This window comes from Populus nigra, chromosome 2, assembly GCF_951802175.1.
Source record: "Populus nigra chromosome 2, ddPopNigr1.1, whole genome shotgun sequence".
Lineage (NCBI taxonomy): Eukaryota > Viridiplantae > Streptophyta > Magnoliopsida > Malpighiales > Salicaceae > Populus > Populus nigra.
In genome coordinates, this window is record NC_084853.1 from 37,136,152 (window position 1) to 37,197,099 (window position 60,948).

General features: G+C 34.7%; 9 protein-coding genes across 14 annotated transcripts; 6 read left to right on the forward strand and 3 right to left on the reverse strand.

The window, feature by feature from the left end:
* Positions 1-6,748: 6,748 nt before the first annotated feature.
* Positions 6,749-16,232, forward strand: LOC133681788 (histidine kinase 2). Of its 2 annotated transcripts, XM_062104933.1 has the most exons (14): positions 6,749-7,779; positions 8,270-8,533; positions 9,347-9,826; positions 10,090-10,365; positions 11,317-11,483; positions 11,608-11,820; positions 11,900-12,086; positions 12,230-12,281; positions 12,368-12,597; positions 12,706-12,804; positions 13,032-13,699; positions 13,960-14,466; positions 14,585-15,022; positions 15,506-16,232. In XM_062104933.1, exons 1-13 carry the CDS (start codon positions 7,378-7,380, stop codon positions 14,823-14,825), a joined length of 3,786 nt encoding a protein of 1,261 aa, XP_061960917.1. In that variant the 5' UTR covers positions 6,749-7,377; the 3' UTR covers positions 14,826-15,022; positions 15,506-16,232. The 2 variants fall into 2 exon arrangements, with proteins under 2 accessions (XP_061960917.1, XP_061960918.1); XM_062104934.1 differs by lacking the exons at positions 6,749-7,779; positions 8,270-8,533 and having other exon boundaries at positions 9,511-9,578; positions 9,734-9,826.
* A 528-nt stretch (positions 16,233-16,760) lies between these two features.
* LOC133681699 (glucan endo-1,3-beta-glucosidase 4) lies at positions 16,761-18,025 on the forward strand. Its single transcript, XM_062104806.1, has 4 exons — positions 16,761-16,912; positions 17,002-17,119; positions 17,251-17,502; positions 17,764-18,025. Exons 2-4 carry the CDS (start codon positions 17,053-17,055, stop codon positions 17,796-17,798), a joined length of 354 nt encoding a protein of 117 aa, XP_061960790.1. The 5' UTR covers positions 16,761-16,912; positions 17,002-17,052; the 3' UTR covers positions 17,799-18,025.
* Positions 18,026-18,510: 485 nt separating this feature from the next.
* LOC133681700 (uncharacterized) lies at positions 18,511-20,147 on the reverse strand. Its single transcript, XM_062104807.1, has 5 exons — positions 19,995-20,147; positions 19,834-19,904; positions 19,672-19,752; positions 19,558-19,601; positions 18,511-18,758 (listed from the first exon to the last, which is right to left on the reverse strand). Exons 1-5 carry the CDS (start codon positions 20,032-20,034, stop codon positions 18,659-18,661), a joined length of 336 nt encoding a protein of 111 aa, XP_061960791.1. The 5' UTR covers positions 20,035-20,147; the 3' UTR covers positions 18,511-18,658.
* Positions 20,148-28,097: 7,950 nt separating this feature from the next.
* LOC133681658 (scarecrow-like transcription factor PAT1) lies at positions 28,098-31,858 on the forward strand. Of its 2 annotated transcripts, none has more exons than XM_062104755.1 (2): positions 28,098-28,365; positions 29,600-31,858. In XM_062104755.1, exon 2 carries the CDS (start codon positions 29,874-29,876, stop codon positions 31,515-31,517), a length of 1,644 nt encoding a protein of 547 aa, XP_061960739.1. In that variant the 5' UTR covers positions 28,098-28,365; positions 29,600-29,873; the 3' UTR covers positions 31,518-31,858. The 2 variants fall into 2 exon arrangements, with proteins under 2 accessions (XP_061960739.1, XP_061960741.1); XM_062104757.1 differs by lacking the exon at positions 28,098-28,365 and adding an exon at positions 28,401-28,564.
* A 610-nt stretch (positions 31,859-32,468) lies between these two features.
* LOC133682641 (WRKY transcription factor 1) lies at positions 32,469-36,102 on the reverse strand. Of its 4 annotated transcripts, XM_062106075.1 has the most exons (6): positions 35,746-36,097; positions 35,498-35,573; positions 33,944-34,615; positions 33,693-33,840; positions 33,457-33,615; positions 32,469-33,246 (listed from the first exon to the last, which is right to left on the reverse strand). In XM_062106075.1, exons 3-6 carry the CDS (start codon positions 34,518-34,520, stop codon positions 32,676-32,678), a joined length of 1,455 nt encoding a protein of 484 aa, XP_061962059.1. In that variant the 5' UTR covers positions 34,521-34,615; positions 35,498-35,573; positions 35,746-36,097; the 3' UTR covers positions 32,469-32,675. The 4 variants fall into 4 exon arrangements, with proteins under 4 accessions (XP_061962059.1, XP_061962058.1, XP_061962057.1 ...); XM_062106074.1 differs by lacking the exon at positions 35,498-35,573 and having other exon boundaries at positions 35,746-36,102; XM_062106073.1 differs by lacking the exon at positions 35,746-36,097 and having other exon boundaries at positions 35,498-35,691.
* Positions 36,103-46,091: 9,989 nt separating this feature from the next.
* LOC133681404 (uncharacterized) lies at positions 46,092-48,024 on the forward strand. The gene has a single exon (XM_062104443.1). The coding sequence runs from the start codon at positions 46,258-46,260 to the stop codon at positions 47,818-47,820; it is 1,563 nt and encodes a 520-aa protein (XP_061960427.1). The 5' UTR covers positions 46,092-46,257; the 3' UTR covers positions 47,821-48,024.
* Positions 48,025-49,400: 1,376 nt separating this feature from the next.
* Positions 49,401-51,059, forward strand: LOC133681786 (probable serine/threonine-protein kinase WNK11). The gene is made up of 3 exons (XM_062104924.1): positions 49,401-49,561; positions 49,749-50,252; positions 50,391-51,059. Exons 2-3 carry the CDS (start codon positions 49,749-49,751, stop codon positions 50,781-50,783), a joined length of 897 nt encoding a protein of 298 aa, XP_061960908.1. The 5' UTR covers positions 49,401-49,561; the 3' UTR covers positions 50,784-51,059.
* A 2,462-nt stretch (positions 51,060-53,521) lies between these two features.
* LOC133681785 (BTB/POZ domain-containing protein At5g48130) lies at positions 53,522-56,783 on the forward strand. The gene is made up of 4 exons (XM_062104923.1): positions 53,522-54,042; positions 54,140-54,209; positions 54,549-55,700; positions 55,831-56,783. The coding sequence occupies exons 1-4, from the start codon at positions 53,942-53,944 to the stop codon at positions 56,527-56,529; spliced, it is 2,022 nt and encodes a 673-aa protein (XP_061960907.1). The 5' UTR covers positions 53,522-53,941; the 3' UTR covers positions 56,530-56,783.
* Positions 56,784-57,281: 498 nt separating this feature from the next.
* LOC133681509 (protein MAIN-LIKE 2) lies at positions 57,282-60,713 on the reverse strand. Its single transcript, XM_062104560.1, has 6 exons — positions 60,566-60,713; positions 60,373-60,459; positions 59,648-60,292; positions 59,304-59,471; positions 58,828-59,217; positions 57,282-58,744 (listed from the first exon to the last, which is right to left on the reverse strand). The coding sequence occupies exons 2-6, from the start codon at positions 60,454-60,456 to the stop codon at positions 58,028-58,030; spliced, it is 2,004 nt and encodes a 667-aa protein (XP_061960544.1). The 5' UTR covers positions 60,457-60,459; positions 60,566-60,713; the 3' UTR covers positions 57,282-58,027.
* Between the last annotated feature and the right edge of the window lie 235 nt (positions 60,714-60,948).

The window sequence follows — 60,948 nt, forward strand, 5'->3', positions numbered from 1 at the left end:
TTAACCATAGCTCATTAAATTTGCCACAAAAAAAAATTGAGAAAAAAAATGTACTGTTCACATGAATAAACCTATAAAACAACAATCATGTAACTTAAAAGAGTTAAAATGCAATTTAAAAAAAAATCTAATCCAAGTGACTCGTGCTTATTGATTTGTTGTTCGGTTACCTTGGATAACAGGAAAAATTAGGATCTAAGTTTTTTAACTTTAAAAACCCAAGGTCCTACAAATTTTTTTTCAAAATTATGGACATATATTTTTATATATCATAATGTTTTTATTTTGAAAATAAAAAGATATTATTTATATTTTATAAAATAAACCAATAAATATATATAAACTATAAATCATAAAATAATTCTGTTAACACAAATTAAATATTAAAGTGATAAGATAATTTTTACAGTATAAATAAAATATAGATTTACATGCAAATATTTTACAACATCTATCCTTTTTGTTTTAAACATTTTCATTCATTTTATCTAAACATTTAAATGTTGTTGCTAACAACAAATGATTTTTGTTTATATACAAATACAACTAATTCATATACAATATAAGAGGAGATTTTTTTTATACAAATCAAACTGATCATTTTGAAGTATCATGCAACTAAAAAAAAGAATATTAATCACTATTAAAAAAATAAAACTAATTCAATTTATTTAAGAAATAAGAGAGATAACATAAATTAATACTTAAATAGAAATAATTAATGAAAATGGATAAAAAATTTAACGACAAAAAAAAAGGTCAGACACAAATGAGTCAAGCACATGTGCATAGCTTATATCAAAATTCCAGGTGGACCTGAGCTTAGAAACCCAGGCCCACGCCTAGTTTTTTGTTTATTTTTTTATTAGGAATAAACGACATGTTATCTGTTCTAATTTTTTTTTAAAAAATTTGGTGACTGCCTATAGTGGAGGTGACCTATCGCTAATAATGATAGTCAACATGTCACTGATTGATTTATTGTTTGGCTTTAGTGACCGGATAAATTTCAGCTCAAGTTTTTGGATCTCTAAAATCCAAATTTCAGTTTTTTTTAATTTAAAACACCTTTAAAATATAATATAAACATAAAAAACCATTTACCAACCTCAAAACACTTTAAAAACAAAAATCAACCAAATAAAAAAGATCAATTATACACAAAATAACTTTTCTCTCAATGGTTATAGGAAACAACACTAGTATCTTTATTGAACTCTTCTAAAAAATAAGATCAGTTAATGTTATCAATGTTGATAATTAATTAACAGTTTTGTGGTTATCGATAGTTAATTTTAAAAAACCCCTAAATTAAAAATAAAAAATACAATATACAATTATTATAGCTTTTGTGTATGCATGCAAATTAAGTAGGAAATGCCCACCAAGTGAGATGGTATTTGGAAATCAATGGCCATATGAAAACCTCATACCAACGGCTTGAAATCCCGCCGAAAGGTCCACCTGACCAAACATATAAATTGCAATTATTTGATTGCATAACCTTCCGGGAGAGAGAGAGATCGAGAGAGAGAGAGGGAGGGAGGGAGAGGGAGAGAGGGAGGGAGAGGGAGCGAGAGGTGTCCGGTGGCCATAAAGAAATCCCAGCACCCTTGCAGAAATTAATACAAGTGTTTAATTATGCCCACCAAAAAGTAAATTAAATATTAAGAAATTAACTTAAGAAAATCCTCTCTAATACAAGATTAGCAGGCAATTGCCAGCCTCTTTTTGTTAATGCACTAGATAGTCAGTGGTGGGAAAATAACATTATTAATTCTCTTCTTTTAAGTGGCACTCGATGCCCATAGTAAAACAAGCAGCTGGCATGAGGAGACAAAGGTTGTAATCAAACTGTAGCAGTTGGCTCTGGCACATGCCAAGGGTTAGAAAACATGGTAGCATTGATATCTTAATTATGAACAATTAATTATTAGTCTAATAATAAAGAAAAAAAACGAAACAAACGAGAGGGAGCATCATGGTGGAGTGTGTTCTTGTTGATAATAATGCATCCTTCCTCCTTAATCATGCACTCAAGTCTGCTAGCTTGTGGTGGATATACAGTGATCTTAATTAAACCCTAATCGATATCTCTTGATACACCGCCACTTTACATAATTCCTTTTATTTTTGGATATGGAGAGCGTAAAAAGAAGAAGAAAAAGAAGAATCCCATTGCTTGTAGAGCAAGTAAAAAGTAATAGATCGATTGATTCTCAAGTTATTCCAGTACCCATCTAAGAACATGACTCCATGTTTATGTATATATACAGGAGCTAGATCCGGATTATTGGAGATATATATGTTTAGAGCAGTACTGGAATTATGCATTGATAGCAAGGTGATTGACCTAGGCAGCTAGCTAGAGGGAAGGAAATTAAGAGCATGGACATTGTTCTGCATGCTGAGGGTCTGGGATAATCATTTTTATCAGAGGGGTTAGAGGGATAATCATTTTTATCAGAGGGATTAGAGGGAGAATTAAGAGTCATTAATTAGGCTTCACGTCCATCAGATGAAATCGTCATCGGGGAGAGGAGATTAGCAGCGTTGTGGTGGGTCTACGTCCAACTGGATGGAGTAATTATTGAGGCTAAAATGCTATCGCTAATAGGGCCCCCATGCATTAAGGCATGTACTTTGGTAGTTCCCATCACAGCACAAGAAGCGAAGGGCAACAAAAGCAAGCAAAAAAGATAAAGAGGAAATCATAAAGCTTCCATTGGCATTATTATTGAAGTAACTTGCTACGAAGCACCCCCTCCCCTCCCAAGTACAACATCACCATATTTCTTCACCTAGCTAGCTGCCTGCATTCATACATATCATTGATAAATTACTATATATATATATATATATATATATATATATATATATATATATATGTATGTATGTATGTATGTATGTATGTATGTATGTATGTATGTATGTATATATATGTATGTATGTATGTATGTATATATATGTATGTATGTATGTATGTATGGCGAGCAAGAGAGGAAAAGAGGAATAGTTGAGGCTATATTAGTTTTCTAGAATTTATTTTTTAAAAAGTCATAGATTTACTGATTATATTAAATTTGGTCCTCAAACTTTTGATTGCTATATATTTTGTTTTGAATATTTATTTTTTAATTTCATCTTTTAAAATTAAATTTTTATATTAACTTTAATTCTTATTTTTATCATTGTTATTTATTTATTATTATTTTTTATTAACATGTTTGTGTGTGTACAAGAGAGGAGGAAAGGAGACATAGTTGAGTTACAAAGTACAAATTAATTAACATGTTTTCATATATAGTGATGCTGGACTTTATTTACAGCATTTTCTCGAACACACTTCTAGTAAAGATTTGGCAGCTGGATTTATGAGATTCATTCATTCAATGTGTGCATGCAATTCTTTATCAATACAATTTTTTCAAGAAAAAAAAAAGAAGAAGGAAGAATATGTAGTGAAATTAACTTTAGATACTTTACCTGTTAATTTTAGCTGTGATACGGAGATAAATATTTAGAGCATGTTTGATATGTGATAGTGATTGTTTTTTAAAGTGTTTTTCATTTAGAAATGCATTGAAATAATTTTTTTTAAGAAAATATTCTTGACATTAATATATTAAAATAATTTAAAAATATCTTTAATACGTAAAAACAAACAACATTTAACATCTTTTATTGCTTGCAATTGGGAACATGAGTGAAAGAAATAATTTTTAAAAATAAAATGTACATAATAATATGTCCGTATCATTTAATTTTGTTTTCTTACCTCAACTTCAAAGACTTGAACTAATGATTAAAGATTTTTTTCTTATTCTTAACTTTTTGGATTCAAATTAATTTTAGGATTAATTAACATCCAACACAATTTATTTATTAAATTATTCTAAACACATCAAATTAAACAAAGGAAGTCCTCTGATCTTAATTAATTTGTAAATTAGTAATTCGATGATGATATCTCTAATTAATTAGTGTGTGTGTCTATATTAAAAAAAAAAAACCTTTCAATGAATGACCTCACCAATGGGTGCGTTCACTAGCTAGCGTTTGAAGCAAATCAACCCTTATTATCCATAATATAAAAATATGTTCCAATTATGGTCAAACTAATCATGGCATATAATATAAAGTTTATTAGATTAATGCCCTTGCTTTAACTAGAGATTTCTAATTAAATTAATTAATGGTGGGTGAGGTATATAGCCGACATATATTGTCACCGGCCGGTGTGTCCATCCATCATCTATTATAGCAATAATAATGCTAATTAAAATAATAATAATTAACACTAACTTAATTATTCAGTACCCATATCGATACACAAGCAAGACTCCAAAAATATAATCTCGTGGTATTAATTGGAAATTAATTTTGTTATCAGGCTCGGAAGGAAGGAATAATATTAGCTGGCTGTTTTCTTTGAATAAATAGACCAAGTAGCTACTATTATTTATTAGTTCACACAACAATTAATATTCTCAAAACTCCAAGTTGGTTTCGGAGTAAGTGGCGATTTTTTATTTTTATTTTCTCTGTTGACATTTGTAAAAATAAATAAATAAATAAACAACTATGCGGTGGGAAATATTTTTCAGATTGTAGGAATTTTTAATTTAAAAGTATTTTGAAAAATATTTAGAGATTATTTGGTATTGTAGTAATTTTTATTATTTATCCAACCATAAAGAAGAAACCGCAGCTTACTTGAATGATTTTTAATTTTTGCACTGACCTGGTGTTTAATTGCATTTCAAACTTTAATTTTGTAGAAGATAAAATATTTTATTCTCATTTAAATAGATTTTTTTTCATTTATTTTACACATAAAAATAATTATTATAATAATTTTAACTAAACATATATTTTTTTTAAAAAAACTTATTTTTAAACATATACAGCTAAAAAATATTTCTCTTGATTCTATTTTTTTAAAACTACAACAACAAAAACTATTATAATACAAAAAACACTTGAAAATATACATTATGTTTGATATTATAATTAATAATGATTGTTTTTTTAAGTATTTTTTACCTGAAAATACATTGAAATAATATTTTTATTTATTTTTTATATAAATATATCAAACTAATTACAAAAAAAAATTTAAAAAATTAAATTTTTAGAAAAAAAGCTTTCTAATCACAAAACAAACGGGCATAAAAAAGGTGGAATAATAAAAATTGGAAGCAGAAGAATCAAACGAAGAAAGAATAAATGCGTCCTTGTGCTTTGGTAAACTAAATGAAAACTCTGTCTGCGAGAACTGGAAGCTCCTACTGTAATGTATTATACTTTTAAACACCTTTTTTCCAGCTCTCTCTCTCTCTCTCTCTCTCTCTCTGTTTTATAGCATGGCTCTTAACTCTTTATATATATTTAGGTATTGCAATTGCTTTAGAAAAATAAAAGAAATCGAGTTCAACAAGTTAATTTAATTTTAATTAGATAATAAAAAAATAAACAACAATAACAAACAAACAATTAAAAAAAACAATAAGAAAAAAAATTCATGAAGGCATAGAATTAGATAAAAAAATAAAAAAACAAGGATAAAATTATATATATATATTTGAATTGAAGGGTCCAGATTAAAAAAAAATAAAACTTTTACAAAATTACAAAAAAATCAAAATTAAAAGAAATGAGGCTGAAGTAGAAATATAAAAATCCAAGAAGACAAACATGCAATTTACAAAGAGAAAAAAGAAAAGAAGATAAAAAAAAGATAGGTCAATCAACAACAAACCATCCACTCTCCGATGACATGTGCTACACTAGAAGAAAAAAGACGCGGTCCAAAGAGATAGTAGAAGGGTAGTTTCCACCACCAAATCAAATTGCACGAATGCCACTCACATGCTAGCACGTTATGCGTTGATAACTTTTTAAAATTTAATATTAATTAATTTATATAAACATATCATGATACTCTCAATAACACACGAAAAACAACAATGAAAAAACCAACTTGAAAAGTAAAAAATACCCCTTAACCCGAGAATTTTTATTTATGAATTTAAGGACAATTAAGCAATCTCATTGTTTATAAAAAAAACTGGACTACCCCTACAAGCCAAATATTTTTTTTGGTGACCCTATAACCACTCAATCAAGACAAATATTATATAATGCAGGGATAAAATAGTTATTTTATTATTATAGTCCATAATAATATTTCTTTGGTGATACACTAAAGACACTGTTTAAACTTCTTTTATTTTTAATATATTTGTTATATAGAAGGAAACAAGAAACAAAAGAACCCGGCCCTTCCATCTTTTATTTAAACACTGAATAATGGAGGAGAAGTCACTTTCAACGCTTCTAAAAAGCAAAAGCAACACCCCCAAGCTGCTACCACCAAGAACTAATAAAATACATGGATAGTATTAAACTACAATCTGCATATTGGTTTAATTATAAAATTAAAAGTATTTATTTACACTGTAGTTTTATACGTATCTTTTTAAGAAATCTTTGTATTAAGAAACTATTTTCTCATGCATGACAGTTGCCATTGCCATTGGGGTAATGCAACCACCCTTGATTGTCCAATAACAGTGGTGATAAATCACTGCACATTATTTCTTTATAACGATGCATAATGTATTTTTGTTTGCTTTTTTTTTTTTCAAGTTTTCCCCCACATAGATGATGAGATAATGATGTAGCCACCCTAAATTTCAAAATGCTGGACAGCAAACTGAACATGAGAGAGAGAGAGAGAGAGAGAGAGAGAGACCCCACTGTCTGATCATTGATTCCAGTTGGGCTTACACAGAAACCAACCTCTTTTTTTTTTTTTTAACTCGATGAGGAGTTTTTCTTTGAAAAAGTAGTTTCTTTGTTTCATTCTTGTGTGTTGATGGATGGATGCTCCTACTAACTTTTGTGCTAATACACAGAGCTAGAAAGAAAGAGAGATGTAAGGAAGGAAACAGCTATGTTTTTTCTTACCTCATTAAACGATTCCCTTACAGCTTCCTAAATAATAACTGAGCTTTACCTCAGCTTCCTGTTTGCTATGATTAGTTTCTTCATTTAACTTCTCTCTCTCTCTCCCTCCCCCTCTCTCTCCCTCACAGACAACAAAAAAGAAAAGATAAAAGAAAAAAAGGTGCCTGTTTTGATTTGGATTTAATGCTCTTGCAGAAAAGAAACTTAGTATTGAACCATAAAGTGGAATATATCATAGATCAAAGAAGGTGGACCACTTTGTTTTTCCTTGCAAATTTTGCGCTCTAGCTCCTGCCTTCTAAGTGGGTTTTGTTTTGTAAAGTATAAAGGATTGATTTTGATGAGCTTTCCCAGGTGGATTCTTACAGTGTTTGAGTCTGTCATTGGGGAAAGGGGGTGATTTTGATGAGTTGTACTGGTGGTGGAGCTGGGGTTTTTGTCAAGTTTTCTAGGCTCTTTGTGAAGAGACACGGGTGGGAGTCGGAGAAAATGTCTATTAATTGCAAGCTTTCTGGTTCAAATGGCACATCACAGGAAAGTTTCAAGCTGAGGAAGTCAAAGGAGGTTTTGCATGAAACTAATTCTGCCAGGAAATGGAAGAGAAAGTTTCTGCTTCTCTGGTTTTTAGGTGTTGCTGTTACTATAGGGAACATTTGGCTTCTCTTCAGCTTTGATAGTGGGGAATTGGGAAGGAAAGGTCAGAGTCTAGATTCGTGTGAAGAAGGAGCTCAGGTCTTGCTTCGCCATTTCAATGTCAGCAAGAACCAGCTTCATGCTTTGGGTTCTTTGTTCTCTGATTCAGATCAGGTTCTTTGTTTATAGCTCTTTCACTATATATATACACTTTTGTTTTTGGTTTTAATCGTGTGCTAGAATTAGTGTCTGTTGATTGCTCCTGTTAACTAGTCTAAAAGCTCATTTCCTTGTTATTATTGAATTTGAAATTTATTCTTCTTTGATTAACTTGATGAACATACGAGTAAATTCTGCATTTCTGGAATTAAATTAGGACGCAAAAGGACTTGCTACTATACAAATTGTTAGATATGTATTTGTAGAGATTACATACATACAGATATCATGAGTCTTGTACCTTTTCATGCATGGACGGAAATATATGGCTATCTTATGCTGGGATAGGGAAACCAAATGACAATTTAAACACATCTTTTTAAGTATGAAATTAGCAGAAAAAATTGAAGGAATACTTTTTGGAAAAGTTGCTGGAGAAGTCTCTTGCATTTCAGAAATAGAATGCTTGGTTAAAAACTTATTTTCACTGGTCTGTGTATTGCAGGTAGCATCCCTTGATTGTACCAAGGAACCAGGACCGGAAATGCTAATAAATGATGGCATTGCCTGTGCACTGAAGGTACCATGTTCAAAGAAGCAGGAATTTCAACAGCACATCAGATGGGTCGCTGAAGATGTAGGGCCTAATGGAAAATGCCCGGTTCAAGATGAGAATGAATTCAGGAAGCTTAATCGATCATTGCTGGATGAGTCTGCATCATTTGTTTCACCATCTACAATTTCATCAATTTCACAGGATTTTGGAAAGGTAAAGCCTTGTTGCTGAAGCAGTTGTATATGTATGTCTCTTGCTTGAAAGTTTCAGAATTCTTGTTGTCAGTATTCAGTGTACTGAACTTTAGTGCATTTTGAGTATATTAAGCAAATTTTCACACACTGCATGCATTTCTAATACACAGACACAAAAAAAAAAACACCATGAAAGAGGGGAAAATATATGTGACTCTACTGAGTGGATAATCAAGAGGCTATGCTTTGTGTTATGTTGTGGGTTCTATGCTGCATCGCATCAAACTACTAACAATACGGCAATCCAGTAAAAAAAGTTCTTTTATATATTTTGGGTTTTCGATTTGTCTCTGAGTGTCTTGAATACACAAAGTTAGATAGTTCAGCAGAGTGTAATTGGCTCACCAGAATATCCACCAAGTGAAAGATGAAAATAAGATAAAAATAATTTCAATGTAAGAAATTTGTCAGATGTGCTTACAAAACTCTGTTGGAGGTTCTTTTATTGGATGCTTCAATCTATTTCAAGTTTGAAGCTTGTGCTTAGGTACTTTGGTGAAATTATCATAGCTGCATGACATGTTTTCAGTCTTCTGTTTGAGTTACTAACTGCACTGCCAGGATCATGCACTCAACTTTCTTCATTTCTACAGTAAGTATAAAGAGCTGGAAAGTAGTCTTTAGACTTGACAAAATTGATGCAAGAGAAATATGTATTTCATTACTCAAAGAAAATTGATTGGAGAAATCAAAAGCTTATTATACCTTTGAGTGATGCTACGTAGGTATTTGTCTCTTGGGCTATTTTGACTTTGGTCATAATATTTTGCAGAGAAGGGAAGTGGACTGTGCAGAAGATCATTGTAAACTTTTTTCATTTGATTTGGTAAAAGAATGCTGGTGGGTCCTTGTTGGCATGATAGTGAGCTGCATACTATTGGGTTATAACTTAAAATTTTGGAGGAAGCAAAATCAGAAGCTAGCTCAGCTGGAGCCAGTGCCTCAGCAGCGGCAACAATTGTTGCAGATGAATCAGCATCAACTATCCCATAGTCCTCCTAGAGGTGCTGGCAAGTGGAGGAAGAAACTTCTTATAATATTTGTCCTGCTTGGAGTGCTTGTATCTATTTGGTTGTTTTGGCACTTGCATGAAAAGATAATATCAAGGAGGGAAGAGACTCTTGCTAACATGTGTGATGAACGGGCACGAATGTTGCAGGACCAGTTCAATGTTAGCATGAACCATGTACATGCCTTGGCTATCCTTGTATCCACCTTTCACCATGGAAAAAATCCTTCTGCTATTGATCAGGTGATATTTGGCTTTCCATATTTGTTAATCTGTTCTAGGAATTGTGTATAAAAAATAATTGGGAATGAACTTGTACTAATTGCATTTCCTTCATTATATAAATCATGCAAAACCTCTATAACAACAAGATGCTATGTTAATGTCAAACTTATGCTCAGGGACTGGAGATTTTAACTGAAGAACTCAAATTGTTACCATATAGGAGTACCATGCAATGCTCGGAAGAAAAATGATCTTACCTTGAACTCTCTTTTATTTCACAGAAAACATTTGGTGAATATACCAAGAGAACAGATTTTGAGAGGCCACTTACTAGTGGTGTTGCTTATGCTCTAAAAGTTCCTCATTTAGAGAGGAAGCAATTTGAAGAGCAGCATGGATGGACAATTAAGAAAATGGGAACGGAGGACCAGACTCTAGTCCAAGACTGTATTCCAGATAAATTGGATCCTGCACCCATCCAGGATGAATATGCACCTGTGATTTTTTCTCAAGAAACAGTCTCTCATATTGTCTCAATTGACATGATGTCTGGAAAGGTGTGTTTCCATATAGTATACATAGCTTTGTCATTTCAGTTAATCTGTTTTCTTTTTATCCATCAAGTTCTTTTCCCGTGTATAAGCATGATTACAGTGCATGTACTTGATCATAATTTCTATTTGACTTCCTGTATTTTTATTTTTTCTACGAGTATCCAGACTTTTAAAGAAGGACAAATGAAGTGCTTTTGTTCCAAAAATACCCTTCTCAAGATTTGATTAAAAAAATTAAATAAATGTGTTGTGATATCTAATTTTCCTATTGCAAACCTTCCATTCATCAGGGCTTCTATATATTGTTTGGATGATAAATTAAAATTTTAAGTATGTTCAGTGTATGGTTCCAAGAATAGAACCTGTTGCTTACTCTTCTTCTGTTTGAGGAAAGCAATAAGGGTTGGATTAGAGCTGTTGATTCATATTTAGGTAAATCCTTAGAATTTTAGTGATTTTGGAACTATGAAGCTGCTTTTCTTAAACGGCTAGTTTTCACCTCTCATGCAATAGAGCCAAATTAGTTGATGCCAACCATACTAGCACCTGGGTAATAATAAATCTACACTGTTGCATTAATTTTTAATATAAAAAACTAATAAATGATTGAAGATGGTATTGAAGAAAGATGTGGCTCTACAACTCTGGATGGGTGTTATACTTTTGTTGCTTCTTTAGCTTGTATGTCAAGCATTTTTTTAAAGGAAAAATATTATATGGATTTTGGCAGACAATATAGGTTTCTGTTTATATTCAAAACCTTGTTCATCTTGCACAACTATCATTCCAGGTCAATATGAAGAGCATCTGCTAGTTGATAATTGAGATTCACACTGAATTTTATCATAATATATCAAGAGATACTAGTTCAGAAAAAAAAATATTTATATTAGAACATTTCTTCCATGTACCTATATGGAGTTTGTTCTAACAACAATTGCCATATTTATATAGGAAGACCGCGAGAACATCTTGCGAGCAAGGGCATCTGGAAAGGGAGTGTTGACATCTCCTTTCAAACTTTTGAAATCGAACCACCTGGGAGTTGTACTCACATTTGCTGTCTATAATACTGACCTCCCTGATGCTACACCAGAACAAAGAATTGATGCCACTGTTGGGTAATTCTTTCCTCTCCAAATATTCTTGGTTTCTTGCACATGGTATGGTGACTTCAAATATTGTCATATGGTACATTTCTTTGAGATGAACTTAACTTTTAATCTGGGCTCGCTTCTTATAAAGGTATCTTGGCGCATCTTATGATGTACCATCTCTAGTGGAGAAGCTTCTGCACCAACTTTCCAGCAAGCAAACAATTGTCGTGAATGTTTACGATACAACTAATGCAACCGCTCCCATTCTCATGTATGGTACTGATGTTACTGATACTGGCCTTTTGCATGTCAGTAGCCTTGACTTTGGTGATCCATTGCGGAAGCATGAAATGCATTGCAGGTTAGTTCTCTTAGTGACAAGGTTTAGATTATCACAAAGATGAGTGATCAAGAAATCTCCTCATTTCCATTGGGTACAGGTTCAAGCATAAACCTCCTTTACCCTGGCCAGCAATAAATGCATCAGTTGGGCTCCTTGTTATTACTCTGCTTGTTGGCCACATCTTTCATGCAGCCATTAATAGGATTGCAAAAGTTGAGGAGGACTATCGTGAGATGATGGAGCTCAAAGCTCGTGCTGAAGCTGCGGACGTGGCAAAATCTCAGGTACATTTCCTGGTCCTTTTGATGGGTTTCATCCTATAAATATGGCTTCTACTCCTTGCATCTTTATTTATCTTCTATTTGAAATACCACTACTTGAGAAGTTCTACATTCTTCCGGCAACTGAAGTATTCTCATCCTTGCAGTTTCTTGCAACTGTTTCCCATGAAATAAGGACCCCAATGAATGGTGTTTTAGGTAATTAGAAATGTGTTGTTTATACAATGCATATCCTGCCAATATGGAAAAATTAATATCTAAATGCTGCGTCCAACATGTTTTAGGTATGCTGCAAATGCTGATGGAGACTGATCTGGATGTAAACCAAATGGACTATGCCAACACTGCTCATACTAGCGGAAAGGATCTAATTGCACTGATTAATGAAGTTCTAGATCAGGCTAAGATAGAATCAGGCCGGCTAGAATTGGAAGCAGTTCCCTTTGATCTGCGTTCTGTTCTTGATAATGTTCTATCACTATTTTCAGGAAAATCCAATGAAAAAGGGATTGAGGTACATATATAGCAACTCTCTTTATTGCTCATTCTCTTCTCCTTTTCTTGGCATTGATATCATTTCTAACTCAAGCTTGTCTCCAATTGTTCTTTTGGGTGAGAGAAGTTGGCTGTTTTTGTTTCTGACCGGCTCCCTGAAGTTGTTATTGGTGACCCTGGACGGTTTCGGCAGATAATTACAAATCTTGTTGGAAATTCGATAAAGGTTGGTTTCAGCAAAATAATTATGGCTACATTTTTTGTTCAATATTCGAAATAATGTTTAATACGACTGCCATTGCTATAAGCTACATATCTAATTGTGGATGGTGTCAGATTGATGATTCATCACTATAACTAAAAGCTTTGTATATGCAGTTTTCTATTTGTATGTAACATCTTATTGGTTGTGCAAATTTGGTTCACTAATGTTTTCGACTGTTTTACCCTCAGTTTACACGCGACAAAGGGCATGTGTTTGTTTCTGTGCATCTGGCAGATGAAGTGAGAAGCCCTCTTGATGCCAGGGATGCAGTGCTTAAACAAGGCCTGGAGTTAGTTCAGGATACATCAAGCAAAGTTTATGACTCATTGAGTGGGTTTCCTGTTGTCAACCGATGGAAAAGTTGGGAGAAATTTAAAAAGTCAAGCTGCATAGATTCTATGGATGAACCTGAAATGATTAGACTACTAGTTACAGTTGAGGATACAGGAGTGGGAATACCAGAAGATGCACAGGGAAATATTTTCACGCCTTTTATGCAAGCTGACAGTTCCACTTCACGAAAATATGGTGGAACTGGAATAGGATTAAGCATTAGCAAATGTCTGGTGGATCTCATGGGTGGGGAGATTGGGTTTGTTAGTGAATGTGGCATTGGTAGTACCTTTTCATTTACTGTTTCTTTCAGAAAAGGAGAATCAACTTCTCTGGATACAAAGTGGCAGCCTTATGATCCAGCTGTTTTAGAGGTCCGAGGAGGGAGAGCCCTGGTAATTGATGAAAGAAGTGTCCGAGCTGAGGTCACAAAATATCACTTGCAGAGGTTGGGAATAACTGCAGATGTAGCTCCCAGTCTGAAGTCAGCATGTGCATATCTATCTAGTGGTTACTGCACAAGGTACATTCGATTTTATTAGCATAGTTGTGTGAAAATTTGAGGTTGGCTTGAATGTGATTAATGTTAAACTGTCATGAAAAAAAACTCTTTTTATCGCAAATGCCAATCCATGCTTGCAAAAATTGTCATCTTATCTCACAATTAGTGAAAAATTTGGAAGTTTATGAAAGAAAGTTACTACTTGATGAGTTTCAGAAAAACATTACTGTTATATGATATTCAATTTGATTTTCTGATATGCGCTTAATTCCTTTTAACAGTATTCCAGCAGATTTGCCTATAGTTCTTATTGACAAAGACGCTTGGGACAGAGAATCTGGCATTGCTTTCCATCATTTGCTGAAAATGCCCAAGAAAAATGACGGGACAGATATCCAGGTAGACCTTTCAAAGATTTTTCTCTTGGCTACCTCCATCAGCTCTGATGAACGCTTAGAGCTAAAAACCTCTGGTTTAGTAGATAATGTACTGGTGAAGCCTCTTCGGTTAAGTGTCTTAATCGCTTGCTTCCAAGAAGCTTTTGGAAGCGGTAAGAAGAGTGAAGTAAATAGGAAGAAACCACCAGCACTTCAGAATTTACTGAGAGGAAAACAAATTTTGGTGGTGGATGACAATTTGGTAAACAGAAGAGTGGCTGAGGGTGCTCTTAAAAAGCATGGAGCAATTGTTACCTGTGTGGAGAGTGGCAAGGCTGCTTTAGAAAAGCTTAAACCACCACACAGTTTTGACGCTTGCTTCATGGACTTCCAAATGCCTGAAATGGATGGGTAATCTCTCTGTTCTAATAGAATAATTATGTTTTTTGACTTTCTTTCTTTCATTGGAAATGTTCAGTCACGGATTCCTACATCCAAAAATGATTCATAGTCTGTAATCATCATGCAGCTTTGAAGCCACGCGTCAAATCCGGTCTATGGAGAGTCAGTTTAATGAGAAAATTGCATCTGGGAAAGCATCAATGGAGCTACTTGGAAATGTAGCATATTGGCACACACCAATATTGGCAATGACAGCTGATGTGATTCAGGCAACAAATGAAGAATGTCTAAAGTGTGGGATGGATGGTTATGTGTCAAAGCCATTTGAAGATGAGAAGCTTTACAATGCTGTGACACGGTTTTTTTAGTCTAGTTGATAGAGTGGATTGACATGCTAGAAGTTGCTTATATCTCTTCAGCATGCTGGCTGATCCATGTATTTTGGTTGACCCTAAATGCATTTGTTTGGCCAACTGGCAACAAGCCACTGCTATGAGGTCATGGAAGGAATGGTCGATGCCACATTCTTCTAATCTTTCCACCCCTCGTAATTTCTAGCCTCATGGTAAGTGTTTTCCAATGGTCATGCATATGTGCATCAAATTCCCAATGTCTTCATGAATAAAAGCTTTTCATCCATATCCTCAAATAAGGCTCCTCTCTTCTTTGAAACTCTTAAATAGATTTACTTTATGAGACCTTCAATGTTTGCAGAAACCTATCTTGTTCATACCGCATTATTCTTTGTTTCTTTTAAAGAATGTTTCTTTCGCAGTTCTTCTCAAAGGGATACATTATGCGTCAATGTGAAACTAGGTTAGGTAGTTGATATTTCTACAAACCATGCCCACTGCTGTTTAAATTGTCTAAGCTTATTGAAATTCTTGTTTGCACTGAATTTCCCATATACGATGCTATGAAATGCTCTCTGTAAAATTGAGAAATGTTAGAAGTGTCAGCAACCACAGAGTCATCACTGTATTTCTTGAATTTAAGTTCAACTTCTCATATAATAGGGGATGTGTAAAGAATAGTTATTTGTTTCCAGGAATCTGAGCTTGCGACAAACTTATGGGTTCAAGAATGCATGGATCTGGTGAGCGCAGTCAAGGTTCTTTGATCAGTTGTTGGCACCATTTCCCACTCTCTGATTGCTCCAAGATGACGATAGCTAAATGATGCTGGTGGCTTTTCTGCACATACTAGTTTTGTCTACTATTATTATATTCCCTTCTCAATTTTGTTTTCCAAATTCTTCATTCTTGAAGGCAGTTCATAAAATGTCACAATGCTGCATTCTTTGAACTCTAATGAGATGATCAATTCGTCTTTCTATCCTTGATGGATTTGTGCATAAGAACATGTGCAAGCTAATGAGGTTAGAATGTTGAATGAGCCATCTAATTAGGGTTGGGTACAGCATTATGACATTTTAATATTTATCTAAATATTCTCCCTCTAAGGAACAGCACAATAATAGCAGGCGATGAACATATGATGTGGTAAAGCCCCGGAGTGTACAGGAAACCGCAGTTACCATGAGGCTTTATAGGGAGCAGATTTTATTTTTTTTATTATTCTAGTGTGAATTTGTATTCATTCTGATTGGTTCCTATGGTCTTGCATGTAGATGAGAATGAGGTGCTGTGACTGTTGGTTATGTGTAAAGTAGGAGCTGTTTGTAACTCGTTCATTCATCGTTGTATCATAAAATGTAACATTGTATTGTATACGGTGTGAATATGAAGTTAACTAGATTCTTTTTTGGGGGCAAAGGTGTTGAACTAAATCTGATGCATCCTTGTTTTGATCCTTTTTTTTGTATTCATCAATGCATGCCCATGTTTTCGCCGTTATGGTGCCGTGTATAATACCTGCTGATATGCTCCATAATGCATTAGGAGTTGGGAAGGGCCGTTACCTTTGATACTCACCTGCAACCTGATTTGGTGAAGATGATGTGCAGCTAAAATGTGGTTGATAAATGTTAGGGAGAGACTGCTTGGAGAAATACATGGGCATTTGCCTTCACATTGGGCAAGAGATACCATTAATCATATTGATGGATACTGTTTACGATCCTAAAGCATAAGCTCCATCTTTGTACACAGTTACTTCATTTTCCCCACTTCTAATCATGCGAGACATGCCACTCACATGGACACCTTAGAACAGGACAAGCAAGGCACCTTTCATATTGCACTGGGCAGAACATAGGATGCCTGCAGATCGAGATTCCATGGCCATGAATAATTTGAATCATTTTAAAAGATGGAGTTGTTCGCTTTATACACTTGGAATCCCTTAAACTCAATGTAAATAATATAGTATAGCAGAAGCACAACCTTTCCTTGTTGGGGTGAAAATCAGCTTATGTGGAACGCATTTGCAAGCTGGCCTCGTATACCCCCTTTCACATGACTGTCACTTTGCTGTCTAGCAACCGAATTACCATGTAATTTAATCGGTGTAAGGGTTTTTTTTTTGTGTTCTATATATGGATCTAACCAACAACCTTTCTGTGGATACACTTCTCTGCAACAGATTAGGTTATTCCGCCATTGTGAGCTGTCTTTGTTTCTTTCTTTCGAAAATATGCCAATCCTTTGGAAAAGGACAATGCTAGCCCTTCTTATCCTGTCCATAACTCCTAGGAAATCAGGTAAGCTAAGCAATACAGCCTGAACTCCCATCCGAGGAGAAGCTGGTTCGTTTTATCATTATTTATCACAGGTTGTTTTGTTCATATCTCACATAAGTTCTTGTTTGTGCATGTTTGGAAATAAATACTAGATGGGGAGTTAGAGCAATGGTGCATAGCAGATGAGCAGACCCCGGATGATGAGTTGCAGATAGCATTGGACTGGGCTTGTGGGAAAGGTGGTGCAGACTGCAGTAAGATTCAAGTGAACCAGCCTTGCTATTTGCCAAATACTGTGAGAGACCATGCTTCCTATGCCTTCAACAACTACTTCCAGAAGTTCAAGCACAAAGGTGGATCTTGCTACTTCAAAGGAGCTGCTATCATTACAGAACTTGACCCCAGTAAGCACTTGCTAAGCTTTTTTTTTTTTTTTATCTCTAGTTATTTCTCGACTTGTTTTTAATGAGGCCCCACCATAGGAAATCTTGCAGCATGTAAATATCAAATTATCTACTTTTGATTATGAAAAGAAAAGGGAGACAATTCTGTCTTCCACATGCTTAGAAAGTGTAAGCCATGTGAGAGTAGCAGCTGGAAATCATTTTCTATACTTTCTCTGCGTTAAATGATTCTCATTGTTCTTTTAAAAAATTGACGTGCAGGTCATAGCTCTTGCCAGTACGAGTTCCATCCCTGATTCAAATCCATGAGAACCATTAACAAAGAAGATCGGCATTTCACTAGGGATAGAGATTTTTCAGTTTCAGATATTTTGTTTCTTTAATTTTTAGCAGCATTGAGCTTTTCTCATTGCAAATTAAATCAGGTTTTCACATGAGATGAGCTTAGACATGTACTTTGCCAAGGTCCCTTCCTAGTTTTCCTTCTACTTCATATTTTCTTCAACAGATTTGCTTCCACTAATGTCCGTTTCTGGAACTGAAAATCTTTCTTCTTCTAGCCACACATGAGATTGCTTTCATCATGTAGCAACGTGAAGCAATCATGCAAGAAAACTTGATACAAAGTCGCATATATGATGTTCTATGGACAATCACCAATTCATGATCATCTAAGAAAGAATCGTTGGAGTGGACATAGTAGTACATTGGAAAAACAACTGCAAATCTCTTTCAGAGAAGTTTGAGACTCGGATTGAAGGATGCACTGAAGAATCGCAAAACTTTTTCTCTGCCACAGATTTTTTCGTGGAACATAACAAATTGAAATCATCACAGCCAAATAGCGATTGCACATTTTTTCGTTAAGAATACTCGCAGCACGATAGAAAATATCAGCAACAAATGTTAACCCACATTTACTTCAAGTTCCCTTACACTCCGACCAGTGATTGAGAAACTGCAACGAAGCAATGCAATAATTTCACAAGCAAAATGATATATAATACATAAAGATATGAAATATGAACCATCATCAAGATAGTGAATAGATAGCTAAACAAAGTTCCTTCAGTATCTGCTAAAACCCCAAAGCATCGATGCATGATACTTGTGACGCAGAAATGAAGATCCACCACCATCTTAAAGAGGTCTATCCTTAGAAAAGCAAGCTTGCCCAAGCACCAATAAATGCAAAGCCACCAAATGGAGCCAAAGTAGAATACTTTCTGTCCTCAAGAAGTGCCACAGTATAACACCTACACAATTCCAGATTAACTTCTTTCAGACTTTAAATCTCCAATGGTGTATGTTGCGAATGGAAAAGATAACTTGCTCAAAACAGGACACTAAGAAAAGAGAAAAGAATAATCTAGATGAAAGCAAACCTCCACTAATGCAAGTTAAAATAATTGTAGAAAAAGTAATGACTGAAATACAGCGTTGCGTTGCAATCAATTTAGCTTAACTAGAGCCGCGAGAATGGAGCTATCATAAGGTGTTTTCCTTTTTCAAGACAAATGCTACCCGAGCTGTAAGTCCAGTCAAACAAATCATATAGCTTAGTTGGTATAGGAACTCCTTTATACGGCTATATCTACAGTCTAAACTGAGAGCAAATATATGCTTGGTTCCTGGCTTTTTCCCAAGCAGCAGAAATATAACATTGTTCCAAACATAAGCTGAAACAATAAAAGCATCGAGTTCCAGTAAGCCTATATCCTAACAAAACAAAGAAATCAAATGTAATGTATGGCTCTTGATGTTGGTAACTGAGGCTCAGTATAACAATAAGACAGTTGCAGGTCAGTATTGATATATTTTAAGGTTTCTTATCATTACTAAAGTCACCTGGTCGATTAAATTGTCATGAGACATTTGCATATGGTCAAAGCCCCCCCCCCCCCCCCAAAAAAAAAAAAAAAAAAAAACAGTCGCAAATCACCAACAAGAGCAGCTTTAGCATCAGAAAAAAACGATGCAAATGCAAATTCAAAATCTCAACAAACTTTCATTCGAAAACTGGTAATTTGGTAACATGAAAACATAATGACTTACGTTCCAGAGAAAGCAAGAATCCCAGTAGTCAAAAGGCCTCCAAACTGAGACAACAAAGTTCAATCAGAATTAACAAAAGAAATGAAAGGAGAAAGAAGGTGGGAAGGAACTCACAATGTGGGGGTGTTTGGTGATAGGAGCAGCAAGAAGGGCTGCAGTGTGAACCAAATGGTATAAAGACGCTGTTTGCCATACCTTCACAATCACAATCAAGAATTGCCTGCTATCATTTAGTACTAGTATTTAACAAAAGAAAGAGAAAGAGAAAAGGAGGACCTCTTTGTAAGTGGGATTTTCGGGCTTGAAGACATGAGCACCATAGGTCCCCAATCCGAGAGCTGCTACCCCTGTTTGTTTGTGATTTTTTCCAGTCAATCAAACATAAATTATACTACCAGGAAATATAAATTTGAAGGGGTAGAATAGCAGTAAATTACCGGAGACAGCAGCTATTCTGTGCCACATAGAAGGATCCATTCTTCTTCGACTTGAACTTCCTTATGCTTCGCTTCTCTCTCTCTCTCTCTCTCTCTCTCTCTCTGGGTTATCAGCCTCCAGGACAGGAGGGGAGTCGACCACTCTAAAAGATCTATGGGCCAAGATTGATGATACTAAGTGGGCCGATTGTCGATTGGGCAATGGGTAGTAATCTGATTGATTCAACTTCTTTATTTTTATATTGGGCTGGATCTGGAGCCTAACTCCCCAAATCTCACTTACCACATGTAAAGAGTAATTGGTGTCCGCCACTTCTTCAAACAATTTAACGTTTTTTTCACGAGGGCTCCCCAGCTTAGGACGAATTGTACACAAAATAGAAAAATAAATAGACAAAACTATAGTTGGTGTATAGCATAAAAAACCCTAATTAATAAAGTTGTGTTTCCTATACCATGGTATGAATTGTTATATATGAGCCCGTTTGTTTTCGTGTTTTAAAAATATTTTAAAAAATTTAAATATTTATTTGCTTCTAATTAATTTTTTTGTACTTTTTGATAGTTTTGATATACTGATGTTAAAAATTAATTTTAAAAAATAAAAAAAATATTATTTCAATATATTTCTAAACAAAAAATATTTTAAAAAGCAACCGTTAACCAATATAATTCTAAAATGACTCATGTCGCGGCAGAAAATAGAGAGATGGATTAAGTGATAGCAAGGATATCCCCACATGTTGGAATGTTTTTAGTTTTTAGGTTGAACCCAATAATTATGGAAACGAATTAGGGACAGGAAAATAAATAAAGCTTAGCCTTTATATGGTTTTTTATGTGATGTGAAGGGTGTGCACGCTTTTCCTTTTCTTTATTTTTTTTCTCTTTTTCTCTTTAGTTTGCTTGGCAGGTAATGAAGTTGGTGACAATTTAAAGAAGATCATCATCTATGATGCCAAACAAAGAGGTGATTTTGTCCAGCAACCTGCTAACAATGGTAGGGTAAACATTCAGAAATGTCCTCCAACTCAAGATCCACTCCAAGTCCTGTTTCAAGCTCGAATAAATGCGTCAACAAGGCCAATATATCTAAGATTATTTTCTTTCTTTCTTTCTTTACAATATATCATGCAAGATTATATACACATGATCATGTCCAAGTTCATGCATGGATTATGCGGAATACGGCAAGTTAGAAAAAAAAACGATGATCTTTTAATTAAATGGGGTTAGAAGGAGAGCAATCAAAAGAAAAAAGGAAGACTTTGATCTTTTGAAAATCAAATCTTGAACAAATTCTCGTAGGCTTTACTTTATTATTTGCATCTTATTCATAGAGAATCTCTACGGTAGTTGTTCCATTCTTGAAATCTTAGGTCGAATCTTTCCGGTTCAAGAACAAATTCTCATATTTAAGCATTGATAATCAATATCTTTTCAACATTCAATCGAATGTTAGGTTAAACTAGCTGCTTCTTGAGACTTCAAGTCTAAGAAAACAAAAGGTTCTTCTTTTAAGTCCCCCCCCCCCCTCCAATAAAGATTATCTTCAATTAATTTATACATTGGTCAAAGTAAAAAAGAAATATTCTTGAGATTTTAAGAGGTATTTATTACCCATAAATTTAGCATATGCAAGATAATCGTAATTCTTGATCATGATCATAACCAACCAACGCTTGAGTGACATTTTACTTGAATAAAATCAAAGTACTTGAATAAAATGAAAGGGAAAGAGTGTGTGTATATATAAATATTAATGGTTGCAACTTGTGTTAATGGGATATATTCTCTTTGGGATATAAGCACGCATGCCAGCGAAACCAATAAACAAGTTCCCGACAATAGCTTTATGAGTTCCAAGAAAGATGTCTAGCTTAACTTTGAATCCCTACGTTGACAATGCGATCATATGATGTCCTGCTGGTGATAAATATTGGCAAGGACAGCATTGAAACTTGTCTGTGTTGAATTTGGTGCGTACGTGCACTTCACAAATGAGCCACGCATGTGTTTTTAGCAAGCAAGAATCCATCGACAACACCAATAATATGTTCCATAGCGCCCATCCATCCCTTGAATTTGGTGCGTACGTGCACTTCTCATTGCAATATTTGCCTTGCCATTCCGACAATGAATCGAGTTAAGGGCCCAAGTTTTGAGTCACAATATGTTCGATAGCCATCCCTTGATCACGAGAATTCGTTGGCCATCCATTGTCATTGATCCCTGGTTCATGCACATTTGCCTACGGTCTCCAATGTTCTGTGAAAGTTATTGCAGAATTAGCTAGGAGCTCGAATCATTGCCTGCCTGGTCTTCAAGAATTAGGTCTTGTCGAGAGACAAACAAGTGTCGAAAGGACCCGCATGGGACCCAAATAGCAAAGTGAAAGATGGGTCATTTTGAGGCTCAATTGAAGGGATTTTAGCTTTTACAGAAACAACACCCAATCTGCATAGCATACGCAAGAAAGAGCAGGAAATAAATGCCATCCAATCTCCCAAAAGCCCATGAATTTGGTCGGCAAAACGAGAGGGATGTTTGCATACAAAAGTCAAAGTCTCATCATGGCTTGGCTCATCTAGATTTTTGGTGTCATTTGCATGTATCATGCGCGCGGGGTTTTATCTTGACACCGTGTGTGGGGTTTTGGAATCGAGTAGGAGTTTGCCCCCCCCTGAGCCTTGACTTTTTTATTGCTTTCTTGCCCTTTTCATCTTGTTGGTCCAATCCAATTACAAATAAATACAAAAGAAAAAAAGAAAATTTGCAGTTGATTTAATGGTCAATGACTGATTTTGCAGACTTTGTCAAATAACGAGCACTGTTGTTTTTCTTTGACATCAACAATTTTTTTTTGAAATAAAATGTATTGATATTAAAAAATAAAAAAAAAAAAACAAAGAGAGAGAGAGCAGTGGCCTTGCATTCGAATCAGCCCCCCAAACGGTAAGATGGGTGTCTCTTCCAACTCTTTTTTAGTCCTCAATAAATGAGGCCTCTTCCTAGCAACTCAGCGATGGAATTCAATTTCATGCAAAATTTCAAGAAGTTTAGTGACTGCCACACACCTTACTTTCTGGTCAGTCACACTCTCAATATGTAGCTATCTTTATCATCAATGACTGTCTTTTTACAAAGTAATAACCTTTTTCTTATCGGTAGCTATCTCCTATTAATCTGTCTCATTAAAGGATACTAATATTTTTTTTTGTCAATCATCCGCGAATATCAACCTTTTCACTAATAATATAACAAGACACAACAACTCATTTTACAAGTTATCTATGCGATAAAGAAAATTATTCTTTATTATTATTCCATTCTCCACAAAAAAACTCACCTGACCGAGATATATAAACACCTCAAGTCACGGACTAAATGTATAAGGCAACTAAAAGCAACATAACACAAGTTCATACAAGAACAAAAACACACCCCTTACACGCTTCATCTTCATTCTCTTTCTATTTCTTGTAAATTATTTTCCCCTTACACCTTATTAACTTGGATATTTAAGGTTCTTGGAGACTTATTTTGCAGGGAATACCAAATCTAGAGATAAAGCTCGTTTCCAAACCTAAATACTTTTTTTGCATATTAGTCCCCTCTTATAGCTATTAATTTAAGCATAAAAAAGGTCCTCTATTTGTGATAGAAAACTTGTTTCAAGAGAACATCAAGACCAAGATGAAGCCCGGATACCTTAGTCCAAGACGCACGGCTGTGGAAAGGCTTGAATCAATGCGAAACTGCTGCATAATTAATTAATTACGACCAAAGTAGAGGATTAGGATGATTTTTATTTGATCTGATATATATATAGCTTGTAATTTTCTTTTTTCTTGTAGTAGAATCGTGTTTAATCTGAAAAGGAAAAAGAAAAGGGAAAACAGCCTAATAAAGACAGACATTAAACCATTTGCTAATAAATTATCTGGTTTTTTTTGGATCAAACAGCCTAGCTTGATCATTTACTGTAGATTATTATTGTTTCTTTCTCATTGATTCGTACCAAGGAGATAAACACAAAATAAATCCAAGTGGGCATCGAGAGAGGCCCTCGCTTTGGAGGGGACAAGCTATTCCTTCTTTTAGTGATTGTTTTGCACATCCGATTCCCATAGAACATTTTTTAAGAAGGAATCGCTTGGATTAACATGCCCCGAAGAAAGGAAGATCTATCTGCCTAACAAAAAGAAAGACGACGAAGATTGTTTGTCTGCTTGAGACTATTCTGAGTTTATTTGGGATTGTAATAACAGTTGTAGTTTAAAGTATTTTTCGTTTAAAAATATATTAAAATAATATTTTTTTATTTTTAAAAAATTATTTTTAAAATCAGCACATCAAAACGATCAAAAAATATAAAAAAATTAACAAAAAAAAATTAAAATTTAAGAGAATATGATTTCAATTATATTCCCAAACACGCACTCCATTTTCTAGATAATGATATTTGAAAGGAAAAAAACATTATTATTATTTAATATTAACATACTTGGATTAAATTTATTTGAAGTTAAGAATTTTTAGGATGCCATGTTCGTGTCTAAAACGAGATAAAGGGTTTGTGTTCTTTTTAATAATAATAATAATAATAATAATAATAAATATTATAATGTTTATCATTAATGTCTAATCTGAAAGATTAGAAGATACTGTAACACTAAAAATTAAAAAAGAAAAAAGAAAAAAGAAAAGCATGATATTGATATGAATGAAACTAACGAAAAGGAACTCGAAAAGGAAGCATGTTGTTGTTGTTAGCTGAAGTGTAAGGCACTACTTCCACGTCATCTGTAATCTATTTGCCTTTAACGTTAGCTACTCATCGTGTAGGTCCCTTTCCTTTCTCTCTCTTTTTCTCCGAATAACCTTTGATTTCCGTAGAAATTACCATGACTGCCCCAATCTCCCTCCACCCCCATGAGCAAATTTCTGTGGGTGGTGGGTTTTTTTTATTTGTTTATTCTTGAATCTTGTTTTTGCTGTTGGGATGTGTTTTTTCAGAATATTTAGAATTTTTTAAATTATTATAATGTATGATATTAAAAATAAATTTAAAAAAATAAAAAAATTATTATTTTAATATATTTTTAAATAAAAATATTTTTAAAAATAACTATAATATCTAATAATTTTAAAATGATTGTAAAATTATTTTATTTAGCTAAATAACATGTAAAATAAAACAAATAAATAATGATAATGATAAATTTTCTTTTCAAAATTGATCGACAAAATACAATCTCATGCTTTAATTACTTGTGGGATGGGAATGTTGATGTCGATCAATCAACCACTAGGAAACAAAGACTTGATTAAAGAATCCGTAAACTTATTTAATAATTTCTTCTCTTATTTTTCTTAAGATGATCTTGTAGATCTTGGCCCGATGATGCTTCCTCTAAAATGCTTTATTTTGTGTTTTTTAAATGTTAGGTGGCTAATTCAAAGTCTTAAAGTAGTGATTTAACTGATTAAAAAATAAAACAAACTTCATCGGTGTAAGATTTTAAGTTCGAGTTTTATTGTTGAGATTTTAAAAAGATGATATATTGTGTTGATTTGGTGTTATGTTAGAAGTTATTTTTAAAATTATTTTTTATTTAAAAATATATCTAAATATTTTTTTTATCTTTTAAATTTATTTTTAACATCAAAATGATTTAAAAACATAAAAAATTAAAATTTTAAAAAATACACGGCAAGCCATGTCCTCAAACATTTCTTTTATTTTTAGGGTTTCACCGCGCTTCTACTTTAACATAAGTGTGGTAAGAGTTTTATATGATATTTATAAATATAGAAGACACAACATTTCTTGTCTAGTAAATAATCAATCTACATATTTGTATACTCATTTTATGAAATAAAAAAGAAATATATTTTATAGTTACACTAACTAATTTTGAAGGCCTAATCTATTTGAGAAATTATTAAGATTATATTGTTAGGAACATGAGTATTGTTATAAATAACCTACTTAAACTTTAATTGATTTAAAAAAAATAATTGATGTGGAAAAACTAATTTGAGCATGCTATTACTATTGAAATAAAAATATTAATTTATTTATAGTTTATTTTTTAAACACATAAAAAAAAGCTTTTTCATCAAATTGTACAAATATTTTAAAAAAAAAATTAATAAAAATTGAATTTCTTCTAATTTAAGAAATGAATTAAATTTACATTTTGGTGAGATGCATTGGAGGATGAGTAGAAATTCAAGGGTCTGTCCACTAATAGAAAAATATTTTCCATTTCTATTTTCTATTTTTGGTTTTCTTTTCCCTTTTCATATTTCTTTTTTCTAATGAGAATTTAAAAAAACATATTCATTTATTGCGAACAAAGATAATATTTTTTTGAAAAAAGATATACATCGAGATTACAATTATATTTTTTTTAAATCAAAAGTATAATATATAATAATCATCTTGATATTTTGTATTCACGATAATCTAATAATAGAATATCAATTTTATTTTATTTAAATTAAAAATTTTCATTAAAAGATTATATTGTTAACCCCAAAAAATATCTTAATATTAGATTTATAATAAAAAATAATTTATGACACTAACTATAAAAATAGAAAAATATTTAATCTCTTACAATGTTAAAAAGTGCCTATATATAAAAGAAAAATTTATATTGTTAATGTCTTTTCTTCATTAGAAAAACAATACAAAACTTGTATAGAAAAATTAAGAAAATCTTTAAAATGTGTTTTTCAAACCTAATACAAAATTGATAAACTAGAAAACTAGTTTTTCAATTTTTATGAATGAAGAAATATTCAATTTAAATAAAAAGTTCAAGTTCTTCTTTTTTGACCCTAATTTTCTAGAAAATCAAAGTATCTCTTTGTTTTTTTAATGAAATCTGACTCGGTCTAAGACTTGAGTCCGGGGTTGACCTAATATTAATTAAAAACTAATTGTCATGGGTGTTTAACTGTTTCTTCTACTATGGAATGATTGTTTGGATTTTTTTTTCATCCTTTATTTTCTATTTTGCGTAGCCATAAGTTTTTTCTTTTCATTTCATTTCTTTTATGGTTTTTTTTCTTAGAGTTGGCTTTATAGTCTTCTTCAATTAACTTATTATTGGGTTTTCATCATCGGGTTAACATCCTGGTGTTAGGTTAACACTCAATTAAAAAAATTACTTCATATTTTTCATTTGAAAAATAATTAGAAATATAGGGATTGAAATTGATCTTGATTTAAAACAAAAATCCTTTCTATATATATAAAAAAGAAATGCAAAAATCAAGAAAGAAGAGAAGAAAATAAAAAAAAAGAAGAGAATTTGGTTACCATTGGGCATTTATAGGTTACAACATTATGAGAAAGGTTATTATGCCATGATCCCAACAACATCAAGGAATACGACATTCAATGGTCAGAGGAACTGGCATGTGTTGTGCCAACATGGTGGCTCCTCCAACTCACGAGCATGTGTAATGCATGCGCCATCTCTTCTCTTTCTCTTTTGCATTTTCATCCCTAAATTTATAATTGCTTTTTAATTGGGTTTCAATTTTTTATTCTACTCGAGCTCATACCTTATTCTTTTATTTTAGGCCATATTTTTATAAAAACTTCTCAATTTAGTTTTGAATTTCATATAACCCGAGGCTATTGAAGGCCCGCCATGGGAGAGAAGAAGGAGAAGGGAAAAAAAAGGAATAGCTAACTAACCAAGCTAGTGTGATATGGTCGTGCCTATTATTCGGATCACACATTTAACAACTAACCCGAGTTGATTTGATAAATGGTTGTTTTAAAATTACACTAAAAAGATATTACCTTGAAATTGAATCAACTTTGTTTTAATTAGATAAAGCACATTTAATTTTTGTTACATAATCTTAGCTTTGTGTCTAAACATTATTGCAAGCACTTCTAATGTCTATCGTTTTTTTTTTTTGGCATTATCTAACAAAAAATCTGTGATCCGCAGTATAGCGGATATGGCTGTCTGGTTTAACTGTTTTCTTGAAAAAAAATCTGAAAGAATAATATTTTAATAAATAAAACATTCAAGCTAAATTCCGAATCGGCGGTGTCATGCTTCGGCTAAGATTAAACTAACAGTAATAGACTTCTCTTACACATCAGTGGTAGAAATGTAGTTTTGGAATAATTAAAGGGCTCTTGCTGACTCCAATGTTTTTTTCGATTATTTTATTATAATACAATGTTAGAGTGCTAACAGTAACAACACTCTGGTCTGGCAATGATCTTAAGAAGATAACTCTGCTCTCTCTCTTGTTTGTCCGCACTCTCTCTATCAAAAACCTCTGTTTTTTAGTGAAACACCAAAAGAACTTGGAGATTCCTCAAAACAAGGTGGGTGTCTGAACAATTTATTTTGTTTCTTGAAGTGATAATGATGCCCACTATGAAAATTCGTTCCCCTGCCTCCTTGAAATCCTTTGTTTTTTATGGAACTATTTGCTGTTTAAGATTTATTATCTTTTTGGCTTGATTGAGCTTCCATGGATGACTTAATGAAACTAAAAATGGGTTGGTGTTGGATCTCTCGATGGTGGGATTTCATTACAAGCTTCTAAATTTCTTTAGTTGACAGATTTTGTTGCTTTGATTTATTGAAAATTTAAATTCTGGTTTAGTTTGGCCATGAAATGTGCTCTCATTTTGAAATGGCAGTCTCTCATATCTTTGTTTTCTTAAGAATTTATGTTTAATTCAAGAAATGAAATTATTCATGATTACTTAACCTGCATTTCATATTGGTGGAGTGCAATTGTTGTCTTGGGATAGAGAATGTTTTTAGTGAACCTTTTCTTTCAAGCCTACATTCAAGCACTTTGATGATCTGGTGGTTGAAAAAACGTTGTTTGTAATAATGAGAATTTACTTTTGCTTTATCAGATGCCATGTACCTTCCAATATTACTTGTTGTTTTCATTAAGGTTTATATGTCACAGAAACTTGTATTCTGATCAGTGGAGAAAAACTCCTGGGAAAAAAACTATTTTTGACTTTACTGGAATTGGAGTTTTGCTTCTCATGGTTTCTTTTCCAAACTGCCTTGAATGACTTCTAACATTGAAGTCTTGCCTTGGTATATACGTTTAGTTTGAATCCAAAATTAATGGGGTAGGTGATGTAGACATAGGTAATTTGGCGTGCTTCCTTGTCAATCCTTGTTATGCCACAAAAAGAAAAAAGAAAAGAAAAGAGAAAATTACTTGCTTCTTCGAGAGCAAATGAAACGTAAAGGAGAAGGTTTCAATTTATATAATTCATGCTATTTCTGGGAGGCTTCTATACACTATCTTAAGCATTTGAACCATCATTTTTTGTTGACCAACTGGTTCTCTGGTTTGCAAACTTTCTTTTATATTAATGTATTGTATTTCCCATGTGCTGTAGATATGTATTATTTTTGTCTCTGTAAGATGAGAGAATAGTTTTCTTTGGGTATGGAATTTATGAAGCTGGAATTGCCTCCTGTTTTTTTAATAATGTCTCTGTACAAAATGCTGTCATTGGATTTATTGTGATTTTTATTCTTTTATGCGCTAGTTAATAATAAATATTTTCTTTTCTTTTGCAGATTATGCTGGTACTTTGTGTTCTGCTGCTGAGTGGGTGTCCTACAGAAATCTAGATAAAGGATTACATTGTGAATGTATTGGTGTTGTCACAAGGATCGTTTAGCTGATCTATCAGAGGAATTCAAAGGCTTCTGTCATGAAAGCCAAGGCATTCTAATATCGTTCCATATTTTGGTGACTGATGTTCAGTGAAGTTCAGAATCGTGAAAGAAAAGATTACTTGGATTGTTTCTAATTTTATTTAAGGAATCAGGCAGGCTGGTTAAGAATTCAATGCAAGCATCGAAACAACTCAGAGGTTCGGGCATGTCCAGCAGATTTCTCTATCAACCGATGCAAGAAGTTGAAGCCTACTGCAAGCCTCAGTCCAGAACTTTAGACCGCCAGATATACTCCAGTGGCAGCACCCAAGGAACCCCCTTCACCATTCCAAACTCCCATGAGCAATACTGCACGCTGGAGTCATCTTCAGCAAATGGCAGCTATGCTGCTTACAACTCCCCATCAACTGTCAGTTTCTCACCAAATGGAAGCCCATTGTCACAGCAAGAATCTCAGTCATATTCACTTGAGCCACGTCATTCCCCTGACAATGCCAGTGGTTCTCCATTAAGTGGCTCCTGCATAACTGATGATGCCCATGATTTCAGGCACAAGTTGAGAGAATTAGAAACTGTGATGTTTGGGCCTGATTCCGATATTATTGACAGCATTGAAAATGCACTTGAGAGTGGGACAAACATCGAGTCACTGGAAATGGATAGCTGGAGACAAATAATGGATGTGATTTGTAGAGGGGACCTAAAACAAGTCCTTATTGCCTGCGCAAAAGCAGTGTCAGATAATGATCTGTTAATGGCACAGTGCTTGATGGACAAGTTACGCCAGATGGTCTCAGTTTCTGGTGAACCAATTCAAAGATTGGGAGCATACATGTTGGAAGGGCTTGTTGCACGCCTGGCCTCCTCAGGGAGTTCCATCTGCAAAGGTTTAAGATGCAAAGAACCAGCAAGTGCCGAGATGCTGTCTTACATGCACATTCTTTATGAGGTTTGTGCCTATTTCAAATTTGGGTACATGTCTGCAAATGGTGCCATTGCAGAAGCCATGAAGGATGAAGACAGGGTTCATATAATTGATTTTCAAATTGGTCAGGGGAGTCAGTGGATCAGTCTAATCCAGGCCTTTGCAGCAAGGCCTGGTGGGCCACCCCACATCCGCATTACAGGTATTGATGATTCCACATCCGCATATGCCCGTGGAGGAGGACTGAGTATAGTGGGAAAAAGGCTATCTAAGCTTGCTGAGTCATTTAAGGTGCCATTTGAGTTTCATGCTGCTGCCATGTCTGGCTGTGAGGTTCTGATAGAAAACCTTGGTGTTCGACGTGGGGAGGCTCTAGCAGTGAACTTCGCATTTGTACTTCACCACATGCCTGATGAGAGTGTCAGCACTCAGAATCACCGGGATCGGGTGCTGAGGCTAGTTAAAAGCATGTCTCCAAAGGTGGTCACCCTTGTTGAGCAGGAATCTAACACGAATACTGCTGCATTCTTCCCTCGGTTCATCGAGACACTAAACTATTATACTGCTATGTTTGAATCCATTGATGTGACCCTTCCAAGAGACCACAAGGAACGGATCAATGTGGAACAGCATTGCCTGGCAAGGGATGTTGTTAACATAATAGCATGCGAGGGAACTGAGAGGGTGGAAAGACACGAGCTTCTTGGGAAGTGGAGATCGCGATTCACAATGGCTGGGTTTACTCCATACCCATTAAGCACCTTGGTGAATTCCACCATCAAAACACTGCTAGAGAACTATTCTGATAGATATAGGCTTCAAGAAAGAGATGGGGCTCTTTATCTTGGCTGGATGAACAGAGATTTGGTGGCATCTTGTGCATGGAAGTGAAAACTGCATGCTGATTTCGCTCTCTTTAGGAAAGCAGGCAACTAGCTGAGGTAGAACCGCAAGGGTTCTAACTTCTAAGAGGAAGGCAGTGGTCTCAGCTGTGTACTTGGCTTCTGAAACTCTAAGTTACCCTCTCTTTTTTTTTCTTTTTTTTTTTTGAATCAGCAGCTCAATGCTTTGAACTTTTTAGCTTTTCCTGGCCTTGGGAGAACCAAGTCTTGGTGCTTTGCGGTTAGAATATGTTCACTTTCTCAGAGCATTAGGTATTCTGATTCCGAAGGTTCACCCTCTGGATCTCTGGCCATTCTGGTTTCCTAATGAAATTGTGGAATTTTTTTCAATATGAATCAGTCTAGGAATAATTAAGCTATTTGCATTGCTCGAGTCTTGACTTCGAGTTCCTATCCTCAGTAACAACCTTAGAATCTGACGCTACTGCTATCGAGCCAGCAATCAAAGAATCTACCTCTGTTACTGATTGGGAGATAGCCCCTATTGTGGTGGATATAAAGCACCAGCTTCATAGCATGCTTAACATCACTGTTGCATCAGTATGAAGGAAGGCAAATCATGTTGCCAGATTAGATAGCTAAGGCTGTTAGAACCAGCTCTTCCTCCAAATTGGATTCATAACCCTCCCGATAGCCTAAGCAATTTGCTTGGATCTGATATTTATGTGGTATGAGAGGCGTTGGTCGAAAAAAAGGGGAAAAAACAAATTAACACCTGCCGTCTACAGGCTTGAGGCACGCTTAGGATGAAATATTGTCTGCTCTGCGAAAACTATTAACGAGTTTACAGTTCGAAGATAAGCGCTTCTTGTAAGGACAGTGGTGACTGGCTGAACTAAAATGTAGTAATGTAAATGCTTCAGTGCCACAAACATGCCTGCTCGAGACCATATAATAAGGCAGATACAGCACACCAAACTAGTTCCAGGAATTGTAAGAGTTTGGGAACACCTTCTCTTTACCAAATTCAAATGGTTTTACATCTAATCAGCAAAACAACGGATGAAACATGCTGTTAACAAAACAAGTTGCATGCTAGATACTTGCTGCGAAACTCTACAGATTTTATGATAAATTAACCTATAGGAGTAATTTATACATCTGGAGGTCGTTTCCCTCCTCCCTGCTAAAAATCAATCTGTTTCAATTAGCTTTGGACAGGCTCTGAATTTAGTACGTGCTGTTCATTTGGATTACTCTCTGGACCTGGGGTAATATTATGGACACCACAAGCAGCACTGTTCTCTTTTGGCTCAATTCTTGACTCACCATCATGTTGCTCAGTCGATCTACCTGCTGACACAGGATTGGTATTGACAACAATATCAAGGTTAGCAGCACCACTTACTTTCGTGGCATTTGTGTTGCCAGTCTGCTGCTCACATGATTTACTTTCATGGCCTGAATTACTTTCTTTCCATTTATTTCTTGACTCGGAATGTTTCTCCTCCAATTTGATGTTGGAATCTGAACTATTATACGCAACCATTTCAAGGGAAATGGCATTGCTTTCTCCTGATTTTGTACCTAACTCGCCATTCTGGATGGTAGTTGTACAAGTGTTGAGACCAGTTGTGTTATGAGTAATAGTCCTAGAAGGAGGCATATCGTGATCATGTTGTCCCTCATAACTGGTTATAACCAATTTTGGGTCATGAGATGCCCTCTCTACATGTTTCTTTACTGGACATCCAGGACTTGAACACCTGTAGTAGCTCCTACATAATGTGATGAAAGAACAAAGTCAGCATGTACTCAAACAGCTTAGGTATTTTTGTCTCTACATGCAGACTAGCAACCAATTCAATATGCTACCAATATAAGGAGGCATCTCCTGACATATCTTCATAAACAGAGGGGAGAGATGTAAACTAAAAATGTATAAACCCGGGTCTAACCTTGTTGAGTTCGTTAAATTTGACAGTTACCTGGGATTTGGATTGCCTTTTACCAATTTCTGCCCATATTTACGCCATCGATACCCATCACTGACAATATCGACCTCGCTTTTTGTTTGAATGACAAGACGTGGCTCACTAGTTGGTGTATCTACAGGAGTAGACCTGTCATTACAGCTACTTTTCTTCCTATTTTGTTCATTTGAAACAAGAGTTAGCTCATGCTTGAAACAATAGAGTAAATTTATAGCCATTTATTAACTTACCGTCGTTTTGAGCGTTGATCATCATCTACATCAACCTCATCCCTTATCCTTTTTGGTTCTGATAGCACACGTTTCACATCCTCACTGGACGTAACAGAAGAGATTTGAGAGGTATTTGTTGACTCAATCGGATGAGGTTCATGACTTTCTGCATTTATCAATTAGCATTCAAATAAAAGAACACAATAATAAAATCTTCTGTTGGTTAAGAGCAAAACAAATGGACAAAATGGTGATTTTTTCTCTGATACCTTCAACACCAGTGAATAAAAGATGATCAGGTTTTTCTTCAACAACGGGCAGGGCACAACCAACAGCTTGCGGGAGGTTAAGTTGAGGTTTGGGATGCTCATGCTCACCGAGGTAAACAATATCAGCAAGCTTCCCATCATGTGAACATTCCAACTGCTTTTTCGCTTGACAACTTGGATGTGTACATTTGTAATAGCTCCGTATAAATTCATTTCCTTTAACAAATTTCTGCCCATATTTTCGCCAGTGATATCCATCCTCTGACACTTTTTCCCGCATGATAGGAGTCCTTCCTTCCTGACCAGATTGCAAGGAACGGAGATCACTGCCAGGGGTATGTGAGACCTTCCGCGGTGTTATAGAAGAAACACTTCCTTCTTTGTCCAACTCCGATATACGCCCCCCAATATTCTCCAAAGATTTCCCAGGGGCATATGAAGCAGAGATTCCTTCTTGTTGTGAAGCACCTCCAACATCATGGGTCTGTGGTTTTGTGTCAGTCCCATCATCTAGGCTCTGTCTTTTCTGCAACTCCTTGGGAGAAACTCTGTCTGGAACTTCCTCTGAAGAAACCATCTTAATTTGGGAAGTTATAGAACAAACCAAAGAGATTAATTCAAGATGCCATTACTGCAAGTAACCGTGGACTTCATTTTGGTGGTTGTTCATACCTGAAGAGGCATCAAAATAAAGTTAATGATAGTGAGAATTTGCAAATTGACAGTCGAGACCAACTAATTCAAAATTCAAACAAAAAATATTTTAAAGTTTTTCATAGTGATATGGGAAAATTAAGAAAATCTAAATATATAAAAGAAGGCTGGTAATCAAACTCATGTATGCTTGATTTAGAATTAAGGCATGATGTCGATACAGATTTTGTATCAGTATCAATCACTAGTAGAAATAAAAATAGCAAGCACTTTAACCATTGTTCTTCTAGTTGTTGTTTTATTTTGAGTGTTTTATCCCAACCGCGCGCACTGATGAACTCAAGTGTGCGCAGTTGGGATAAAAGGTAAAGCATACTCACATATTATACACAAATGGATGTGCATCGACATTTTGTTTGTAAAATAACACTCCCATCTAACAAATCAACGATCTTGTGCAGAGATACGCCAACACTCCCTTTGCAGTAAACAAGCCAAATGATGCACATATTCAATCAACCAACAAGCAAGACAATTAATTCCTTTCACATATAACGTAATGGATTACAACGTTTCAAAGCTATAACCCACATCAAACATTCGGAAACCATTTATTTTGCGGATACTCACACAGCATTTTCGAACATATAACCAATTTATAGTGCCTGTACTCTTCTTCCATGGTAAATAAATAATTCATGTAAAAAAATAAATTCCAACAATAATTAATAAGAAAGACAAGAAAAAAAACATCTATATATCCCTTGTTAAGTTGCCAAGAAAAATGATCCAAAATATGTGATTTAATCAGTTTCTTTTTCTCCAAAAATTAATTCTTTCAATTCTGATAATAGAATAAAAATCAAACTGACAGCCCGCAGTAAAAATTTATAATTTTACCATGCTAAGACCAGCAGCAGTAGCTTTTGGCTCCAGAATTCAATTTCTTGCATTTTCCCAACAGTGGAAATTATAGCTGACAACTTAAAAGTATTAAGAATTAGCAATTAAAGAGTAAATTAATATTAATTAACAAAAAAAAATCAATCAGTTCACAAGTAATTAAAAAAATATATTTAAAAAATAGCCATAAATACAGTGATAATTAAAGTAAACCATCCATCTAGTACTTTAGCAATACAAATTACCTAAATTATAACCTTGCTTCATTTTACTTTACGGTGATGATGATCAGGTGGTCCCACTCCCACGCGAAACCCTCGAATTTTGACTCCCAGCTCAATCAGGGTCGTAGATCATGCCGGAACCAACCGGCGACCACCAAGGTTTCGATGAAGGTTTTCTTTTTCGTGATGGGGTGAGACGGAGATAAGAATTTAGGAGAGTTTAAGGTTAGCAAACAAAGAAAAGTCTAATCCATAAACAATCAGACTGACTGATTACTAGAGAGAGAGAGCGAGAAGGCCATACAAGCATGCGTAGTAGAGAACAGGAAGGGAGAATGATTCTGTGTTACTCGACAGAAAAAGGAATCTGTACTCTAGTTCGTGTCTATTTAAGTTGCCATTGGTTGATTTTATATGTTTTTTTTTTTTAATAAATCCTTTCTTTTATTTTTTAGTACCTGTAAACTTCATTCTTACCCATATAAATCATTAAACTTGCATTTCCATCCTTATATTTTATTTTTCAATATTAACTTTATGGTTCTTAAGGAGTTTTCATATCATCATTAAAGTATAGTTCTTGAAATAGATGTAAGCTTGCGCTGTGAGTCTGTATTAATTATTTTTCATAAAAAGAGATATTTAGGATGTAATAACACATTCAGGACATGTTTTTTTTTTTATTATTTTTCCATTGAGAGACACCACATGAAATATATACAGCTTTTTTTCAATAACAGAAAATCTTGAGTGAAAAGTCTAAAACATCCTCGGGTGCATGGTTTAATTTTTTTATTTAAAGGATAAACTTGTTATTTTACTATATTTAAAAAAAACTAAAAGCATAACACCCATGTGTGACAGTTTAAAAAATTTTGATTTAGAAAGTAATTAGATCATTTTCCTATGCTTGAAAAACTAGAAAAAACATTTATATCCCCGATCTTTAATGACTAATGAGTCTTGAGAAAACATCAAAATATCTCGAAAACCAAAGCATTTGATTGTTCTTGGAAGAGCAAAATGGTAATTACATTGTAGTGGTAAATAATAAAATATGTTGATGGTCATAATGAATTTGTTTTCCATTTTAGATTTTTTTGTTATATGATGAAAACTTGTTTTTCATGTTTATTTGTACTTAATTATTTTGGTTATATTTTCTTCTTTCATCTTTTGAAAATACTTAAAAACCTAAAAATTGAAAATTGAAAATGTATACTCATTGTTAGATTTTGTTATTTATTGTTTGATAGTGAAGAATAAAGTTGAACCTTTAAAATATCTTCAAGCATAAAAAAAAAACTAAAAAAGGTTAGTAAAATACTATTGCTCAAGACACATATTATTAAAGATTTGACTACTGAAAATATATTTTGTCATTCTCAAACAAAATCCATTAACTTGCTGTAGGAGTAATATGGTTTTTTCCTCATAGTTCATTGATCATTATCAAATTTATCGGGGAAAAATTAATCTTTTTATTTTTACATAGTAAAATTACTTATTTACCCTTAAAAGTAAAAAATATATATATAAAAAACTTCTCTTTAGGGACTTTTTAGTCTTTTATTAATCTAAGTATAGTAAAATTATTTAATTACCCTTAAGATCACTAAATTATTAAACTTACATCAAAGAGCTTGTTCATCTTTTTATTATGTTTTTGTTATTTTTTCTTCTTATAATCATTAGCAAAAAAACTAAAATGTCTTAGTGAATTACTATATCATGTGAGGAGAATCACTGTAGAATGAAGCATTGTAATGATGATTTTGCCCTTCATTGTTCTTAACAGTTGCCTTGACATTAGGGGCAAAATCATATTTTTCATGGGATCCAAATGTCATTTGAGAATTGATCTAGGACAGAGTTATCATTCAACTTTATAATGTATAGTAAGATACTCTTTTGCCTTTGAAATCTGGAAAAAAAAAATTGGTCTTCTATTAAGGGTTTTTTTTTGTCCTTTTGGTTTAATTTGCACTGTAAATTAACACTTCTACTTTTAGGTACTAAAAAAAAATGGCCTTACAGGGAGGGATTTATTTGTATTTGAATTATTTTTGTAAAGCAAAATTACATAGTTAACCTTTGATTTTTCATATTTAAAGAATGACTTCCAAGGACGTTTTTATCTTTGCATCATGGTTTTTTTTTCATAATAATGGTATGCCCTAGGAATTTTTTTTTGTAATTTGCCTTATTAAAATATTAATAAATAGGTAAAATATGTCGACGCATGCCATTCAGCATGTAAGAGTCTTCTGCGCTATTTCAAAGACGTGCGTGGAAAATTATGGTGGAAAAAAAGAAGGATTATTGTCTCATCCAATGAGCAAGGATGTGATGCAGTAGCTAGAGTGGATTGGCGCGTTCACCAAGACGGGTAGTGGTTCGACGACGATGGAGTTTTTTCTTCTGCCCTTCATTTCTCTCTCTTAGGCCTTGGTTTATGTGCCATACCTTGAAATTCTTTTTTTGTTTGGTCCTCATTGTTTTGATTTCTATTTGCTTTGATTTTAATGTTTCTTGAAGTTTATTTTTTTCAATTTTATCTCTCTCTGCATTTAATTTAATTTGTTTTTTTATTTACAACCTAGTCCTCAGTTTTTTATTGATGTTTTTTCATCTTTTGCATTTATTTTAATTTTTTGATTTTGTATTTTAGAATTTTAATTCATTTTTTTTCAAATTTAGGTACTCATTTTTTTCATTACTCTTTTTCTATCCTTTTCTTCATTAATTTTGTTTTCAATTTAGTCCCTGATTAGTTTCTTTCAATTATTTTTGGTGCAAGATTTGTTCGTCAATTTTTTTGTTTTTTATTTTTTTATAATTAAGGATTTTTATTTGTGATTATTTTTGCCTTTAATAGGGTTTTTCTATTCCCATGACCCAATTCACCAGTTTCAATGATTTACCTGGTTTGAGTTTGGTATTTTTTAAAATGCTTTTAGAATATTTTTTTTCTATTTTTATTATTTGACATTGACTTATTAATTTTTTTTTAATCTTTTGACGTTGACGTATTGAGTTATGAGTTTTGTGATTTGTTTAACTTTTTTTTGTGGGGTTATTCCTATCTCGTAGGTTGGTTGGGTTAACATGGGTTGACTTGGTTTTTTTTAGATTGATTTTTTATTCGGTCTTATCCTTTGCCATAAAATTATTGGCCCTTAAGCGTTGTTATTGTTTCCACCTTTCTTTGTGCAAGGTTATCTCGGGCATGGTTGTCAAACTCACGAGTTGACTCGTAAAATCGTATGATTTTACGAGTCAAATCAGATATACCGTGTGAAATCAGGTAGAAAACTTGAAAACCAGTAAACTCGGTCAAACTCGATTAAAATTGGTCAAACTTGGTGAACTCGGTAAACTTAGACCAAGCTTATCGAGTTTGACAAAATTAACAAAAACTATTGACACTACTGATTCTTTCGACTTCACTTTTCCTGAAAACAGCTATTACAAATCAATTAAGTCATCCTATAATTTATTTGAAAAGTAATAAAATATATAATTAAATTATGAGTTTACCTTTCTGTCTAATGCGACGGAATTTGGGAAATACAGATAGTTTGCGTGCTTTAGTTTTCAGTGAGGTAGAAGAGAAAGTTAAATCAAAGTGATTTTTATTAAAAGAAAGTGGGGTGGGAGGAGAGGATGAGGACCGGAGGAGAAGGAGGTGCTAAAGAGTGCAACTTTTATGAGATCTGAGGGTTCAGTGGGAATGACAACCAAGTAATGAGCAAAAGCCATGGAAATGACATTGAGTTGTTAGTCCTGACAAAGAGAGCGCAAGAGATGAGCTTGAAAGTGAGAGAGGAGAAGGAAGAAGAAGACTGATGATGATGATGATTTGAGAAAGAGAGTGAGAGAGATTGTGATTGCCTGGGTGGCATGTGCAAGACGGTAATTTATCATGTCCCTTTTTCTTTCTTTTTAAGAATTCAAAGTTATTTTTTAAAAAAATAATTTAAAATCAAAAAAATCAAAATCTTTTTTCAAATACAAAAAAAAAAAAACTTGTTAAACCCCATGCCAAGTTAATTTTTTCATAACATTAAAAAAAATTATGTAACATCAATGATTTCAAACAAGTAAATAAAAAAAATCTAAAACTAAGGTAATTGGAAAGGACCATTTATATTGTTAGAAAGACAATCAAAATAGCAAATTAAAAAATAATATAAAATAAGTATCTCGTATTTATGTTTAATATAATTTAAAAATAAAAATCCTTATAAAAAAAACTAAATTCAACAATGATAAAAAATAATACAACACCACATAGATGAATTCCCAGGATCAGACAATATTGGTGGTTGTACTAATAGTAGCACTAATGTTTATAATATTAGTGTTGGTATATTGATCAATTCCAAGGAACAATGAGAAAGATGAAGGCAATGTCATAAGTTTTAGTTTATATAACACACCAGCAGATTATTTGTTTTAAGTTTGTTAGTTATTAGTTAATGAATAGTTATTTAAATTATGTATGAATTTTTATTTGAACCATGTATTTAAAGATGCTTTAACCATGTATGAATTTTTATTTGAACCATGTATTTTAAGGTGCTTGAACTATATATGAAAAAAAATTTTCCTTACGATTTGATAATCTATTTTTACGATCTGAGTTTATTTTATATTTTTCGTGTCGTGTTAAAAATATTTTTTTAACAACCTTGATCTCGGGCACAGGAAGGTCAAACATCTCAGTGTCCCCTCCACAAATAAACAATGCGTCTTGGCCTGAGTGGTGCGTGCAACCTTTTGTTTTTCTTTTTCATTCTCTCCTCCGTGTTTTTGTATTGGCCTTAATAAAAATAGAATCAACCCCTACGGTTTGTTATACTTAAGATTTCATCCTTATTCTCTTTATTATAGTTTTTTAAATTTTAAAAACAATTATGGAATTAATGGGTTCTTCTAATTTCACCGTTGTTCTCTTTATTAAATTAAGATTTTTTTTTATTTCACCCCCAATAGATATTTTCATCTATTAGATTTGGTTTCTATTCTTTTTATTTTTATATTTTTATATGGTTTTTGCAAAAATTTTTGGCAATTTCATCATTCTTTTGTTTTTTCCTATCAAATCTAATCTTTTTTTATTATTGTATTTTTGTGACCTTGCAAGATTTTTTTAGATTGATTTTTTTTTTAATTTCATCCTCCAACATTTAATTAGACTAGTGTTAAGCTTCTTAGTTTAGTCCGGATCTAAAATTCAATGGTTTACAGGTTTAAAAGATTAACTTCGATTTATGAAGTTACGGATACGGGTTTTCGTGGTTTTTTTTGCTTTTTTTAAAGTTTTTTTTTCCATGTTTTACCATTTTGTTATTTTTTATTCACTTTTTATGAGATTTTTGTGGTCAATTTTAAAATAACATGTGTCGCCTTGCTTTTAGGTTTTTTGGTCTTTGTTAAATTTAGATTTTCCAAAGGAATTTTATTTTATTTTATTTTTTGAATTGAATTGAATTAATTGATTTCATCATCCAATATTTAATTTTTTAGGTGTTGAGCTCCTGAGTTGAGTCCGAGTCAAGAATTTAATGAATTGCGGGTTGAGAGTTTAACTTAGATTTACAGGGTTTGCATCATTTTGATATTTTTTCTTTGATGAAAAATATGGTTGGCCCTATTTTATTTTTTTATTAAATTAAATTGATCGATTGCATCTTTGACATTTAATTTGAAGCAATACTTGAAGGAATTTTATTTTTTAAAATTAGTATTTTTTGTTTATTTACCTTTTTTTTTCTATTGAGTTATCAAGGTATCATGTCTCGATTCATAAATTCAACAGGTTCACTAGGTTTGGCTCAACCATTTTTTTCATTGTTTTTTAATATTTTTGGATCTTGAGTCAATGATCATAATATTGGATTTTGTTCATTTTTTAAAAAAAAATATGCGTCGTCTCGATATCTTTCTACGATAAAAAATGATAAGCCCGCAGTGTTGCACGAGCCACCTATCAAATAATGATCGTCCGCTTGGTTCTGCTCGTAAGTTTTGACAACTTCACTTTGTTTTGCTAGTGCTTTATTTTTTAATATTTTTTTCATTGATTTTTTTCTTCTAATTTTATCCTTCTATATTTTCACTTTAGGGGATTGATGGTCATTATTTTTTAGCTCTCTTTCTATGGTGTCAAGTCGTGGAATTTTTTTTTTGTTCTTTAAAATCCAATAATAACACTAGAGAAATCTTCACCCTTTTCGATCGATCCTATCAAGCCTTTAATATATGCAAGCCTTTCTTGAATTGCTTCTATATATAATGACACAACAACTTGGGCCGTGTAATTTCAAAAGCAACCACACTCTAATACCACTTGCCATATGGATACATTTTTGTCTATAAAATTCCAACCCCTATGCAGTTGTCTAATCCCTCTAAACTTAACATTTCCTTACTTATTTGTGTTTATCTACAACTATGTGTTTTTCTCATTCTAAAAGTTTCCACACTTAAACTTTTTAAAAGCAAGCAAAATTAACACAAGCAAAGTAAAGTACACGACAAGATTTATAGGAACTCTTTTCCAACCTTTTATTAACTCTTAAAAATAGAATATATATAAATTCGTATATGTATACCATGCATAAAACTTTCATCAAGCTTGCATGCTACATAACAAAGGCTCTTAACCCTATTTATAAACAATTTCGTGGAAGTTACAAAACAAAGTTGTCATCCTTATTTTTCAGAACGTAATGGGGCAGTTTCTCTCCTATATTCTTTATGAACTTAATAGCCTCATTCCAATAAGTGTTAGGCAATCTCCCTCATCGTCCTATAAACTTAATGACCTTATGGAGCATCTTCAGTCATGCTTCATGTTTGATGACCTATCATTTATGATCTGGACAATCTTTTTCTTAACTAGTCATGTTTGAAAACTACCAAAACTTCTCACAACTTTACTGCCACTTTTTTTTCCATAAAATGAATGTCTAACTACCCAGCCCTTTATTGCTAGTTATGTTGTGTTTCATGCATGACTTGGACTATCCAACATCCAAGTCCCAGCTTGCATCAACTAATGCTACTGATTTTTATCGATATTGGTAATTTCATTGATACTGTCGATTTTAACACTATACCATCGGCTACCATTACCATTATGTCTTTCTAACAATGTTTTTGTCATTGTATCCCTGACAAATTTAACCATGTAACAAACCTCCCCAACCAAAAAAACTTGATTTCCTTGTCGAAACAAACCTGAAATACATATCACTAAATGTGTCCATTGTCACAGTTTTGTGCCATATATATAAAGCCTCTCGATTCTGCCTATATTCAACCAGAACTCAATTCATCAAATCCATAATAATAAAGACATCAACAATCCCATCGCCAATTTTTTCCAAGTCAAAGATGTAACTATATTATTTTGAGGTTCTCGTTCCTAAATAGAGTCAAACTAGATACTTTGAGACTATCCTAAAATTGTTAAGACTAATCCCATCAATCTCATTTTGACAAAGCTAAAGTTGTAACACTATATTGTTATATGCTGTCATGTCTACCAAAAGTCATATGCAACTCTCCCAATTCACACACAAATAATACTCATCTTCTTTGCAATCCCTCATGCCAAATCATTCACTCACAAGTCTATTTTGCAAAGTTGGACACTCTTATAACATCCCTCAAAGATATCATCATTTTCTTCACAACCACATAGAGTTTTTAGACACTCACAATAAACTCCTTTAAGTTTATCTAACTCTCTAAATCCTCACATACAACCTATAATATAGAAATGAGCAACCTAATTTTAGTGATCAACATCATCTTGTGTTGAAGTCCTTTCAGAAAGTTATAAACCTGTACAAACATACATACAAAATAGAATTCCATCATGAAACCCGTTTGACCTAGTCTTCAATCCAATGTTGTACCCAAGACACTTTATCACCAGACACAAAGTTTTATTAAAACAACAGTTCTAATGTCCTAACCTTTTCATATGTTTCGACCACTAAAAATCTGGAACATATTAACCCAAAAAAGACATTAATTCTATTTTCTTTACCAAGGTATATCCATTCATCAAGATGTACAAAACTTTATTTTTGCCTTATAAAAGGTAGTATGGCCAAGCTACATCCTCATCAATTAGGCTAACTTTTTCTATGAATGAATTTTTGACTTACATATGTTATTTCCTCAACATCCTTCTCCACTAAAACAATGTTGAGTTATCCCTTTTTTAGACATTCCCTCGCAAAATGATTCCTTTCATAAATGAAGCATCATAATTTTAGCTTTGACCTGTTATCTTTGACCTTCACTTATAACTTTCCCTTATTAATAGCCTGTTTAGGTTCTCCCCCACCAAATTTATTTTTTTTTCTTTTTCATCTCCTTCTTCTCTTTAGGTTTTGATAAAAATCAAGAAATTCCACCACTTTTTTGTTGGCCTCGACATTGATTTTTTCTCTTTTTGTTAATGTTTTTATCCTTTCAATTTAATTCTCAAATTGAAAATTTGTTGTTGCCTTTTAATATATTTTTTATTTTGATTTTAACCTTTATTATTTTAATCGCTATTTTTTATTTTTGGATTTTTTTGTTTTTTTTCTGATTTCATCCTTCAACATTTACTTTTCTAGGGATTGAGTTTCATGATTTTTTCATGTATAACTTTTGGTTTGATGACCTAGGTCACAGATTTGAAAAGTTAATAGGGGTTGACATATTTTTTTTTCTTATTTTCTTTTCAAATATCATCGTTCAATATTGTTTTTTTTTTCTTAAAAAAATACCTTGTAGTTTTCTTCATTTTTTTTTACCGAATTATCCTGATCTCATAACTTAGGACGCATGATAGACATGTAATCTAGACATATCTCATATTCAAGTCACGGGTTTCAGGAGTTAGCCCACCTTTGCACAAAACAATATTTTTTTAAAATTTTTTTTGTTGTTGTTGTTGCGGCCTATTTTTTTTATCATATTATTAAATTAATTAAGATTTAACCTAGTTATCAAGTTTCTCTCATTTCTTTAAGAACATAATCGTCTACTGAATTTTTTTTAGCTTAAAATTGTTTATGATCTGACCTGAGGTATTGTGCGGGGCACCAATCTAGTAACTGCTGATTAGCACTTAAAAGTGCATTCTCATTAAGGCTTTATATCATTATATTGCACTAAAGTATCATTAAATTCCCTAACTAAAGTATGCTTTATAATAACAAGTCTGATAATATAATATATTTTTAATTTATGGTAAATGCTTGTTTTGAATGCAGATATATCTCACAATTCAAAGGATTGATTGATGTGATTAACTATTGAAATTAAGAAGACAAAGAAAGGCTTAAAAGAAGAGATGTTGGTTCAAACTGGAACACCATTCGGTTATTGGATCATAACTGGAGTTATAGACCTTGGATTTATGTCTACTTTATATGGATGGAAAGCTAAGACATAGACCTAAAACTTTCATATGGAGTTCAAGACTCAATTATGCCGTTTTCAAGTTCAAATCTTAGCAACAACGGAGAAGTCGAAATCTATCCTACAACGTAGACACTGTTCGTTTTTAGCTCATATCTTGAGTTTTAGAAGTTCAAATGAACTCTATTTTTTTTGTTGGAAATCTGAGACAATTTTCCAATTGCTCAAGCTTGAATTTGCTTAAAAAATAACAATATATTTGTACCATATTCTTTCTATAATTTTGTCATGGTAGAATCATAAAAACAATCACTTTCAATTAAATTAAACTTTGTACTTCTATATTAGTTTGAACTTTTGATAATTGGTTTATCAATATTATAGCACATTCCATGAAATATTTTTTAAAGATTAGAGGGCATGACCATGTATGATTGTTTCTTAGAGAATTGAATATACACATGTAATTAGATGTGATAATAGCATATAATATAATTTTGGTGACATGAGGCCAATATTTTTATTTTATGCTATGCAAACATAAACACAATATAAAATCAATTAAGTAAAAAATTGAAAAGCCAATATGACTATAAATCAAATTATAAGAGTTTTGAACTCATAAGGTAAACCAAAAATAAGTTAGGAGATCAATCTTTTGAAGAAATCATATTAGGTTTGACATTTATATGAAAACAAAGTATTGTAAAATTCAAAAATAAACTAAGGGTAGTATTGAAAACTCTTAAATCACAAGAGTCGAAGCATGAGGTCGATGAAACTAGAAGGGCCAAAATGAACTTTACCCTTTTCATTTAGCCGCTGGATATCAAGAACTTGACATGCGTGCCCCCCCTTGAAGGCGACGATCGGACATGTCCTTTATTTAATGAGGAATTCATCATAACCGTTGGATCGCGGACTTTTCAACTCTCTTCAACATCACCAACCAAAGACACACACACAAATCATAATCACGCGCGCTTAAATTCTCCCGCACCCTTTCTCCTTCGATTCTCGAAAGCAGAAGGAACCCAACCCTAACCATTTCCAAAATTCGATTACAGAAATCTAAACCTAATTCATTATAAATCCACCATGCTGCTCTCTCCAGGTCACTCACCACGCCACCTTTCATCTCCGTCGCCATCTTCAAATCCCGAAAGGACCCTTCAAATCTCCTACAATGTCTCTTCAATCAACAACACCCCGATATATCCTAGAAAACGATCCACAGTTCTCGACGAGGACAGTTATGTGGCCGCTATCGAGAAAATCATCGAGCGCGACTTCTTCCCTGATATCTCGAAGCTCCGTGACCGTTTTGATTGGCTGGAAGCTATGAAAACGGGGGACCCGATCCAAATTCGAGATGCCCAGTTGAAGATTATGGAGCGCCGTGGCAAGATGGTAAAAAATATCCACCCCGGTGGCAGCAATCGGGCTAGAAATCAAACCCAAACTCAAACCCCAGGTTCTACTTTTATTGGTAATTTCACTCAATTTGATGAGTTTGATAGCCGAATGCAAACACCTAGCGTTGTTATGTATAGGGGATTATCTAGTAATGCAGAGTCTAGTGAAAAAGAGAATGAAAATGAAAATGCTGTTGATGAGAATTTGGGTTTAGATGATTTTTTTAGGAGATATACGAGTGAGGATAATGACAGTTTTTCGAAGATATTAGAGAAAGGGAATAGGAAAAGGAAAGAGAGATATGGGCACTTCTTAGAAGGTGAAAAGAAGGATGTTAAATTGATTGGGGATGCAAAGAGGGATAGGATTACGGATGGTTTTGGAACCTCTGATCAGCCTCCGAGCACATTGGAGGGGTGGAAGTACACGGCGAAGAATTTGCTAATGTATCATCCGGCAGATAGGGGTGAGGCTCCATTGACCGAGGAGGAACGGGCTGTGAGATTGAAGGGTTTGACTAGAGAAATTAACATGTCTAATACACGTTTTCATGGTAAAATGTTGGATACTAGGCCAAAAGATAATGGTGTTGTTGAGGTGATTTATACTCCAGTAGTTGGGGCTACTCCACTTCCCATGTATGATAGAGATGGGGATAAGGCGAAGAAGTATGATTTGGAGGATTTAAGGAGGATGCCAGAGAGGCTTTATGTGGAAACAGGGAAGAAGGCAGATGATGGGTATAGTTTTGTTAGGACACCCTCACCAGCTCCCGGAGTTGACGAGTCACCATTTATTACTTGGGGTGAGATTGAAGGAACACCATTGAGATTGGAACCTGAAGATACTCCTATTGATATTGGCGGCGGCGGCAATGGGCCGCATTTTAAAATTCCCAATCCACCTGCACGGGATGGGAAGGCCCATTCATTATTGAGGGAGGCTGCACGGAGGTTGAGGGAGAAGTCAAAGATGTTTCAAAAACCACCTTTGCCCTCTCCAAGTAGAGGGGGAAGTGCTGGTCCAAGAGCACGGACACTTTCTCCTGCTGCGCAGAAGTTTGTGAGGAATGCAATTTCTAGGTCTTTGTCATCTGTAGATGAAACCCTCCGTGCCAGTTATAGAGGGGCAAGCCCTGGATTTGGTACTCCTAAGAGTGGAAGGAGTATCTCGAGGTTTGGAAGAGATGGGAGCATGGGTTCCAGGTCACCTTCTGTAAGGGAGAATTCTAACCCTCCTTGGTAAACTGTAATATTTTTGTTAATGCTCTAAGCTGGCAAGCATTTGTTTAGTGGCATAATTTATTAGCTCTTATGATACCTCTTGTTTTTGAGGAAACATGTTCCATTGTCTTTGTGAGGAAACATGCACCATTGCCGCTGTTTTCCTTTTTCCTCTGTTTGTATATGATTTGTGAGCTTAATGAAAAGAAGAAATTATGATGTCTCATGTTGCAAATTAGTATTCAATCCTTCTAGTATTCATGTTGCAAGTTCTTTGTGTGTGTGTGGTTTGGAGGAAACATGTCTAGTATTCAAGTTTGCCATGTTTGTAAGCCCGTCAGACATTTTCAATTCCCAGTTTTGGTGTGCTGAATAAGTTTGAGGATAGCAGAAAACAAAGAATTATTTGATGTGCAATTAAGATTTCTTGAAGACACCTAACTGGATTCGCTTTCTGGATCAACTTATTATTCTAGTTATTTTGTTGTTTGATAGAGGCCAATAAATCGCATTTTCAAGTTTACGTTTCACTCATTAGAGTTTTAGTACTTAGCAAACATAGTTGTGCAGATGATAAATTTAGAAATCGACTCCACCGTCAATCCACTGCAGACTTAATGTTTACAGACTAATAAAATTCTCAGGAGCCTGTCTTTGTGCGCCATCATAGAAATGTTAATATTTCGATTGGCATTACTTATTATAGTGGGATCCGGAGGCAATGCACTTTCCTGGTGACCAAGGGCTAGTCAATTATCATGTTAAGGTTCAGTTCAGACAACATGCTGCTGTCAATCTAAGCAGCATCGCCATGATGCTGTCCTTCTTCCAGAAAGTTTAGATTTTGTTGGACAAGGAAACATCAAGTAGCAGAGAGGGATAGTGAGATATAATGTTTCGGTTCCAGGGCAATGGGCAAACACGGGTAACCCATGAAGGAAGGGTAATGAACATGTTTGGTTCCATGTTCCAGCCCCGTTGCTTTTTACTGGTAGGAAAACAAAGCTCAAAGAGGTCTAGAGTCATGAATGTAAAATAAATCACAACACGGGTGTCATATGTGCCATCGGTTTAATTTGCTTTACCGCTGGATAGCTAGCATTGCCAGCTCTCTGTTGCCAGAAAATCGGCCCAATAATTAATGATTTTGATCCCCTTTTTTTTTTCCCTGCGAGAGGCGTGGCACCTCTCAAAAATTCCAGCATGGATGTATGAAAATTTACCTGTTTTATTTAAAATTATTATTTTTATATTTTTGAATTTGCTGATATAAAAAATAATTTTAAAATAAATATTATTTCAAACAAAAATCACTTTAAAAAAATAACCAAAACACTTTAAATGTTATTTTTAACCAAGAGAAATTAGATTAATTAGTAAAAAAAAACTCGATATTTTAAACTTATTTTCAGTATTCACTCCATTTTCTTCAATTTTTACTTGCAATTATTTTGTAAAGAGGCAAAAAGAGAGGTTAATTAATGTCTTGCTAACAACAACAACAACATTAATAATAATATTATTTTGTGGTTTCATTTACGTGGCCAATTTGCTATGTAAAACGTGAACTCTTGCTCATGTCAATAAGAAGTCATAGTTCGGCGTCGTTGAAAAATCGAAACAAGAGTTAAGAACGACGTCGTTGACTAGAAAAACTGATACCCCGCGTAAACCTCTTTGCGAGTATAAATATGTGAAGCATCTTCTCGGCCTCTCCCCGCCTCCCTCCGTGTTTGATTCCTGTCACGACGAACTCAAGCAAGGTACTCTATCTAATCTCCCTCACTTAGTCACCCACCCTCTAACTCGCATTCCATGTATTATCAGCAGCAGCAGCAGAAGCGCCTGCTCAATTCAATCTCATGCATGTTCGTTTATTTTTGCTGTTTCCACCCAAACCTTAATTTGATTTAATGATTATTAATTAATTAATTGGCTTGGTCTTTGAAGATGCCGGCGGCAAGAAGCAATACATCTGAGAGAGACGATGAACCTTTCGTGGAGGTTGATCCGACCGGTCGGTACGGACGGTACAATGATTTGCTAGGTGCAGGTGCAGTGAAGAAGGTATACAGGGCTTTCGACCAACACGAAGGGATTGAGGTGGCTTGGAATCAGGTGCGGTTAAGAAATTTTATAGAGGATCCTGTGCTCATCAATCGGCTTCACTCCGAGGTTCAGTTACTCAGAACATTGAAGAACAAGTACATCATTGTTTGTTATAGTGTTTGGTTGGATGAAGAGGATAGCTCCCTCAATTTTATTACTGAGGTTTGTACTTCTGGGAACTTGAGGGATTACAGGAAGAAACATCGCCATGTGTCTTTGAAAGCTTTGAAGAAGTGGTCTAAGCAAGTTCTTGAGGGGCTGGAATTTCTTCATACTCATGATCCTTGTGTCATTCATAGAGATTTGAATTGCAGTAACATATTCGTCAATGGAAACAGTGGTCAGGTATTTAATTTCTTTTTAAATTGTGTTTCGGATTCTTTTCGTTGAGGTTATTGAGTTTTTGCTATATCTTATCTGTGCAAGTTAATTAGATGTGTGCAAGCTAGGCCTTCTAAGACTAGTATAAATTCTGCGTATCAGGTGAAAATTGGGGATCTGGGGTTTGCAACAATAGTGGGGAAAAGCCATACTGCACATTCGATACTAGGCACCCCAGAGTTTATGGCACCGGAACTCTATGAAGAAGATTACACTGAAATGGTGGACATTTACTCTTTCGGAATGTGTTTGCTTGAAATGGTGACGATGGAGATACCATACAGTGAATGTGATAATGTTGCCAAGATATACAAGAAGGTTACCTCTGGAGTAAAGCCTCAAGCTTTGAACAAGGTGGCTGATCCTGAAGTCAAGGCTTTTATATTGAAGTGTATAGCTGAGCCAAGAGCAAGACCTTCAGCTTCCGATCTTCTCAAGGACACCTTCTTTTCTGAGGTCAATGACGGTGAAACTGTACCAGCCATTACCGCTTGATGACATTTCAGGTGAACCATGTGCCTTCAGTTAGCCATTAACTCCCGTCTAATCATGGGTTTCGGCCGATGGTGAAGCTTCAAACAATCTGTATCTATCTCTCCATTTTCTTCTTGATGTTTCATGTAGCCAAGCAGTTCCAGGTTGAATTGAAAGCAACAATTGTAGTGGTTTCTGTTTAGATGGGTTAAACCATTCTGGTAACTGGCTTTCAATGTAAATCTGCTGTGCTAACTACGTACCAAGAATGATTTGCAGTCAATTTTCTTATTTTTATGTCCTGAGAACACTGTACCATCTGCAGTCCGCAGAATAATGTCTGACCAAATAAATCCATTCAACCTGTCGTTAGCGGCAAGTATTTGAGCACTGAAATCTAACAGAACAACGAAACCAATTCTTAAAATCTTGCCAATCTGCTTATGGGTTTGAAGGATGAATGGCTGGAAAATGTTATCCGCTGCTCATTGAAAAGCAATGAAGGGGAGAGCTCTCACTATTGAGGTAAAAAGACTCCCAAGCATAGTTGCTTAGTTGACTTTGATATTAAGCCATGGTAGTGTAAATCATCGACAATCTAAACTAAACGAGGACGACGACCTTTACGCATGTAAAACAAAATGAAGAATTCATGGCTTGATATATACTTAAGGATCCGAGCTGCACGAGGAGCTTGTTTCAACAAGAAGCAACCGGTGCATAAACCGAAATGATCATACAGTCGTTCTCTTCAGTGTGTACGCGCGCACAGGCACTTTCTCTACGAGTATGTCCATGGGTATTTGCAATATTATTAGCCTTCAGTTAAAAACTAGACTAGTGGGTTCTTGGTGTGTATAATTGACCTTGTCAAATCGTAGAAAAAATAACTTCGGGGATTGAGATTGACCGGAGGAGAGCAGGCAGGCAGAACCCCTCAACCCAAAGCACCCGAATTTTCAGAAGCCGTGCCGTCTTGGGAGTTGGCATAGAATGGTATGAAGAAGTAAACAAAACAAACTTCTTCCGCACTTCATCTCTCCTTTTGACCAGAGTTTATTCACTTCATCAATTCCCCCTTTTCTACTTCCCGACACGCTCTTGACCGTTCTCATTTCTCCACACTCCCTTATATATATATATATATATATATATATATAAACTAAACATGAAAAAATATTAGAATTATGAAGAATTTTTTTGGTAGTATTATTGAATCCAATAAAGCGGTTTAATTTTAAAACCTGTCAAGCTGACTCCTTGTCTAGCTTGAGTTTCGAATTAAATCGCGTGGGAACTGATTCAAAGTGAATTATTTAATTTAATAGGTTTAAAGACAACTTAGATGACTGGTAAAAACATGATATAGTTTTTTAAAAAAACTTTAAGATAATTTTTTTTTATTGAGACGATACTAGACTAGATCGACCTTGGTTACCTTGCGATTTGTGTTATGAACTTAAATAAGTTTAATAACTTTGTTGTTTTTGTAAATTATTTTTGTTTAATTTTATGATAACATTATATGCTTTTAAAATCGAGCATCAATCCTAAAAAAATATTTATTTGAGATCGTGATAACCCTATAGAAAGTAGAAAAAATAAACCATTAATTCCATTTCTCAACAAATCTAATATTGAATAAGAGTGAAATAAAAAAAAACAATTAGAAAAATTAAAAGATCAGAAACTAAAAAAAACATATTAGGTTTGATAGCTAACCCACTAAACCTGTGAATTGGATAACCAAGTCAACATGTCAAACCTGCAAACCGGGTAATGGACTTCATCGGATTTAATAACTTGTTTTGTTTTTTACCCTATTGTTTATTTAACTATATAATAACAAAAATAGACAATCGTCAAATTGAGCGTCAAATAAATACTGAGATTTTTTTTAAAGACTAGTCCCATATCAAAAGATGAAATCGAAAAAAATGAATTTATAAAAAAGAAAAGAAAAGAAAAATTAAACTCGTCATACTCGTCAACAGGTCCATGAACTTTCTAAAATTTAATAACATTTATTTTTTTAACTATATGATAAAAAGAAAAATAGAAAATCATATAACCAAGTTTAATTAGAAAAAAAGTACTCCACTAAATCCGCAAACCGAGGCAACCAGGGTTACCTTGCCAAACTTGTAAATCGGGTCATTGACTCCACAAAGTTTATTAATCTAGTTTTTTTAAAATTATTTTTTATTTAACTAATTTTTTTTAAAAATAGACCATACTGCAATGCTGAGATATTTTTCTAATATCAACTCAATACTGAAATATTTTTTTATACTGCAAAAGCCATATAATAAAAAAATTAAAATAAATTATCAACTCTAAACCCTATAAACATATTATATAAAAATTAAATTAGAAAAAAAAACAATAACAAAAAAAAGAGTCAAAATAAAAAAAATAAAATAATGTTGATTAATATTATAATCAACAGTGCTAATAACTATGAGAAAACAGTGTTTTCCCGCATCTTTTAGTTTTATTTATAATACATATTCTACAACAACGTCAGAATATTGTTGTATTCTACATCCATAAATATGATTCACCATCAAGCTTCCATTTCTTTTTCTTGGCCCACCAAAGGACTTTTATTGCCATTAATATTAAACAAAACATGCGTGAAGATGATTAACTTAAGCCATAATTATTGATCGAGGCCAAGATGAAAGATGGAGAGTTGATGGGATCTTAGTTAAACACAGAAACTTGCCAAGCAAGCATACATAAAAGATTGGTTGCTCTTCCATAATCTACTGGCCGATGCTGGGAGTACTGGAATTCAACTTCTCGGCATTCGAGGAACGTTGTTGAAGCCTTAAACTTTGGATTTTGAGTTGTTCACTCGTGTGCATTTGACTTTTGACTAGAATGGAAATACAAAAATAATGCTCGAGTGTACTGTGGACACACAGATCAAACCACCTCTTTTTACTACTCTTTCATTCTATCCCATTATTCTCACTGATTTCTGGATTCTAGAAGCTCGTATTCTACTTTTTTTCTTCGATTATTGAGACGGGTTTCAAGCATTTATGGGCATTGAAGGAGAGGGTTAAAAATGAGAAGCTTGTATGCTTGTGCTAGCATTAACATTAGCCCAGATTGATTTCTGTAGTTTGCGCCATCAGTAATATTAAGCTTTGAAATCATTTTCATGAGCTATGCCAATGGAAACTGCAAGCCCCAAAGATAGTTCATCAGCCTCAAGTCCTTTCTCTTCACCTAGCGTGACCGCCCTGTTAAAGATTAAGATCATTTCATGGTAAGAAATGCTAGACCTTGGGTTTTAATTTGTGGTAGCAACATGATTAGTCATCCGATGTCTTTGAAAGGCTGATAAATCTTTGATCTTGTTTCAGGAGTCAAGAGACTGGTTTGCCTGTTTCTGTTCGAGTTCGAGTTGGTGAGAGAACATTCCACCTTCACAGGGTAAGATGGATGTGATTATTTTATTCCATATAAAGGCTAGCTCCTCCGTGTCTGTGGAGGCTAATTTACTGATACAGACAAATAAAGGCCAGAGAGCTCTATTTTCTGAGCCAGTTATGATTTTAAAGGCTTCTAATGGTGCTAACAAAAGGTTGAAAATATTTAAAACCACTTGTGTAACAATTTTCGTCCATTGAAAGCAGGCCTAAATGCTCTCTTTGGAATATGCAAGACAAAATGCCTTGATTTGTGATGACGAACATAATAATTAGAGATTTTCAGAGTAACTTCTGGTCTAGTAAGCATACCTCTGAGTTTCATTCTTTCTGGTATTTGCAGAACCCCTTATTTTATAAGAGTGGATACTTCAAGAGACGATTGATCGAAACAACTCAGCTTGAGCTGCCACAGAGTTTCCCTGGAGGACCAGAAACCTTTGAGATGATTGCTTTATTCATGTATGGCTCTTCCACGTTGATTGACCCTTTTAATGTAGCAGCCCTGCGATGTGCAGCAGAGTTCCTTGAAATGACAGAAGAATTCTGCTCTGGCAATCTTTGTGAGCGTTTTGATCTCTATTTAAACCAAGTCGTCTTACAAAATTGGGATGATACCTTGATCGTTCTCCAAAGGTGCCAAACATTGATTCCATGGTCTGAAGAGCTGCTGATTGTTAGCCGCTGCATCGAATCCCTAGCCTTCATGGCTTGCATGGAGATTCTTGACCCTGAGAGGAGAAGAGACAGACCAGTTGTTACACTGGAGGCATTGGCTGGTCAAGCTTGGAGCTGTGAAGCCGCCAATGAGATACTGAGCCAGGAGCTTTGGATCAAAGACCTCATTGCTCTACCATTTGGATTCTTCAAAAGGATAATAGGATCCTTGAGGAGGCAAGGAATGAAAGAAAAATATGTGAGCCCCATCGTTGTCTTCTATGCAAACAAATGGGTACTCTCTAAGAAGACGATACAATACTGGGAGAGCTCTGGTGAGAGAACTAGCGATGCCAACGCAAATGATAAAGTTTCAACGATACTACAAGGCGTGCTTGATTTACTGCCAATGAGAGAGAAGGCCAGTAGAGTGATTCCTGTTGGATTTTACTTTGCATTGCTTTCCAGATCCATTGGCATTGGTTTGAGAAATGACAGCAAGGTAAAGTTGCAAGATCAGATTGCATCTCTTTTACACTTTGCGCAAGTGGAAGATTTACTCATTCCAAGCAGCAGAGTCGACTCAGATTGTTCCAGCATGGAGTTAGCTACGATGGAGAGCATATTTTCAACAAATGTATCGTTGAACATGGACACAAACAATGCTCCTTCAGCTAGTAACTCAACTGTAGCAGAACTATGGGATACATTTCTCTCCCATATAGCTTCTGATCCCAAAATGAGGCCTAAAAGATTCATGGAACTCATTGAAACTGTACCAATATCTTGCAGACAGAGCCATGATCAACTGTACAGAGCAATGAACACTTTCCTGCAGGCAAGTCTTTCACAAACTTCATCATGCCTCGAATGAAAGCTAAATGCAATTATCAATTAATTACCATTGTTCACAAAGCCAGGATTCAATTAATTACACACTTACGTTAGTGTCTTCTTTACTTCTCCAGACACACCTAGACATATCCCAAGAAGAAAAGGGGGCAGTTTGCAAGTACCTCAACTGCCAAAAACTGTCACAGTGGGCATGCATTGACGCAGTTCAAAATGAGATGATGCCATTACGTTTGATTGTCCAGGCTCTTTTTGTACAACAACTGAATACGCACCAAGCGTTCAAAGAATGCTCGGACTCGTTTAGGTATGCACAAAGTGGAGAGTTCTCTGGGAGTCTTCCAAGCTCAAGATGCCCGAACACCAAAAGCCAATATCTAGCAGACAGCCCATATATGGATGGAGCAGAGCCAGGTAGTAGAACATTGAGTTTCTTGCTACAAAAAGACATTGCAGTGCAACGATGTGAGTTCTCTAGAAAAGAATACGAGTCCACAAGCTTTAGAATTCAGAACCTTGAACAAGAGCTGTTTTCCTTGAAGAAGAGCCTTCAATTGCAAAAAACTTCGAAGAGAACAGAAACACTGCCAACCAAGCCACAGAGCACAAAACCGTATGGCTTGCAAAGCAGATCACTAAGCAAGAATAGGAACCCACTTGGGCATGTTACAGGTTGCATTGGTTCGGTGAATTTCGCTTCACAAAGAAAATATGCTTGCAAGCTACTGAAGATCTTTCGCCGGATTACCTTGTTTGGAAGTAGAAAATCCAACAGAAAGCCAGGCGTCTCCAGCCTCTGGGGCAAACCGATGTAGCAAAATAAAGATAGGTTGAGATGTATGAGAACCAAGACGAGTAATGAAGAAGAGTCTATTGCAAACAAATTCCATATAACCAGAAGAAAAAAGCTGGATTGTGAGAGTGAATGAAGCACTTCTGTTTAAAAAGCCATCCTAGAAAGAACTTAAAATTTGTGTGGGGGTCATGCGTAGAGTTACGTTGTAGAGTTTTTCTGGAGGTTTCGCCACCCCAAGCCAGCGCTAGAATTGCCGATTGTATTATTCAACAATTTGAATGGTCTTTGGAGTGGTTTAAAAAACGAGTCTGAACAGCTAATTAAGTACAGAACTTAAGTTCGCAGCAGCTTCATTGTTGAAAACCATCTGTAGCAAGAGATGATAAAAAAAATATATTGAGGCATGTCAAGCAAAACTCATAAACAACGAGGAAAAAAGAAGACTATGGTGGTTATGATTAAAAAGGGGGGAAATCAAAATCCGTAGCTCTTCTGATGATTTGTCTTCCAAAGTCCAAAAAAAGCCTGCATATCATCTTCCTCGCACCTAATTAAACCACTCAGATGCTTCCATGAACATTCCCAACCCAGATAAAGGAACTGTTAGAAGAAAGGTGCAGCACATCTCTTCTCAAAGAGTCATTATACCACCTGAGCCATAACAGAACTATAACTACAGCATCCAAACAAAGAGTAAGATGCACTGCACCTCCTCTATCCAATAATTACTGCCACTTAATTCATAAAGGCATTAAAAACTTAAGAGAGGTATACAGTAATTGTTAATTGATATTTTGCATCAAAAGCAGAAGTTTTAACTATGGAAGCAGTGAGAAACAATACAACCACGTTCTCTAACATAGCCTAAACACAACAACGATAACAGTGCAAGTATTCTTCTACAACTACTGATCGTCCCCCATTTTTGGAACACTGGTGGTGTTAGTTTTGAGCTGCCTATCAGAATAAAATCAGCATTTTACTCTTCATGACACGGCAAGGAAATGCAAGGAAAAAATCAAAATGTTTCGGTTGAAGATATAATGAACACTATGTAGTGAATAGCAAGCATATCAAGAGTACCCTAACAGAAGAATTAACAAGACAATGCCTTCATTTTATTTTCCAACACTTTTATCACCCTGCTTTGCAACATCCTCAACAGTTTCAAGAGTTGCTGGAACATCCTCTATTGCAGCTTTGGCATTTGGTTGATCACAATTGTCCACAGGAAGCTGTGAATCTTTTGCCTCTTCAATTGCATCAGGGAGATTTGAGTCATTAGCTTCTTTAGTTGCAACAGGGAGCTGCGAGTCATTCATCTCTGCAGTTGTATTTGGGGCCTCTGAGTCATTTACTTCTTGGGTTGCATCAGGAATCTACGAGTCTTTGAGCTCTTCATTTGTGTCAGGAAGCTGTGAATCATTGACCCCTTCTGTTGCACCAGAAGGCTGTAACTTGTTTACCTCATCAATAGCACCACTGCGCTGAACCTCATTAATTGTTGCATCAGAGAGTCATGAGGCATTGACCTTGGCTGATGCATCAAGAAGCTGAGAATCATGAACATCACTTCTCGTTTCCTGACAAATCTGTGAGTCATTCACCTTATTAGTTGGCTCACAAGATTGGGAATCATTGACCCCTTTACTTGCCTCACCATATATTTTTCTGTTGTTGACTTCAATAGTCACTTGACATGACTGGGAGTCATTCTCATTGCTAGCGTCTTTACAAGGCTGAGACTCATTGATGTCCTCTGTAGCATTGCTAGGCTTTGCATCATCTTCCTGATTAACCATATTTTGTAACTCTTCGCTAAAATCCTCATCAGCTGCATGAGACAGATGTTGAGGATCAAAATTATCATCTGCCTGGCATGACTGTAACTGACCAACCTCGCCATCTGCCTGGTCCAAGTGTAACTGATCAGCCACGATAACTGCACCATAAAACTGAGGCTGGTCATCCTCACTTGCTTCTTGATATTCCATTGGCTCATCCTTTCTCCTGCGTTTCCCATTACCTTTCCTTCTAACCCTTTCCTTCCCCCTTGACCTTTTTCCTAGTTCAATTTGTGGGGGTGCTGATGGCGTGACTGGACTTTCAATCTGGTCCCTCAAACAGTCCTGTGCAATAAACCTGATCCTTGAAATTGACTCAAATTGCTGTCCGTCCAACCCTTTTGTTGAGAATGAATCCGCTAAATATGAAATTTCTCTTAAACCAGAGATCTGCAACAGTTAAAGAATAGACCATTGCAGATTATATCACAAACAAAGGTAATAGCAAAATTGAAGTTTGAGCATAGCCCTACCGTCCTTTGGAACTCAGATGAGAGAGATATAGGCCTTCCAACAACTTTACGAGTGATTTTCCAGTACCATTGCATGTAGCCACCCTCATCCACGGCATCATCCCCATCCACAATATGGAGTTGACGATCCATCCATACATTAAGCTCAGACTCCATTTTCCCAGACAAGTCAACCCCGCCGTCAACTCCTCGACTCTTTCTCAGCCACCGCTCCACATCTTCTGGGATTGGTTGAAGCATGCCATATTGCCTAAGGCAACGATCAGGAAGGTGGCGTTCTGCCTTGTCAAAGCATATTAGCATTGTCTTTGATCTCCCTAAAATTAAGGTATTTTTTATATCTTTTGGTATTACAGTACTGTCCATAATTTTGTACGGAAGCCACTCCACCTATGTGTCAACACCAAGCCAGTTGCATTAGCATTTTCTATGCGTCAAGTAGAATAAGAACTGAACTGAAAGAAGTGAGAACCTACATCAGTTGGTTTCAACGAGTCCAGTGCCTTGCGGTAGAAAACTACATCACGATTTGTTGTTGGCCCACTTTGTTTTCCCTTCCATCTAAGCACAAATGGAAAATGATCATGGATGGGGTCTCGATTAAGCTTTGGTCGGCCCACATTCAGATGGAAGTAGCTCCAACACTACAGAAAGCAAGAATCAGTCAATACCAATATTCTATTTGAGAACTAGAATCCTTGGATGAAATTAACTGCAGAAAAGAAGTCCTTCAACCTCACATTCCATCACTTTTGTTTTTTAATAATAATAATAAAAAAGATAATCAATGGATAGCTTTAGTATAAACAACATAAATAACCTGTAGTAGTGTTAAGCAACCACAAATGGTACTCTGAGATTTAACACATGCATTGCCGAGTGCTCTATACAAGAAAGCTAATGCTGCTGCTCCCCAGGCAAACTCCTCAGCTTCTTCAAAATTCGCAAACAATGGAAGGTACATTACAGGAACCTTATTCCCAGTGGTGGTGGAAAATATGGTACTACCGACAAGGTAGAGAAGATAAGCGCGAGTGCAGCGCTCAACCTCTTCAGTAGGTGCATCTTCAGAACAATGAGAAAAGAACTCCTTCAACCAACTTAACTTCACCATCCCACCACTTGCGTAGTTAGAATCGGGTGATTTCCCTAAAAGCCTTTGGCAAACCGAGGCACAACTGGTATGTGTTATTCCAATAACAGGCTTCCCATCAATGGCAAGTCCAAGCAACAAAGCAACATCTTGAAGAGTAACAGTCATTTCACCAACAGACAAGTGAAACGTGTTGGTCTCCCTCCTCCACCTCTCAACAAGCGCGGATATGAGAGGATTGTCAAGACTAATAGCCGGAATCTTTCTCAAGTAACCAAATCCAGCTTTCTCCACCAACTCAATTTGCTTAGGACTTAGCTTCCATTCACCCAACTTGGACGTGTGCTCATGGCATCTTAGCACACCACGCTCCTGAACATCAAACCGACAACTCACACAATTTACTTTCATTAATTAATTAATAAGATAATCCAAGAAAAGCAAACACACACCTGGCCATCCCAAACCGCAGAGGAGACATGCTTGTCTTGATCATACAGTACACATCCATTAATCGGTCCGGGATTCGTGTCCATTCACTGATTCCCGCCACACCACCAATGTTAATATTTATAATTACATCTAAATCCCAAGTTAATCGTCAAAATGAAAAACGAGGAAGAAGATACAGGAGGAGTTACGAACCTGAAATAAAATAGAGATGGAGGGGGGGATTTTAGCAAAACGACGACGGAAAGAGACTTCTAATTTTTTTCTCACGCTACGACCAGCAACTGCTTCAAAACGACGGGTTAAGCATCGAAGCGACGTGATATCAAAACCTAATCCTTCCCCTTTAGGTGTCTTATAAACGTGTCTGTTTTGCAGAATTCTGGACCGGGCCTGATTATTGAATGACTATTTACGATATTAAAATAAAAGACTTGAGAGAGGATGTTTGATATTGTGTTCTAAACAGTATTTTTTAAAAAATTAATTTTTTATATGACTTTTTTTTTAATAGGTTAATATTAGATTTAAAAATATATATATATATATATTTTTAATATATTTTTAAATAAAAAACA

What these genes read in the sequence shown, in the direction of transcription:
- LOC133681788 (XM_062104933.1), top strand. Translation starts at nt 7,378, where the DNA reads ATGAGTTGTACTGGTGGTGGAGCTGGGGTTTTTGTCAAGTTTTCTAGG. An exon ending in TTTCACAGGATTTTGGAAAG is followed by an intron (nt 8,534 to 9,346) that starts GTAAAGCCTTGT and finishes AATATTTTGCAG; the next exon opens with AGAAGGGAAGTGGACTGTGC. An exon ending in ATCCTTCTGCTATTGATCAG is followed by an intron (nt 9,827 to 10,089) that starts GTGATATTTGGC and finishes TTTATTTCACAG; the next exon opens with AAAACATTTGGTGAATATAC.
- LOC133681699 (XM_062104806.1), top strand. Translation starts at nt 17,053, where the DNA reads ATGCCAATCCTTTGGAAAAGGACAATGCTAGCCCTTCTTATCCTGTCC. An exon ending in CATAACTCCTAGGAAATCAG is followed by an intron (nt 17,120 to 17,250) that starts GTAAGCTAAGCA and finishes AATAAATACTAG; the next exon opens with ATGGGGAGTTAGAGCAATGG. An exon ending in CATTACAGAACTTGACCCCA is followed by an intron (nt 17,503 to 17,763) that starts GTAAGCACTTGC and finishes ATTGACGTGCAG; the next exon opens with GTCATAGCTCTTGCCAGTAC.
- LOC133681700 (XM_062104807.1), bottom strand. Translation starts at nt 20,034, where the DNA reads ATGGATCCTTCTATGTGGCACAGAATAGCTGCTGTCTCCG. An exon ending in CAGAATAGCTGCTGTCTCCG is followed by an intron (nt 19,905 to 19,994) that starts GTAATTTACTGC and finishes ACAAACAAACAG; the next exon opens with GGGTAGCAGCTCTCGGATTG. An exon ending in TCACCAAACACCCCCACATT is followed by an intron (nt 19,602 to 19,671) that starts GTGAGTTCCTTC and finishes TTGTTGTCTCAG; the next exon opens with TTTGGAGGCCTTTTGACTAC.
- LOC133681658 (XM_062104755.1), top strand. Translation starts at nt 29,874, where the DNA reads ATGCAAGCATCGAAACAACTCAGAGGTTCGGGCATGTCCAGCAGATTT.
- LOC133682641 (XM_062106074.1), bottom strand. Translation starts at nt 34,520, where the DNA reads ATGGTTTCTTCAGAGGAAGTTCCAGACAGAGTTTCTCCCAAGGAGTTG. An exon ending in GATCAACGCTCAAAACGACG is followed by an intron (nt 33,616 to 33,692) that starts GTAAGTTAATAA and finishes TGAACAAAATAG; the next exon opens with GAAGAAAAGTAGCTGTAATG. An exon ending in AAAGGCAATCCAAATCCCAG is followed by an intron (nt 33,247 to 33,456) that starts GTAACTGTCAAA and finishes CACATTATGTAG; the next exon opens with GAGCTACTACAGGTGTTCAA.
- LOC133681404 (XM_062104443.1), top strand. Translation starts at nt 46,258, where the DNA reads ATGCTGCTCTCTCCAGGTCACTCACCACGCCACCTTTCATCTCCGTCG.
- LOC133681786 (XM_062104924.1), top strand. Translation starts at nt 49,749, where the DNA reads ATGCCGGCGGCAAGAAGCAATACATCTGAGAGAGACGATGAACCTTTC. An exon ending in TCAATGGAAACAGTGGTCAG is followed by an intron (nt 50,253 to 50,390) that starts GTATTTAATTTC and finishes TCTGCGTATCAG; the next exon opens with GTGAAAATTGGGGATCTGGG.
- LOC133681785 (XM_062104923.1), top strand. Translation starts at nt 53,942, where the DNA reads ATGCCAATGGAAACTGCAAGCCCCAAAGATAGTTCATCAGCCTCAAGT. An exon ending in GAACATTCCACCTTCACAGG is followed by an intron (nt 54,210 to 54,548) that starts GTAAGATGGATG and finishes TGGTATTTGCAG; the next exon opens with AACCCCTTATTTTATAAGAG. An exon ending in CAATGAACACTTTCCTGCAG is followed by an intron (nt 55,701 to 55,830) that starts GCAAGTCTTTCA and finishes TTACTTCTCCAG; the next exon opens with ACACACCTAGACATATCCCA.
- LOC133681509 (XM_062104560.1), bottom strand. Translation starts at nt 60,456, where the DNA reads ATGGACACGAATCCCGGACCGATTAATGGATGTGTACTGTATGATCAA. An exon ending in CTGCGGTTTGGGATGGCCAG is followed by an intron (nt 60,293 to 60,372) that starts GTGTGTGTTTGC and finishes TTTGATGTTCAG; the next exon opens with GAGCGTGGTGTGCTAAGATG. An exon ending in GTTGCTTAACACTACTACAG is followed by an intron (nt 59,472 to 59,647) that starts GTTATTTATGTT and finishes TGCTTTCTGTAG; the next exon opens with TGTTGGAGCTACTTCCATCT.